Here is a 72,089-nt window from a genome sequence, read left to right as displayed (position 1 = left end):
TGAGACCCACTGATTGTGTTCCCGTTCCACCACAGGCCTTGCAATACATCGAAATGGCGCCATCTATGCCAGTTCCCCATGGTGATTACATCTCCGCTCCAATAACTGCCATCGTTCTCAGCCACAACGTTACTGTCCCGCATACAATACTAAGAGTCAAAGACAACCGCACCTATCTCCCTGTGGTGAATTTCGGGCTCACAAAGAAAATTCTGACTAAAGATATTATTACCCTGGCTACGATCATTGCTTTAGAAGTTCACTGCGTTTAAACTTTTGCCGTCGACACGTCCTGTGAACCTTTCCGGTCTACCAATTGTACTGACCACGACATTAAGAAAATGATCGCCCCGAGTCTCACGCCTGTGGAGGCTGAACAGCTCTGCAGTTTATTGCTTTCGTTCAAGGATATATTCGACATAAACAACCGTCCCTTAGGCCAGACGTCTCTTGTCAAACACCGTATACATACAGGCGATAATCCTCCCATACATCGGCGACCCTACCGAGTTTCAGCTTCGGAGCGCCAAGTCATCAAAACGGAAGTGGAGAAGATGCTCGCGAAAGATATCATTGAGCCATCGTCAAGTCCCTGGGCGTCACCTGTTGTGCCAGTAAAGAAGAAGGACGGCACATGGAGATTCTGCGTCGACTACCGGCACCTCAAGCGCATCACGACGAAAGACGTCTAACCAGTACCTCGTATAGATGACGCCCTTGATTGCCTATACGGGGCACAGTATTTTTCATCCATCGACCTACGCTCCGGATATTGGCAAATCTCTGTGGATGATCTCGATCGTGAAAAGACCGCCTTTATAACGCCTGATGGTCTTTACCACTTCAAAGTTATGCCTTTTAGGCTCTGCAACGCTCCGGCTACCTTTGAGCGTATGATGGACTCATTACTCCAAGGATTCAAGTGGTCGACTTGCCTCTGCTACCTAGATGATGTTATTGTGTTCTCGCCCACTTTCAGCACACACCTTGAGCGCCTTTCAGCTGTACTTGCTGTTTTTCGCAAGGCCGGTCTGCAGCTCAACTCAGCCATGTAACTTCAGCCACCGTGAAATTACAGTCCTTGGCCATGTCGTCAATGCGTCTGGCATCCGACCGGACCCGGAGAAAATTCGCGCCGTGAAAGATTTTCCTGTACAGTCCGAAAAAGATGTCCGCAGTTTCGTGGGCCTTTGCTCCTGCTTCCGTCGCTTTGTTAAAGATTTTGCCACCATAGCACGCCCTCTGACAGATCTTCTGAAGAAAAATGCGCTGTTTTCATGAGGAGACTCTCAGGCCGCCGCCTTTTATCGCCTTACCACCATACTCACCACCCCGCCGATTCTAGGACACTTCGATACGTCAGCCCCTACAAAGGTGCGCACCGATGCCAGTGGCCACGGTGTCGGTGCCGTCTTGGCACAAGTTCAGCACGGCCGTGAACGTGTTATCGCGTACGCGAGCCGTCTTTTGTCACCTGCGGAGCGGAATTACTCCATTACCGAGCGCGAATGTTTGGCACTTGTGTGGGCAGTAGCAAAATTCTGCCCCTATTTATACGGCAGGTCCTTTTCTATTGTAACGGACCACCACGCCCTCTGTTGGCTTTCCTCCTTAAAAGATCCCACAGGGAGGCTTGGACGATGGGCTTTGCGGCTACAGTATTCCTATTCTGTGGTGTATAAGTGTGGTCGCCTACACAATGACGCTGACTGCTTGTCCCATTACCCTGTACCCACGCCCACCACCACCGACACGGATGCTTCCGCAAGTGTTCTTTCTATTTCCCAGCTTTTGGACATGGCCCACGAGCAACGCCATGACGCTAACTTGAGGACCCTCATTAACCGAGTGCAATCTACTCCCACTGATCCATCGTTACGGTGGTTCGTTCTCAACGACGGGATATTGTACCGCCGCAATTTTCACCCTGACGGTCCTCCCCTTGTATTTGTCGTTCCCCAACACCTCCGCTTAACCGTGCTTCAGGAGCTTCATGATGCACCTACTGCCGGACACCTTGGGGTTGCTCGAACTTACGACCGCGTGCGCCGCCGCTTCTACTGGCCCGGCCTCCCGCGCTCCGTACGGCGATACGTAGCTGCTTGCAAGTGCTGCCAACATCAGAAAAAGCCAACAGTGCTTCCTGCCGGGTACTTACAGCCGATCGAGATTCCAACTGAACCATTCTTCCACGTGGGTTTGGATCTCCTTGGCCCTTTTCCCGAGTCCAGCTCCGGCAACAGGTGGATCACTGTGGCTACTCATTACGCGACTCGCTACGCCATCACTCGAGCGCTTCCCACGAGCTGCGCAACTGACGTCGCCGATTTCCTACTCCGGGATATCCTTTTAGTCCATGGCGCCCCGCGACAGCCCCTTACCGACCGTGGCCGCACTTTCTTCTCCCAAGTCATCGCCGATATCCTACGCTCCTGTTCTACCAAGCACAAACTCGCTACCTCCTATCATCCCCAGACCAACGGCCTTACTGACCGACTTAATCGGACCATCACTGACATGCTATCGAAATACGTCTCACCCGACCACAAGGACTGGGATATTGCGTTACCCTATGTCGGTTTCGCCTATAATTCGTCACGCCACGATACTGCTGGGTATTCCCCTTTTTACTTGCTCTTCGGTCGTGACCCTGTATGCCCATTGGACGCTTCGCTCCCCTTGGTACGGAATTCACGGACCGAGTATGCCCGCGACGCCATCTCCCACGGTGACCATGCGCGCCAGCTTGCCCGTACTCGTTTGTTGGCATCGCAAGAAACTCAAAAGCACACTTACAATTGCCGCCATCGTGAGACATACTTTGCACCAGGCTCTCTCGTACTCCTTTGGTCCCCTTGCCGACGTGTGGGGCTCTCGGAGAAACTCCTTCCGTGCTACAAAGGTCCTTACCGTGTTCTACGTCAAGTAACCAATGCCACCTATGAGATCATCCCAGTGACATCCGTGGTGCCAACCGGTTCCACATCACCCGACGTCGTACACGTCTCTCGGCTTAAGCGCTATTATGCCCTTCCCGATGGCCCCGTCTGAATCACCGGGACTACAGTGTACTAGAATGGGGAAGTGTGTCGGGCGGCGCCGGAAAGAGGGTCCTTCTTGCGATGGCCGCTCCGCGCGCCACCAGAGGGCGTTACTGGCCACAGGAGCGCTACACTCGCCGCGGTGATACCTCTGCGAGTGGTTTGCGTGGCTGATTTTTGTATCATTCCGAGTTGTCGCGCATGTGCGGCTGTTTATGCGATTAATAACCACTGCAACGCCACCTAATCATGAAATCTAACCCTTCCACTCAGGCAGCAGCAGTTTTCTCGCTATAACGAGCGTATACAAAAAGCATCCGATCACAATTTAGTGCTGTCGTTCTCGCCAGTCGAGCCTGTTCTTTTTTTTAAATTCAGCAATATTATCAAGCTGTGACATACCTTCAAGTGGTATTGGATGAATTTTAATTCACATTAACTCATAGAGCTTAAACATCTCTAATGCATATGAGTGTCTGTGTTGGGTCATGCATGTTTTATATCTTTTATATTGCTTCACATGCTAAACAGTCGGGAAGCTTCAAGCGAATGCATCTGCGTGTTGCTTCTACTTTTGCGACTGGTCGCGCACAAGGAAAGACACCGACACACAAACATAATTCTGAACTTTATTTCTAACTCAAAAATTTTTCAGCCCAGCTGCTCCTTTCGATTAAACCAAAATATCTTCACAACGAGACACACACTTATCTAAAGAATAATATCGTGGTTTCCCACGTAGAAACCCAGAAATTATCAATTACTACTAACCCCGCCTGTCAAGAAAGCTGCTCAATTACATCGCCTCAGCTTCAGGTGTTTCCCCTGTTGTCTCTTAGAGCTGCGCTCCTTGTTCAATGACTTAGCATAGAATCGAAAACGAAGAAGTACATAAAATTTTACTATACTCAGTGTCAGCTCTTTGTGATGTGTGTCACACCCTGGCTTTGGTAGGTCAACACATTGGAGGAACATAGCAAAGTCTTGCATACTTTCTGCGTTCATTTTATTTGAACTGAAGGAAACGGTAAATGACTCTTCTAAAGCGCTTACAAGACCGGAAAGCCCAGAAGATGGGTATAGCAGACTGCCATAATCACAATGTCTAATGATGTCATTATTGGTATTTGAATGGCCCTGCTCCTTGCTCATGGTCAAGAGCCCATTACATGTACTACAAGCAGTTTTTCTGGCAACTTTCCTAGCCACATAGCCTGAAACATAATGTATTAGGCGGCTTGAGCTGTGGTGAGTGACACACCTGCTATGATCTTCAGGTGGAAGAAAATCCAAAACAGCTTCAACGTCATCGAGCTTCCCATCATCAACAAGGCAGTCAAGTGCATTTATGGGGTTTGGCTTATCCTGGCTTGACCTGATATTGCAATGGCCAACTAGTAAATTGATCACTTCAGGGCTGCAGTTTCCTGTCTTTGGTGGCTGTGCTACACCATAAAAGGCCAGTGCATTCACAGTGACCAAGAATTGGGTAGGTGTCGGGTGATCGTTGCAGCCGTTGCATTGTCGCACAATCCCAAACAAGTTTTCCAACTTGTCCTGACTCAGCCTACAGGTTAGAAGATAACGAAAACTGCACATGTGAGCTAAGGTACTCGGCAATGTCCAGAGTTGAGCGAATGGTAACCCGTAGGCCCTCGGCAGTGCTGTTGCTCAAAAATCCGTATTTTGAGCTATGAGAGTGCGACTCCCACTCGTTAAGAAATGCTAGAAACTCCCTTAAAAAGTCGGCTTCAGGAGATTCTGGTCTGAACGCTGTTGCTGGCACACGCGACGTCATTATTTTGATTAACTTTGAAAACCTCAAAATGAAAGCTTCTGTCACATTTCCCGGGCCATAGAGTCTTTCAATTTGTTTTCGGTAGAAAAACAGTCCTTTAAGTACCTCATCACTAAAAAGGAGAAGTGCTGGCCCTACTCTCCGTTTCTCAAAATCGTTGGGAAAAAGATGCAGCCTGCTAACATGTGGCATAACTTTCAAGGTTACACTTTCATTATCTAATTTCCATGCTTCCTTGATGTAATCAGCATGGACTCGTCCCGCTGGGGTGTTAAACCCAGTGTCCAGAAAAGCATTTCTAACATTCTTAAGCTGGTGCGGGAAGTCCGAAAAAAATGCAGGGCACGGGTGTCATCCACAGGATGAGTGCACTTGGACTTGGTGCTTGAGGCAGATCCTGTATTTCAAAACAAAATTGGAAAGAGTGTGATTCACGGAGCCTAAAAGCAGGGAATGTTTTAACTGTACCAGTTAAAATATTACTTCAAACTGTATCAAAACCAGAAGTAGATAAGAAATATTTAGTACTTTTCATGACAAGCAAGCACCCTGCTCGAAAGTAAGCGAATCTTACCTTGTACGCCAAAAATCCTCCACATACTACGGTTCCAACTTGCACCATCACAAGTCACTGCGTCAACATGCAGCCCCGCATTTTCACAGAGTAACGTGGACTCGAGGACGATCTTTGCAAGAATGTTGGCTTTTACGTTGCTCTTGGCCGCAAATATGCCAAGAATTTGCATCCATTTAGCTGAAAAACAGAAGCATGATTGTTATACTATTATACATTTCGCAACATAATCCACAAGAAGCAATAACACTATGGCTCGATACGGCAAATTTTAAGAGAGCCCTCATGCTCGAGCTTTTACCGAAGTCCATACCTGTGAAAGGCTGAAATACTACGACTAGCCCATGATCTGCAAGCTCTTTTCCGGAGCCTTCAGTCTCGAATTGACCCAGATCAACAAATCTTTCTATGGAGCCTGAAATAGGTAAAGATGCAAGTCGACATGAATGAACACGCAGAAACTAACAGTACATACGGTGAAACACACGGACCATTCAATTAAAAATAATAAAACAGTTTAACTGTTAACACTTACCAGAAGGCTTCACATCAATGTGTTCAGACAGCTTCATTTCGTCGAATACTATCATGCCACGCCAACTGTGCTCGTCCATGTCCGTTTTTTCTTGAAGACCTTTGAAAACACTTGGGTTAAAACCAAAGCCGCTCTGGAAGTGCTGTATGGCCTTTTTTCGACAAGTGCGGCCCGGTAAAGCCAGAATGTCGTGCTTTCTCATGTGTTCGTAAAGCTTAGGGCTTCGCATGCACATCAGCACGCACTCAAGAAGCCATTCATTTTCATACGTCATTCCTTTTCTTGACTTTCTCTGTGCTGCTTCAAAACACACCTTGACATTTGCTCGCTGCTTCTCAGGAAGGCCTCTAATTCTTTCAGCAACAGCTTCTTCAAATAACTGCTCATTTTTTGCTTTCATATGACTCAAGCTAATTCTTGCGTTGCTAAGCTTGGCTTTCGTTCTCCGTAGATTACGCCGTATATAACGAGGACTTTGTTTCGCAGATACCTTCTGACGGCGTCTTCTAGAAAGCTGGTTGAGTATCAGCTTTCTCTGATATTTACAGTGAACACAAGCACCGAGGTCATCTGCTCCGACAAGCGTGCAGTTCTTCGAAAAGAACACCCTATTAAACGACGGGCATTTGCGAGCTAAAGGCTCCATTCCCATGCCAGGGCACAAAGTCAACTTGCTTACATTGTTGATCAGTAACTCTGCCTTCTCTCGTGCTACGAGTTCCTCTTGGCGCCTTTTTCCCTCTGATGAGAACTTTGGCAGTTGCAGCACTTTCACCAGCTTGCTTCTTAATCTGAATGAGTCTCTTCAATGCTACCTTGCTATGCTCGACAGCGTCGGCTTCTAACTCAACATAAAGAAATGAGTCCCCAACACACGGCAGGAAAATTTCCGACTACGCACTTGGAATGGTGAGCTTTGAAAATGACAGTCCTTGGCATTCATGTTCAGGAGCTTTATCAATTGCACTGTCTCGGCCAACATCGTTCGACAATCTTTGACATTCCTGTTCAGAAATATTATCAACTGAACTTTCTCGGTCAACGTCGTTAGACGCAACGTCTGACAACGTGTTGCTCTCTCGTCTTCGCTTCGGTTTGGGGAGAACCTGATCGCTAAGGTTGCGATCCTTCCGTTTTTTCGGCAGCGACTTTGAAAAGTACTTGGGAGCATCCGGGAAAATATTTGGAATGGCATCCTTTGATAACAGCGGTCGATCTCGGGGGATCTCAATGATCTTACCGTTGATTGTCGTCTGAAAAGTTCACTGTATGAACCTTGTCGCGAAGTGCCGCTCAAAAACGCTACTCTCGTCGAGGACTCGATCACCTCTCTTGATGTTCCGTGACCATTCTTCCCGGCGATCAGCTTCAATCGGCACCCGAAACAAGGAGCACGCCTCCTTACACGAGCGATAGCCACTGTTACAATTTGGCACAAAACAGAAGCCGTCTCGCTTGTCCCGCCGTCTCCTTGTCATTTTTTTTCATTCCCGTAGACAAGCGCAGAGACCACCGCCACTTCTTCACTCAACTACAGCACAATGTGGCGAGAAGTACCGGCGACGAGGCACAGGTCACGCGTAAACAGCACAAACTGGCAATGCAACACGTGCTAACACACACGCTCCTCTGGCTCGCAGCGCCCCTAGCGCCCCCAAGCTGTACCAAAGCTGCTTCATCGCTGCGGGTACAGTATTCTAGCCACTGTACTGCGGGGGTAGCGGGGGCCCCCTCGCGTCCATTGTAACGCGCCGCGCACGGCACACTTCCCCTTCTAGTACACTGTACCGGGACGGTGCTTTTTCCGCCGGGGGTTGTGTTAGGGTGAGGAAAACAGACAATGTCGATGAAGGAGAAGAGGAAGTGGCAACAGCCTCTATGTGTTCTCAGCTGCTGTCTATCTCCTGTAAATACTTTCTGTAAATAGTTTATACCCGTGACCATATTATTTACACAAACCTAAGAAAACACCTTCTGGCCAACAACTTTTTTCGTCAGGCCGGTATGGTTTTCAAACAGGTCGCTTTTGTTAAACGCAATTAATAGAATCTACCCTAGACATTGCCACTGCACTTAATTGTGGTAGTCAAATTGAGTATATTCTTCGATCATAGAAAGGCTTTTGACACTGTATCCTGTGTTCTCCATTTACTAAAGGTATCTAATCTTCAAATTCCTGCCTACATACTTGCACAGCTCAAAGGCTATCTTACTAACCGACAGCAATGCATTGTTCAAGATGGTGGGTTTTCGTCACAAGTTCTATCTGTAGTCCCAGAAGGCCCACTTCGTTTTTGGTTTATATAAACAACCTTATTGACCATATTTCCAGCCATGTCCGGCTATACGCTGATGAATGCTGCATTTATCAGGAAATCAGCTCTACGACTGATCCAGAACACTGTACTTTTATAGTCTGCAACATGGAACATGAAACCTAACTTCTTTAAATGCAACATCATTACGTGTACTAATAAAAGGACACCATTGGTTACCGACTTGCATGGATGGCTCGATTCTCTCTGTTGTAACCGAATACAAACATTAAGGAGTGGTTCTCACGAACACTTTATCTTGGAATGCCCACTTGACAGCAAACATGAGTCGAGTACTGAACTTTCTGCAAGAAAACTTCTGGAATGCACTGAAAGAAACTATTTGTCAAACGTCTGCCCAGTCCTAGAATACACTTGTACAGTTTGAGACCTCCGTACTAAACAAAAGTAAGCGAACAGAACAGGCCATCATGCAGAACTTTAAAGGGCTCGTTATGGTGGTTGAGAAAATGGAGACGTCGCCAAAGGCGGATGACAACAGAACAGGGCGCGTCTCCGCGAGTAGGAACGCGGCTGAAAGGGTCAACCTGGATGAGGTATGTGCGCACACACAGGGCCAGTCAAACAGTCAATGAGGGGGAATGCGCCACGAGAGCGAGGACAAAGGAAGATTGGCGATTCTCCTCGTGTTTACGGCCTCCCTCTCCGAGACGAGAAAGCTGGGGCCACACGAATTGACAGGTTACAGGAGGAGGCAGTGTATGGCTGGCGCCCTTTGTTGCCCGTGGCGAGGCCCATTGACTTTCAGATTGCGACCTAGCCGAGTGCGCATTAAGAGGTAGTAATTGTTGAATTGGGCGCCTTGATAAGGTTCTCGTTTGTAAATTTGTAAATAGATCACGTTGCATTTTTTTGGTTAGTTATCAAGACAATATTTCTTTTAATTTCAGAGGTTCCACGTTAATCTCGGTGTTTCGTTGTAATGATTGTTATGCGAACCAGTTACGCGAATAAAACCGCGAAGCAGGTTTGCGACGGTGGTGGCTCGTGAACGCACCGATTCTGTAGTAGGCATTGACCATTGGAGGTTTGTAGAAGCAAACCATTTTGGGTAATTCAATGCTTACGAAGTAGGTGCATTTATCGGCTACCATTGTAGAATTTTGATTTGCTGAAGCGTGTTCAGAGAAGCAATTTTCTTTCATGGGGTTGCACGCACATAGAGTATGGCTGTTTTGTTTTCTGGCTTTATATGCCACTTTTGAATCAGCTTAATTAGGAGTTGACACGGTCATCAGAGCACATTACATTTGGCATTAGAAGCACTGGTACTGGCAGGTACCATTGACCCAATGAGCAGCATTTATCCGTTTGATCATTTTCAATGCGATCTCAGTCTCTCAACAAAACACAGAGGAATTGGAATGCATGCATGAACGCACAGCCCATTTTGTGCACAATAATTATGACTTCAAGATCCAGTGCTCTTGTCAGAGAGCTCAGATGGACTTTACTATCCAAAAGACCTAGGTACCTTAAGCTGTGCCTCTTCAACATTTTTCATGAAGTAACAGGAATCAACAAAAACGTTTCTCCAAGCTATATTTCACCTCGTAATGACATCTTCAAAGCTAAAGAATATAACTGCCGTACCAGTGCCTTTAAATAGTCTTTTTTTTTTCCAAGCACCACACACGTGTGGAACTGCTTGCCATCGCACTACATCGGTTCTCCAGGCTTCTGCAGAAGTTCACTTTCTAATATCTATGAAACTGTACTCATTACGAAGCCTGTTTACGGCTGTATTTTGTTTCATGCTAATCTAACTTTTGTACAATAGTCGGGTACAACTTTATAAGGCAGTGGCATTCGCCCCCTCAAAGGCGGATGCATACGAGCCTTCACCAATGGGCGCGCACTAAAGACTTCCGTCATGAGCTGGACGGCTGGTGTCCCCGCCGACAGAGAACATGGCAGCCCGTGCTTTAAGCTGGGGCGAGTCGCATCAGCGGGACTATTTCTTTAGTCGCAGAGGAAATAGTCTGCTGTGCTTCCGTCATCTGGGCGGAGCCTCTCCTGTATTCTTAAGTTGTACCCGACTATAGTGCTTTTTTCTTTTTTTTTCAAATTTTTTTTCATGCCGCTGTAATGAACTATGGCCTATACACATGATTTAAACTGGCCTATTTTCAGTGCTTATAATTATAGTGACAAATGCGATGCCTTTGCATACCTTTGTACGAACTGTGTGAAATTATGCCTTGTACTTTGTAAAACTATTTTGTCCTACAATAATGCACTGTACAGGCGATGTAGGATACCTGTACATACATATATAAAGGTATGTACAGGTATCACAGTGCTCATTGAATGATACTCCGGACGCATGGTGGCTGGCACCTTTTCTGCCGTCGGTGAGCACTGGGTATTCATTGAAAGAAGTCTCTGGAGGGGTTTATTGGCTAAAAGCTGTTTTGGACATCTTGAAGAAGTAGTTTAATAATTGGAAAATGTAGAGAGGTCAGCTGGAAAATGGAGCATCTGGCTTGCTAATGTACCTAAGGGAAGAGGGTCACAATGGGGGATGATAATGCGAGGATCGAGGTGAAAGGACACATTGCATAAATGTTATCACAAGCATGAGTCCAGGCCCGTGTCGCCTAAGAAACGTGAAAAAGCACGCATTGCCTCTATCATCTGCCAACTCTGTGGCCCTGCCCCTAGCAAGAGGTCCTCCAACAGTGGTCTATTATATAAATGCCTCAAGGTGTTGTCAAGGGGCCGAATGCAGTCACAATACATCATAAACACTCTCACTTTTGTGCGACATAAAACTGAATCTGCTCTGTGTTCCCAGCACCCACCTGTGGTGCAAAAAGTGCCAGCAATCACGTGCTCAGAGTAACGCATTTCGATCGCTGAACACTGTATGTAATTGTATTATCGTGCAACTACAACACAAAAGCACGTGGCAAAGAAGTCGTGAATCATGCTCATACTGAGCATGATAGTACATAATGTAAAATTGTACATAATCATTATCGAACAATCTCATGTAAACATTTCACCTGCACAATTTGCAGTGTACATATCGATTCAGAAAATCACCACAGTTCGCGAGTGCCCTTCCACTACCAATCAACAATGCTTCGCATATTGTAGCGCTCAAATGGAGTTGTGGCTGCCAAATCCCTCGAAGGATACGAAGGATCTGCACTATTCGTCCTCCGCTGAAGGTAGTGGGATATCAGTGTGGGATACTTAGGTGGTAGGAGGGTGATGCAGGAGTTTGACTTCTCTGCTGTTGCCCTGACAGTGATGGGACTATCTCCTTCCATGCTCAAACCCCCCCCCCCCCAAGGGGATACCCGCACGGGAATTGGGTTCCAACTTGGCAGGGGCAGCCATGTGATGACGTTCTTCTTCCGAACAGGTTTCACTTAGTCCCAGCAGGCTATGTGGTCAATTCCCAACACTGTTGCCATCAGTACCCATGTAGCTCTTACAAGCACATAAAACAAAGTACTTGCTGCCTTATTGTTGTCCTATTTATTGGCGATGAAAGCAGCAGAGACTTACCTGTGCACGCAAAAGCATTTGCTTGAAACATCCTAGACATGCATGCTCTCCAGAATTAATTTGCCGATCCAAAGTTACACCTGAGCTGCAGAAACATTGAGGAATAGTGCATGCAAGTGCCTCACAGGCACATAAAGGATCTTGGTCCACTCGGAAAATTTACACGTGTCACAGAATATACTTAAAAATCACAATGTTGCACTTGACGTACAGGCACCGCAGTTTCGATGTTAAATTTGAGAGAAAAGTTTGGCTTCTTCCTTCTGTAATAATTAACCTTTTCTCTACCAAATGTAACAAAGATAAGATTTCCAAGATTATTTTACTAGTCCAAAGTGATTTAGGTTTTGATGGACAGCTGTCAACCTAGTAATTATGCTGTGGAACTTCAGTTCTCCGAGAGCACAACAAATTATGCAACCAGTTCAAAATGCACGCAAAGTGCAGCAGACTTCCAACATAAAAAAATTTAGCCATTATGGACGCTTTTCTTACTGTTTTAGTTTTTATTATTACAGTTAGCATGAGTGAAGTCGTAGGCTCGGTTTGAGCGGTGAGTAAAATTTTATGCTTAAGTGTCAAATGACCCACTGATTGAAATGCAGCTCCACTAACGTGAAACCTGGGGAGGTGCGAAGCATGCAGTGATGCACCGCTAATGGGCTCATACTGCTTTTAGCAATGGCTCATAACCCCACAAACGCGGCCTCCCCATTATGACGACAGAAGAGAAGTGAAATTCTATGCTGGAATGATGAGCGGCAACGCAGCCAGCTGTGGAAGACAACCAACGCGGGACCAGTGACACGAGCACATGCCGAGTGCAAGCACGAGCCGCTTGCTTACCGCGACTACGACGACGACAATTACGACAGGAGATGCCGACAGCCCAGACGCACGAGGTGCTTCGCATCTAAAAGAAGACTCGCGTCATCGAAACCTGTTGTGCCGGTGTGGCAATCTCGTGGTATCGTTGCCACCGACATGTACACACAAAATATGACTGTGCTGCCAAAACCCACCTCCACTCAACACACGACATGACAAGAGGGAAGAGTGCATCCCCCTGCATTTCTAAGAAAAGCAAACATTTTAAAGGACCAACTTGGAAGCTTTCAGCGACAAAATCATTGCATGGCCCTCAACCACCAGGCTGGCTGGCAGGCTCTTAAGTTCATAATATTTACGATAACACAGAACTGCCACCTCCACCTTCGGTGATCTGAAGAGTCTGCTTCATGTCCAGAGCCATGCTGCACATGTTGAGTGGCTTGTACAAAAGAAGCTACATGTAAGCCCTATTCATAGTTTGCAAGTGCGCTTCTCTGCAATACACATTTGCTCAACTAAAGGTGGCACTGGTCATTGTTAGAATGAAGACAGAGTGCAAGCTGCACATGCTGGTGCTTGCTTCATGTGCATGGTTTTATCACTAGAGCCACATCTACAAGTTTCATGTCATATTACAAGCAAACTGAGATTGTCAGACCGTTTGCAAAAACAATGATGCTTCCGTAAGCATGGCAAAGTGCCTCGCTGGAAAGCTAGCTTTACAATTGTGAAAAGAGTTTGATGTGCTGCTCTCAATGAATTGAGGCTTCATACCATAATTACGGAGTGAACTACCCACATAAAAAAATGCAGGATAATATTTTCGTGTCAATGCCCCTTTAAGTGTGAAAACAAACCAAATTCGTCCACAATTCCATCATTTTTAATGCGAGCAGCGTGGTTTATTTTTCCAAGGATAATTGCAAGAGCATTCCAATGGTTTTTCTGGTAGACGGAGCATAAATAGCTAAGGTTGTATGTTGCGACTAGGTACTGATGGTGCATTGTTCAATGGCTCTTGAGCGTTTTTATTAAAAAGTTATGAATCTTATGGCATATTCGGGGGGTCATATTAGAGCACTCTGGTAGCGCTACAAAGGCCATTTAAAGAAGTTACTAAGCGTTACCGTTTGCATAAATGCGTTCCTCTGATGATAACGAAGCAGGATCGTTACTTCCATACCCTGTTATTGTCGTAATACAGCTTTAAAGTTGTTTTCATCACTTTTGTAGCACGGCCAGAGCGATCTGAAATGGCCACTCTGATATGCCATTAGTGGGCGCGAGTCTGGTCAATTCAAACCAAGTTATGCCAAAACCACGTATGACACAAATACCTTCATTATATACCTTATTCTCTGTAAGCATACATTCGTTGCATGCTAATATTGGTGAGAAACATTTTAGCTTCATTTCTTTACATAGAATAATCACCGAGGTGTGACCTGCATTTCAAAACTGCGACAAATTTTCTATCCAAGCATACACAGGGAGAAAATAGCATTTTGTTTACTCGACCAGTTTTTCGCCTACAAAGGTGGCTTGTGCTGCCAAAAGTGAAAACAATGCACAGCATAACTATCCTCTTCAGGCCTATTGTACACACTAAGGTCATGCATCAAAAAGCAAAAGCACTCGCGAAATTATTTAAAATGAGTTGCAAGCACCTTGAAACTCTTCCGACTGGATCTGTGTGTGTGAATATGTGTAAAGTGTTTTACTAAAACAAGTTGGAAGGTAGAAATCTCGGCATTTGCTTCTGGTGTCACCATGTCTCCGTAGCAAGGTAACTTCTTTCCCCTTCATTGTTCTCACGTTTTGCACGCAGGAACATTTGAAGTAGCTGGATGGACACTTTCCAAGTGTGCCATTTATGAAATAGATCTCACATCTGATGTTCTTGTACAGAAGGGGTTCCTAAACAGAGTTAAGCAAACGGCCAGAACGGAACTGACCCAATCCCTCCGTTGGGTGTATATTTACATTAGAATTTGAATTTAACAATTTTAAACCACCACTTCTGCAAGCCAGTAGTCTTCGCGAGAAAGATTCCTTCGTCGCAATGATCGCAGCGAGGCTGTGGTTAAGCATATCAGTTAGAAAGTGGGGGTCCCGCACCACTCTGGGAAGGTAAGCGAGATTCCCCCAAGACCAGAAAGTCGAGGAGCCAGATATGCCTCTCCAACTAACGCCTACCTCGCATCTCCTTAACAAAGAATCAAACCCACAAACTTGTGCCGAGTAATAGGACACCACCACAGACGCCAAGATAATGGCAATAAGCCAAGCAGATTTATTGAAATTGTTGCCATCGTCTTAAAAAGCACAAGTAAGAGTTGAAAATTTCTGTAATAAAACTTCGTAGCACCAGTCAAACGCTAATGTCCAACCTTTAAAATCTTTAAAACTTTCAATCAATGTTGCGCTTTGTCACATATAAAAACAAAGAATGTCAATGTGGTCCTGTATAAAAATGCAACAAAACAATGTATTGATGATGGGAAAAACAAATTTCCTTAGAAAAGTGCCTATCATGTGGCAAGTATTACAGCATGCTGGCCACCTCCGGAGATGACCAGCACCTTTTTGCCTGTGAGCTTCCCAGCAACGATCTTTGGTTCAAACAAATCGTCGTCACCACCATGGCCCAGTTGGCCGTTTGTGCCGAAACCCCAGGAGTGCAGGCATCCTGCAAGTTAGTACACCACCGAGAGAGAGAGTTGTGTTACAATTCAGAAATGAGAGTCAAGCCTCAGTATAACTATGTACAGAGGTTAACACGCATGTCTAGAACACACGTAAGGGCAGAAGCAGCTACCGTTTGAGCCGACCACCAGGTCGAGAGAAACCAATGGCAACTGTAAATTTAGTCAGGTAACCTGACATACAGCCGATTTTGTGCCACATGTCATCTTCAGATATCACCAGCGCAGTCCTGAGAACGTGATTTGCGGGTTCTAAAGAAGGTGTGTTGACCTCTGTACACTCCATTTCACATATATCGGGCGAACAATTTTTACAAATCACCTTTGCAGATAACAATTCTTGTCCTTGAGCTGGATTATTTGAAGAGGTGAACATTACTGGCACAAGAAATCGAAGAACATTCAACTAATTAACAAAAATACACCAACATTTTAATTATTTACGCTACATATTGCAATTTAAGAATTGTAGCTGGTGAGTTGCAAGACTTATCCACGTGAAATGAATTTGCAGGATGACACCTTTTTCCAAGATCCTAAAAGCGGGCCAAAATACATGGGGGTTCCAGTTAGTTTCCCGTTTCTATGCAAAGAAGTGTTTTGTTAAGACTGTGGAACAGTACATTTTTACGCCAAGTTTGATGGTGCATATTTCTAAATTGGTGTCATTCTTGGAAATTCATTCCTAGTGGATACACCTTGCAAACTCCCCAGTTACAATTTGTAAATTGCAATATGTGCTGTAAAGTAATTAAGAAGTTCATTGAAATTTTCAAAATTGTTGAATTCATGCAAGTGATGTCCTCCTTTAAATACGTAATCCAGCTCAAAGCCGAGTATTAAGCTATCTACTACCAGTCTACTTTTTTAAATTCCAGAAAACTTCACCCCATATACAGGGTGTCCCAGCTATAAGTAGCCAATGTTTTAAAAACAAAGTGTACTAGGAGGATCAAACCAACTCGGTGTTGAGGATCGCGTGTCCTAGTCTGCAGTATTTTTTTTTGCTCCGCAAAGTCAATTAGTTAAACTAATTGCCTAATTTTTTAAATATTGCCTTCAGCAAGACAGTGCCAATACGAAAGTCGTAGATCACATTTAAAAATTGCCGACTGAAGTGTTTGCAACTAAGTACCATTGATGGAGCTTCTTGTAATTGCCTTTAAGGGGGGACGCGGCCTTTGAAAACCGAAAAATCGTGAGAAAGTTGATTTTTGAAAAACAATATTTTTGTGTTGTATGTCGCAAACTACCTTTTCTGTAATTATCAGCACCCAATTCAACTGCAAAGTACGAAAATAGCTATTTTTGAGGCTGCCGTGGCTCGCGAAACCACGCGCAAATCCCGAAATCAAACCAAAATTTGTGCGTGCGCCATTCCCGGTCCATGCCGGGAATGGTGCCCAAGATGGTGCCCACACCATCTTGGCGTCGTTTTGACTGAATTCTGTCTATCGATAGCCGCCTTGCAAAATGGCGTCAGTAACCGTTGACGCGTTTTCCCACGATGCGATGCGGAGCGCTGATTGGCCAGAGCAGCGCATTCAAATCCCGCAGGCTAAAGCGTGCCTGCCATTGGCTGCTGTGCGGGCCACTGGCTGCTGTTCGATGCTGTGCTCGCCTCGTCAGGGTTGCCAGATTCGGCTATTTTTTATGTGGGTCGATGTTGAAAATTCCGAGTTGGCTACATGACTATATTTGGGCTATTTTTGTTTTATTAAGGACTTCCGCGTCGCGACGACCACGTCAGCACTGACAAAATTTGTGAACGCTGGTTTATGAAAACCCAAAGCTCATTGCTGCAAAGATATGTAGGCAATCTCGAAGGCTGTGTTTTTAGGCAATGTCGTCTTGTCTGCGCAACCAGATGGCAGAGCATCGCACCAGCTCCGAGGTCCATCCTAAAGCAGTGGAGCGCGCACCCACTTTGAAATCGCGAAAGGGCGTGAACGTTGTTACGCAGTCAATGTTACGAGCAAAATGTACGCGGATGAGCCAAACATGCTGTTCATTAGGTTCCTGAGCATGATCATTAACGTATTCGTATGAGTAAACAAATTATTTTAATTAGAATCTCCCAAACCAGTTACACTGCACGAAGGCTTGCCCACATTTCTTGAGTTGATGAAGGGAACAGATTTTTGATCATGTCCAGTTGCACAAAAATAAGCTGTGAGGATTGGGAAAAACACATCCTCCACGTTAGGGCATGCGGATTCGGAACGGCATTTCTCGAATCTCTCGAAAACTCTGCTGATTTTGATTGATTGATTTTGGGGTTTTACGTGCCAAAACCAGTTCTCATTATGAGGCACACCGTAGTGGAGGGCTCTGGATTAATTTTGACCACCTGTGGTTCTTTAACGTGCACTACAAAGCAAGCACATGGGCGTCTTTGCATTTCGCTTCCATCGAAATGCGGCCGCCGCGGCCGGGATTCGATCCCGCGATCTTGTGCTCAGCAGCACAATGCCTTAGCTGACTGGCCACCCTGGTGGGTAACTCTGCTCTGAGTGAGTCTGACAAGATAGCACTGTTGGAAAGATGCTGCAAGTCAGTTGCTGCATGCATCAAAAGCATGAGGAAGCGGCTCCCATCAAATCTGAAGCTTCATGAGCATAATATCATGCGGCATTCTTTTGATTCCCTCTGTCTCTTCTTCTCAGACTTTGTGGAAGATAGCACAGTTTCTTCATTAGAGTCCGCGTATCGTGTGCTGCAGACGACAGTATTCACAATTTAGAGCAGAAGGCACTGAAAACATCACCAAGTTGTGGTCTAATATCAGGAATGCAAAAAACAGTGCCGGAAATCCAATGATCCCCTTGCTCTCTGAGCTTGCTTTGTCCCTACTTTAGCTGCCTCGAAAGAGGCCGCGCAAGTATTTTGAGCCAGCGCAAGTAGGGACAAGTTTCTACATTGCCACAAGTTTCTACATTGCCACAAGTTTCGACAAGTTTCTACATTGCTAAAGTCGCGATTGTTTCATGGTACTTATTGAACATTGCATATTATTACAATAATGTAAGTTCTGCAAATATATATGAAAGGCTATGTTCGTCCACAGTGAAGATAAGGCAATTGCTCACCAAAGGTCGACCAGTGATTGCCTTGCCAACGTCAGGATAACTCGTCAATACTCCTGTGACAATTCTTTCCCTTTAAACTATAGCCGTATATACGAGTAATTACGGCTTGCTTTTTATATGCACCTACTTTATGATCAATGTAAATCCTCTTTGTTCTCCCCCCCTTACTAGTCATTACATTTTACTTTGCTCAGGCGTATTTTCCAGCGGTGACCCGCCATGGTTGCTCAGTGGCTATGGTGTTGGGCTGCTGAGCACAAGGTCGCGGGATCGAATCCGGGCCACGGCGGACGCATTTCGATGGGGGCGAAATGCGAAAGCACCTGTGTACTTAGATTTAGGTGCACGTTAAAGAACCTCAGGTGGTCGAAATTTCCGGAGTCCCCACTACGGCGTGCCTCATAATCAGATTGTGGTTTTGGCACGTAAAACTCCATAATATATATATATATTTTTTTCCAGTGGTGATGAGAAAAATACAAAATCTGCGATCGATATACATAATAGGTGCTTGTGGTACTGTTTACTTCCATATTTTATTATTGTTCCACATGTTGCAGTGGTGGTTGGGCAAAGAGTTCTTGCCAGTTTCTGAAGGTATATATAGTGTTCTACTGACTTCCTTTTCTGATGTATAGTGCTTCAATTTGTTATACAAAAATGTTTACTTTGTACTTAACTTCATGACAGCCATGTGCGACCCATAATATCGATGTTGTTCGTTCCTAATGGAAACATTTTTTTTTTCAAGTTGCGCTGAAAGTAAGGTACACAGCCCCCCCCCCCCCCCCCCCGCTTGAAAATGTGGCAACAGACGTATTCATTCCTGCATTCACAGAAATTTATACATGTTTTCATATTGCACCAAATCTTGCCATTGAATCCCTGTTTAGATATTGCGCAGCTTAACTCTTTTCGATACTAACTTGGATTATTGCCAGCATCTCAATCGAGGTCGCAATGAAAACTAAACTTTATTTAACCTCTTCTGTTATGGGCCAGCAGATCACTCCGTTTGTTGTGCTGGTTGCATGCGGCGGAAGTAACATTTTAACCACACATACGCGCTGAGATTTGGACACCATCTATATATAACACACCTGCAGAACATCATCAAACGTTTCGGCTATGTTTTTGGCTACTTTTCGCTTACAAAAAATTTTGGTCAGGCTATTTTTTACTACCTTTTGAGCCCATTTGGCAATTTTCTGTTGGGGCCATCTGGCACGCTGTTGCTCCTTGCTCCATCCGCCTTGACAGACGTCTGCTTGTGAGCTCCTCTGTCTTGCACTATCTCTTAAGATTATTTTCTCAGCTTTTTTTGTGTGTTTTTCACTAGTTCCGTGGTCTTCATCTTGATTGCTGCACGCAGTGCCGGCAACGAAGCTCAAGATAGTGCAGAGGTTCGGTGTGCAGAAGCGCGCTATACGGCTTGCAAGAGCATCGGACTTCCTATCTTCTGCTGCCACTGCCGACTGTGTAGATGCTTCCAGCGGCGGAACTGTGCTGTCGGCTGTCGCCAGTCGAGAATCCGGCTCATTGAGTGTGCCTGGAGCCGCAAGCACACCGAGTGTTTCCGTGATAGCCGGACCCAGCTCGTGTTCTGAACCGGTGCCATCGAGCGTGAGCGGACCGTTGACTATTCATCTGCGGGCGTTTTCTGACTAAGGCAGAGATCGATGCGAATGCGAAATGTCGTGATGCCGTTTGCACTGAACTCGGCTCTATGCCAGCACCCCGGAAGAAATTTCAGCTAATGAAACCTGCTGTTACACCTGCAGTTACACCTACAAGTGAGGGCGAACATTTTTCTCTCATTCAGATGGACGTTTTTAGCAGCCTGCTCGGCTGCACAGTGTGCAAACATTGCTTGAAAGGTAGTTTCAGTGTGCGAGAGAGTACCAAGCTTGGACTGGCAACAAAACTTGAAGTCGTGTGCCCCTCTTGCGACACGATTGAGAGTTCGTGGACATCACTCCGTAAAAAGGACTCTCAGGCTTTCGAAGTCAATGTCCGTGCCATAATGGCTATGAAGCAAGTATGAAAGAGGCAAACGGATCTCAACAATTTTTGGGCAGCAATGAACGTCTCTTAGAGAGGTCTGCACCACAAGAAGTTTCAAAAGCATTTTAAAAAAGACGTTCAGGGATCCAGAGGCCCACGCCTTGGATACGTTTTATGCTAATTCTGCCGCAGCAGTGATTACCGCGTATAAACAAATGGACCCCAGCTTTTGCAAAGACATCACCCTGGGGTACGATGGAACGTAGCACAAGCGCGGGCACACATCTCACATTGGAGTAGGATCCATAATTGACTTACATACAGGTCTCATCTTGGATGCAATAGTTCTCTCCAACCACTGCCTTAGGTGCCAAACAGGGCCCAAACCTGGAGATGCAGCATATGACAGCTGGCACCAGCACCACATCTGCCAGAAGAACACAGATGCAAAATCTCGAAGCATGGCGGTGGAGGCAGGCCTGACTCTTTTCAAGCGGTCCATATCCAAGCATGGCCTGTGTTACACTACCCTTGTTTCTGATGGGGACAGCCATACCTTTTCTGCACTCACAGAAGAGAATGTTTACGGGCTTGTGCCAATTGTGAAAGAAGAGTGCCTCAATCATGTCCAAAAGAGGATGGGAAGTGGACTACAAAACATTGTGAAAAAGAGCAATAAGCCAGTAAGTGGGAAGGGGAAGTTGACAAAAGCCCTCATTGAGAAGCTTACCGACTATTTTGGTTGAGCCCTTAGGAACAACTCTAGTAACGTGGCACTAATGCAGCGTGCAGTGATGGCAACATCATGTCACATCGATCGACCAAAACCCTCACCGCGAACTTTGCCCAGAGGGAGCTGAATCGTGGTGCAGCCATAAACCTGAAGAGGCAAAGGGTGAGCCATAACCCCAAGCACAATCGCAACCTTCCAGACAACGTTGCTGCAGCTATGCTGCCCGTCTACCAGCGGCTTTCACAGGAGTCTCTTCTCCCGCGCTGCATGGGAGCGAACACTTGGAATGCGTCGGAATCTTTCCACTCCGTCTTCTGGTCCTTGATGCCAAAAGAGCAGCACACATCCTTGATTGCTGTAGAAACAGCACTGCATGACACGGTGCTGTGCTACAATGCCACTGCTGCAAAGCAACTGAAGTGATTTCAGTCTCTGTTGGACTCCAGCCAGGACACCTAGCCATCCAGCGAGCATTTGAAAAAGATGCTCTATGCATTAAAAAAAACACCAAACGACACAAAGAGAAGCTGAAGATGGAAGTAAGGCGGAACAAGAAAAGAGTGCACAAGGACACTTCAAGCTGCTCCGCAAGAGCTTTCTAATAAAACACATGTGTTCAACTTTAAAGGCCCGTTTTCTCAGAATGAATTTTTTCGCTAGTAGTGGTGCTGAGGAAGGCAATATCTCAAGAACCGCTTTTCAGGTTTGAGTGCCGTTTTTTTTTTAATTCTGTTCCTCAATGACTGCCAGGATTTACCACAAGCTTCTTTTTTTGAACTGATGATGATTGTGGTTTATTGGGGCAAGGGCCAGATGTGGCCAAAGAGCGCCAAGACGATGGTAATGGTTTGTTAGTGGTTTATGAATAGTCAATTATATGAACATTAGATGTGGCATGGCTGTAAAGGGGCCTAAAAACAGTCGCTGTAAAGTACGTAAAATCTATACATAAGATTATGGCAATGACTAATGATGTGTACTATAGACATGAACAATACATTGCAAAAGAATGATATGACTTACAAAAAAAATATTACAGATGCAAGAATTGGCCAGAAGCACAAGTGCCTAAACAGAGCCCTTGAGACACAAGAGCCTGGAGGCATGTGCTACAAAAAAACTATCACAGCAACATCCTCTGGAGAGAAGATGCGCTACGAACTTATTGGGCTAATAACATAAAGCACATCTTTCAAGAATGCGAGGACTGCTTTGGTGTTAAAGAGCGGTTCTTTACCCAAGAAACATGGCGGGATGTAGAGGGACACAATAGCGATATGCTAGAGGAAAGTGTTTCTCTTTCGGCTTCCCAACACTCCAGGAGGACGTGGAGGACGGTGAGCCTCTCGCCACATCTACCACAGGTTGGAGGGTCATCACCATTCAATAGAAAATTGTGAGTACCATATGTGTGTCCTATTCTGAGAAGACAGAATAGGACATCAGTTCGTCATGTTTTAGTTGTACAGGGCCAGAACCCTAACTGCGGTAATCAAGGGGAGCTTATTTGCTTCGGCGTCCCACGAGCGTTGCCAGTGGCTTCGCAGTTTCTTTTGCAAGAAAGGTTTCAAATCTGTTGCAGGAGCAGCAGCTGTAGGGTTAATAGCCGGTGATGTGACTGATGTGGCCATTTGGTCGGCAAGGACATTGCCCTCGATGCCTCTATGCCCAGGCACCCAGCATATAATGACATGCTGGTTAGTTGCGTATGCTCTACAAGGAACAGAATAGAGCTCAATGAGAACAGGGTTTTTCTGTTTACAGGGTGACTTCAAGGCTTTTGCGACGCTTTGGGAGTCTGTAAATATAATAGTTTTTTGAAGTTTTGATTTCTTTATATGCTTTACAGCTGACAATATTGCGTAGGCCTTAGCCGTAAAGATGCTTGTTTCGGGGTGGAGTATGCCGGATTCCGAGAAGAACGGACCGACGGCTGCTTAAGATACTCCGACATGCGATTTAGAAGCGTCAGTGTAAAATTCTGTGCACGAGTACTTGGATTGTAATTCTAGGAAATGTATTCGGATTTCAACCTCTGAAGCGTGCTTTGTAACCTCTACAAATGATATATCACATCACCTGCCACTCCCAAGGTGGTAACAGCTTGGCTGAAGGCATTAAGCGATGTTCGACGAGTAGGATATCCATTTCTTCGCTAAGCTCCGTGACACGCAGTGAGAAAGGCTGTCTTACAGAGGGACAATTACGAAAAAGTGTAGCACATGTCATATCGTTAACGGTATTAAAACACGGATGCTGATGATTAGAGTGGACTTTAAGGAAATATGTGAGGCTGGTGTATGTTCTCTGCAGATGGAGTGACCACTCATTTGATTCGACGTATAAACTTTCAATGGGGCTTCTTCTGAAAGCGCCGGTGGCCAGGTGGATACCTAAATGGTGAACGGGATCTAGCATCTTTAGCTCGCTTGGGGCAGCAGAGTGATATACTACAGCACTATAATCCAGTCGCGATCTAATGAGGCTCTTGTAAAGATTCATTAAACATTTCCTGTCGCTGCCCCATGTTGTGTGAGATAGAATCTTCATTAGGTTCATTGTTTTTAGGCATTTTCCTTTGAGATATCTTATGTGGGGAATGAAAGTTAGCCTAAAGTCAAGTATGATGCCTAAAAACTTGTGTTCTTTGTTGAAAGGTATTTGCTGTCCATGCAGTTCTACACAGGGATCTGGGATCAGGCCTCTCTTTCTTGTGAAAAGAACACAAGAACTTTTGTGGGGGTTAACTTTAAACCCATTTTCGTCTGCCCACTTTGACACCTTGTTCAAGCCCTGCTGTACCTGTCTCTCGCACACTGCGAGGTTACATGACTTGAAGCCTATTTGTATGTTGTCTACGTAGACGGAATAAAAAATAGCCGGTGGTAATGAGGCACAGAGTGTATTCATCTTAACGATGGAGTGTGGAGCTGAGCACACCTCCTTGGGGTACACCAGTTTCCTGTATAAATGGACGTGACAATCCATTGCCGATTCTGACACAGAAGGTACGATTAGAAAAATAGCTTTCTATTAGGCTTAGCATATTGCCATGGATGCCCATTTGCGACAAGTCTCTCAGGATTCCGCAACACAATGTTGTGTCGTACGCCTTCTCCCCATATCGAGGAATACCGATAAGAAAAACTGTTTATGCACAAATGCGTCCCGGATATTTCATTCAATGAGCACAAGGTGATCAGTTGTGGATCGCCCTTCTCTAAAGCCACACTGATAGGGATCAAGCATTTTGTTCAGTTCAAGGAAATGTATGAGTCGTAGATTAACCATTTTTTCAAAAAGCTTACATACGCAACTTGTGAGAGCTATGGGATGGTAACTTGCAGCCGAGGAAGGATCTTTACCTTGCTTTAATACAGGGACCACCATCGCTTCTTTCCATGTGGACAGAAGGTATCCGGCAGCCCAAATAGTGTTGAAAAGTGCGAGTAGTGTCAGTTGTGTATCAGGGTGTACGTTCTTAATCATGTCATACATGACTCTGTCGGGTCCCGGTGCAGAGCTCTTACATGCGATCAAGGCAGCTCTCAACTCGGCAATACTGAAAGAAAGGTTATGCGGTTCGTTCTGTCGACATTTGCATACGAATGGCTCACATTCTTCTCTGTTTATATTTAAAAAGGGTTGCGAATGTTGGATTGAGCTTGAAACATGCTCAAAGTGCTCCCCAAGACAGTCTGCCTGGTCCTGCAAGGTATTCCCTTGGTCATTCACCAGAGGCAACGGATGAATTCGGTGCCCCTTTAGCTTTCTTAAGTCGTTCCACACTTTTGCCTCCTGTGTGTATGAATTTATACACGATAGAAACCTCACCCAGCTTTCTCTCTTTGCCTGATGTCGTGTCCGCCTTCCCTGTGATTTAATGCGTTTATATTCAATTAGATTTTCTGCACTTGGCGATCTATGCAATGTGCCCCATGCCTTATTCTGTCTCTTTCGCACCTCTCTGCAGTCTTCATTCCACCAGGGGACACATCTTTTAAGTGAACCACCATTCGTTTGTGGGATACATTTTTCTGCAGCATTGATAATAAAAGCAGTAACATATGCAACAGCATCGTCAATACTAAAATTGTTTATAAAATCTCGTGGTAATTAGTTAAATATTTAAAATGCTCCCAGTCAGCCAATGTTAATTTCCATCGAGGAATATTGGGAGGGTTATCGTGCTGCGTTATTAAGTTTAAAGTTACAGGGAAGTGGTCACTTCCAAAAGAATTGTTAATGACATTCCATTCAAGGTCAGGCATAAGAGAAGCAGATCCAATTGCTAGATCTATTGATGAGCACGATTCGCGTTGGGCGTATAGTAGGTCGGCTTCTTATTAAAAAGGCAAGCACCAGAGGTCAGAAGAAAATTTTCGATGAGTCGACCTCTCGCGTCGCATTGCAAGTCTCCCCACAACGTGTTGTGAGCGTTAAAATCTCCCACGAGAATGTAAGGTTCGGGAAGCTGGTCAATGAAGTTATAAAAATCAGTTTTTCTGAGAATATAGTTTGGGGGTATGTATATAGAACATACAGTGACCAACTTATTAAAAAGAATTGCCCGAATTGACACTGCCTCAAGGGCCGTCTGAAGGGGTACATGTTGACAAGCTACAGACTTGTCTACAACTATGCTACACCACCGAACGACGCAAGAGCGTCGTCTCGATCTTTCCAGAAAATGGCGTATTACCGGAGAAAGTTGGATTGTGTAGATTTGAGGTGTGTCCCTTGAACACACAGCACCTTAGGATTAAACCTGTGTAGGATTTCTTTGACGTCATCGAGGTTGTGTAGGAGTCCTCTGATGTTCCATTGTATTATTTGTGTATTCATGTGGAAAGTGTTTTTGTGCTGTGTGTTAAAGAGACTAACTTAACTTAGAGCCCTTGTTGGGCCCTGTGATGCGGGCTTTTTCTTTTTTGGAGCGATCGCGAGACTCTCGCTGCTCCTTAGGTGCTGAAGGCGCTGTCTGGCCGGTTGTTGTGTCCATCGCCTCTTGTGAGCGGTTGCTTTCAAGGGAAGGCCTCGTCTTGAGGGACGAGAACCTGGTGGCCACCTGCCTGGAGGTCGATGGCCCCTTCTTGTGAGTTGGCGGAGCAGTGTTGGCTGCAGCCGCCGAGGGGACGGATGGCGTCACTGGTGGCTCACTGATTGTGCGCCGGACAACCGCCGGAAAACGTGTCGCTGCCCCCTGACGCGCCACATCGGCAAAGGTGTTCTTGGGCAGGGATAATACCCGCCTTCGTGCCTCCTTGAATGAGATGTTTTCTTTTACTCTGATTGCGACAATTTCTTTTTCTTTTTTCCATGATGGGCACGACCGCGAGTACGCGGCGTGGTCTCCGTCAGTTCACACAGTGGAGGGTGTTTTCACATGATCCAGTGAGGTGTTCCTTGGCACTACATTTCGCACATCTTTGTCGGCCTCGGCAGTTCTGTGAACTGTGGCCGAATCGCTGGCATTGGAATCGCTGGCATCGCAGAGTGTTCGGGACATATGGTCTTACCCGGAGCTTCATGTACGCTGTCTCAATACTTTCAGGAAGCACACTTGAACCAAATGTAAGTATTAAATGCTTTGTTCTCATCTCTTTTCCATCGCGCCTTAGCATAATTCTCTTCACATTGATTACGTTTTGTTCACTCCAGCCTTCTAATAGTTCACTTTCTTCCAGTTGCATCAGGTCGTCATCGGAGACAACACCACGGGTGGTGTTCATCGTGCGGTGCGGGGTAATTGTCACTGGGATGCCCCTAAATGAGGCTAGGTTATGGAGCTTGTCATGTTGGTTCTTATCGCGGAGTTCCAGTAGGAGATCACCGCTAGCCATCTCCGATGCTTTGTAGCCTGTGCAAAATGTTTCTGTTAGACATTTTGAAACTAGAAAAGGTGAGATCATTCTCACCGTCTTTTCAGGTTTTTCACAATGGATTATGTGGAATCGAGGAAAGTTTTCAGTTTGCCGGCCAAAAAATTTGAAGACGTCTTCGGTGCGCCCACGCTTAAGGGGGCGATCGGGTAACGCGGGGAAGGAAAAGCCATGAAAAATAACGATCTTTCAGCAGGAATGCCAGCCACCCACCATGGAGCCCAACGAGGGGACGCTGTAGGACCTGTTAAACACAAGCCCCACAAACGCCAGCTTTATGTTCCCGCTATAACCAAATATGTATAACCAAGGGCGGTTAGGACACACAAGGTTAACCCTTGCTGCCAGGAATGTTGGAAGTGAATGGAAGGGAGAAGACAGGAAAGATTGAAAGTGAGAGGGAAAGACGAAGATTGGAGAGGGAGACAGGAAAAGGCAACTACCGATTTCCCCCGGGTGGGTCAGTCCGGGGGTGCCGTCTACGTGAAGCAGAGGCCAAAGAAGTGTGTTGCCTCCACCGGGGGGCCATAAAGGTCCAAACTCCCGGCATCGGCTCAACCCCCAGGAACCCCTTTTCCCCGGACACGGCTAAGCCACGCACGGTTAAGCGTGGGAGGGTCCGACCCTCATGTGCTCGGGTGCGTGGTGTCGCAACACACCAAACGCCTGCTGATGCAGATGCCCCCCTGCGGGGTCTTTTTTTTTAAAGCTGGTGCAGTTAATTTATAAGCAATTATTTTTGATGAATGTGGTCATTACTCTCCACATCAAATTCAAAGTTGTGTTAAAATTTTTTGAATGAGAAATTAAAAAAGGGCTTTGTAGTCCCCTAGGATATATATCAAGTGATCATCATAGTGAATTTCAGCTTCCTACTATGTCCTGGGATTTCTCCAGGCTCTTCCTCAGGCATACACATGAACCACCTAGTTAGACCTCAATAACTCTGGAACTAATCAACACATCTTTATGAAACTTTGCAGTTCTTATGAGGTTGGTGGTGTGAACATAACCTGAAAGTTTCATCCAGATATTCTACAAAATAAAAACGTTCGGTCTCCAGGGTAGCCCCGCGAAATACAAAAACAACCACGTGATAGCACCACTATTTCAGCTCCCCCAAGTAACCAATCAGTAAAGGACATTGCTTGCATGCTTTTTTCGAGACTCACTCACATGCCGTGTCGCAATCGGGGGCACAGAGCGAGCGGCAGTGATGAAGGTGTTGCGCTTCGACATGTCGTGGCATAAACATATCATTCGCACCATTGTGGAATAAAGCTCGAACACACAAGGCAAGAAAAAAAGAAAAGAAGCTCGGCCCTGAGTAAATGTTGACTGCACAACTGTTTATTCGGGAAGGAAAATGCAATTGTCACATTGTTTTCATTCCCGATCATATCTTACTAGCGAGAGTTGCTGGCACGTACCTTGCAGCCACCTGAAACGCTAAGCCCATCCCGGAACCACTGTACAGATATGCGAATTTCGTTTCTTGATCAATCGTCTGGGGGCACTGACATAGTGGAGCTATCACGTGGTTCTTTTTGTATTTCGCAGGCTTTCTTTAAAGGCAATAACATGAAGCTCCATCAATGGTACTTAGCTGCAAACACTTCAGTTGGCCATTTTTAAATGTGATGTGCATCTTTTGTATTGGCGGTGTTTTGGTGAAGCCAATATTTATTAGGTTAGGCAATTAGTTTATACTAATTATTTGACTTTGCAAAACGAAAAAAATACTACACTAGGACACGCGATCCTCAACACCACTCAGCTGCTTTGAGCATCTTAGCACACTCCGTCGTTTTTATAACATTGGCTACTTTTAGCTGGGGCACCCTGTGTATACAGTAGAACCCCGCTTATATGTCGTTTTCGGCCACTCCCGGCATAGCTTCCATAGGACCCAATGCATTGGTAACCCCGCTGTTGCGTCGCAACTGTGGGACCGTTCCCACATCATGCAATGCGAACTGCTACCCCGCGCTGGCCTGAGCAGCAATGTTGACTTTTCAGGGTTCGTACAGGTTTCCAAGGCAAAAATTCAAGGATATTTCAGGACTTTCCAGGACCTGTCACAGGTTCTTCAAGGACTCAAAGTCACATCTGAAGTAGGGTTTCTTTACTCTAACATTTCCAAAAATGACTAGTTTTATTGCACGTACAGTAAATAAATGTATAACACAATTATAATAAAAAAAGTTTAGCCTTGATAACTTCTCAAGATCACAACACAAAATGAACGCTTACAACAGCGGCTGAAATTTTTCCAGTATAGACTGGGTAAAGTTCATCACAAATATTCAAAATAATCAGCATAGGGCTATTGCACTAAAATAAAAAGAAATAAATGTATATCCCAATGATGTTAATAATGTCAAGCCTTGATCTTCTTGCGATTTCTCAACAATACTAAAAAAAGTTCGCAAAACACAATGAATCCTCATAACAGCTACTATGACTTCTCCAGTATTAACTGGGCAAGTTTACCTAACATTTCCAAACCATTCTGTGTAGTCTTGCTACACATCCATTATAACAAATAGATGTATATTGCAATTGTGTAAAGCATGTCTTGTCTTGATCATTTCTCAAGTCCGCAATATTAAAAGTTAACACAACGAATACTCGCAACAGGTGCTCACGCTTCTGCAGTATTAGCTGGGTTGGTTCATCAAACATTTCCAAAACATTCAGCATAGCGTATTTTCCTGTGCATAAGACGCGTTTTTTTTTTCCTGAATTTTTCGTCGGTGCGTCTTATAGAACAGTGCGACCTATGTACGTTTTTTTTTTTCGGAAAAACTGCCTTCAAAATCGGATCCAATGGACTGTATTGGATCCAAGGCCACGCGAAGTGCGCTGGTTGACTTCATTGCTACGGGTTCTGTGCATGCTATCGAGCTGCTGCGTTCTCGTGATCAAGTTCCCGAGCGCCATGCGAGAAGGATGGAGTCGCAAGGCAAGCAGCGGTAGGCCAACCGCGAGTCGATCGAACCCCAAATCGTCGCACCTGCAGGCCGACAGCACGCACCACTGTGCAAACTATGCAGTTGCTACGAGGGTACAGGCAGCCCCCCCCCCCCTCCCGGGCTGCCTTTCTGCTTTCCTCCCTTGTGCGCGATTCAGCTCACCATCGCACGCTTTCACTCGCACATACAGCGTAAGGCGCGCAGGGACGATGTTATCGTCTTTGGACTTTATACGGAACATCGCGATAAGCACAATGGTAGAAATGCGCCTGGAGTAGAAATATATGGCACCCATGATGATACGCTTGCGCGTGATGCACGTTCACGGAGCGAAACATCAATGTAACTTTTTTAAAGTGCTTACAGAAAGAACAGGTGCGTCTTATACACCGGTGTGAGTTATATAACATTCTTTCTTTTTTTTTTGACAAACTGACGTTTTGAGGGGGGTGCGTCTTATACAAAGGTGCGATTTATAGACCAGAAAATACGGTTATCATAAATAATATTATAACAAAACCTCCATCCAAAGGCACTGAGCATCAGTGGTAAAGTTGCTCCACTCTCTTTAGCTTCACCTCGCGCGCAAAAGAATGAAAGTGGGACAAGGCAGACCAACGGGCGAGGAGTGAAACGAACGATAGGGTGATAAAGGCAGCGTAAACACTGCCAGCCCCAAGCCAGCACCGAAGCGCGGCACGGGTCTCTCGCTCTGTTCGCGGTTTGACGTACGTGGTGAGGCCTCCTATTTTTTCCGTGCAGTTCTGCAAAACGGAACCATGTGTGCTCGCGCTGGTGTATTGTTTCAGTTTGGCAGATCAACGCCGATTTACCACAGAATGGAGGTCGCAATGTCAATATCAGAGTGCAGTGCTCACGAAATTCAAGGAAGGAAAAAAATTCCAGCACTTTCAAGGGCCTTGAAAACGCACTTTTCAATTTCAAGGGTTTTCAAGGATTTCAAGGACCTGTATGCACCCTGCTTTTAATGTTGCTTAGGTAGCTTGATGATGGGCCCAAAGCGGCCAGGGCAACACCTATGATGCATTTTCGGTTTCCGCCAGCAGAAGCATGGCCTTTGAGATGCGTATTTGCTATCTACGGATGGAGTCTATGATGCGTTGGGGCCCTAAAATTGTTTCTGGCGCATAGTTGTTCTGTGTAAACATCACAAGTGAGAGCTGGACCAGTTGATGTGGTTCCATCTTAGAAAAAACTAGCGCGAAAAAGATGTGGACGAGCAAGAAATGATACGCACAGTGCCTGTGTTTGTAGCAGTTTCTTGCTTGTCCACATCTTTTCGCGCTAGTTTTTTGTTAAGAAGTTTCCGAGGGTTATAACGCCGTTGCAGTGCGCCGTATGCTGTATGTGCAAGAAGAGCCAACGACCGTAGCTAAATCTCAAGTGCGCAAGAAATAAAAGCGGGGAGGAAGCGCACCTTCCGTCGCACTAGAGGCACCAGAGGGGCGGGAAGTGAGGGAGGCATAGAGGGTGGCGTTGTACTCTGGCATGAACTGCGTACCACGCGGCAGCGTGCAGGCGTATCTTGAAAGAAATCTGCATTGGGGGCAGAGTCTAGGCAATGTAGGTGCGTCGGCAACTCGTAGCTTTGTGCGTGCCGTGTGTTCTTGGCACTCTGTTTACGTTGAAGCGATCGACGGCACGCTTCCTCGATAGCGAGTGCCCCCATCGAGTGTGACGTGTTCATGTTTGCCTGTGCGCGCTGACACCGTGCTTGTTAATATAGTTAATAAGCAAATGTTTACTAGTTTATGCGGCAATGAAAAAACTACTAGCCCAACTTTGTATAGCTGTCTACTAATTTGCTATCACAAGCGATGCTTTGGCTTTTGGGCGAATCTGCGACTTTTCTTGAAACATAAGAATTAAAATAAATTGTGTGCAGTTCACCACTACCCTAATTTCTCAATTTTTTCGATAGAATTTGTCGATAGCAGCCGCGGTTTTCTCTGCAGCGGTTGCGGCGAACAGTAGTTTCGTTTTTACTCGGTATGCACGTTGGCCGCATGCTTAAAAAGTGCGTAGTCGCCATTCATGATAGCATAGTCAGCGACCGCGGTTTTGTTCCCAGTTGTTGCAGCGAATGGTAGTTTCGTTCAGACTCGGTGCATGCGTCTGGCGCATGCCTTCAGCACGGCAAAGTTGCCGCTCATAATCGCGCCGATAGCGGCCACAGTTTTCTCCGCAGCGGTTGCAACAAACACTTGTTTCGTTTTGACTTGGTGCAAAGCTGTCGAAGTTCAAGAGCACTGGCTACATCACTATAGTACAAAGTATGTCGCAAATGAAGGCGTGCGCCGCAGCTGTGTTAGGAAAGTCGCGAGGCCTCGATCGCTGCTGCGAGCCAATGAATCACGAGGTGAGAATTTTAGCTTCCGCTCTGCTTTTGCGCAAAATAGCAACAGGATTAGCTCACCCATTCACTAAATAAAAGAGCGTTGTCGTCGTAAGCATTTGCTTTATTGTTTTCTGGATACCCTCGATAATTCGACATTCGGTTAATTCGGACATTTTTTTAACTCCCGCGAAATCCGAATTAATTAGGTTTTACTGTATACTCAATAAGCCTGTCAAGCCGTAACCACGGCCCCGCCCCAGAATGATGGAAGTATGATCGTCAGTGCCAATAAGCACGCTGTTGACGGTTGCCGATAGTTAGCTTTGCTGCAATACAGTTGTGTCATGTGGTGAAGCATATTGTCACGAGCGGCGATCCTGTGGTCGGTGCTTGGACGATGACGACGACGACGGGTGGTTTTTCTGGTGTGCACGCGCTCCCCTGAACGATTGCTGCAGCGTTGTGCGCCTTACCCTGTAAATATATCCATTCTATATATATTCTCCCCGTAACATCTTTGGTGGAGGTGCGGGGTACGCTCGCTACAACACCAGGAACTGGATCTTCGCAGCGGACGGCGCGTTGCTGCCACCACAATGACCGACCAAGCGACCCAGTGTGACCAAGACCCGTCACCGGTCATTCTCTTGCACCCTCGTGATCCCGGGACATTCAACGGCACCAGCGGCGTGGACGTCGATGCATGGCTGGCAATGTATGAGCGCGTCAGCCGCACTAACAAGTGGGACCCGACCATAATGCTGGCGAATCTCATCTTCTATTTGCGGGGCACTGCGCTACTCTGGTTCGAGACGCATGAGGCAGATCTGACGAGTTGGGACGTCTGTAAGCAGAAATTACGCGATCTATTTGGGAGACCTATCGCACGACAACTAGCGGCCAAGCAGGAGCTCGCAGTTCGTGCTCAGACGTCTACGGAGCCGTACATCTCGTATATTCAGGACGTGTTGTCTCTGTGCAACAAGGTCAACAAGGACATGCCTGAAGTGGACAAAGTGGGCCACGTACTGAAAGGCATAGCCGACGACGCATTCAATCTGCTACTGTGTAAGAACTGCTCAACGGTGGAGTCGGTCATCGCTGAATGTCGTCGTTTTGAGCTGGCCAAAAGTCAACGTATCACTCACCGCTTCGACCGACTTCCTAATACGGCTGCCACGTCCTCCTGCGAAGGTTTAGCCACGCTTCGGCAAGCGCAAGCTCGAGAAAACGTCACCAGGATCGTCCGTCGAGAACTCGAGGCCATGGCACCCGTTACACCTCATGACGGTATGCAAAGCAACAACCTGGCTCCGATTTCGCTAATTCAGGCCGTGGTTCGCCAAGAGGTCGCGAATATGGGCATTTTACCCACCTTTGATAACGGTCATACTGCTACCAACCCGGTCGCCCCTGTCGTCGCTGCTGCAAGACCGAACACGACCTTCAGGCCACGTTATCGAAATCCAGCCGATTGGCGCACACCTGATGACCGGCCCATCTGCTTCACGTGCTCTCGGATTGGACACATCGCCCGCCATTGCCGCAGCCGCTGGCCCACGTCCTATCGCCCAAACACTTACAATCGCCCGGACCATGCACCATATGCCCCGTCGTTCCGTCCTGAGGCCTCAAGTGCTGAACGTCCTCCTAGGGAAAACCGGATCAGCCGCTCACCATCGCCCCAGCGCCGTCAGTCCCGCTCGCCCCAACCTCGCCGCTCTCGGTCTCCCTTTGGCCGCCTCGGAAAACTAGCCAGTGCAGCCCCCGGAGGTGACGCTGCATTTACGACCCGGCCTGAAAATCCTCTGATTGTCCCTTATACCCGATGCAACCTTCTTGAAGTTCTGGTTGATGGTGTGGCAGTTACCGCTCTTGTTGATACCGGCGCACAAATTTCTGTAATGAGCTCGAGCCTCCGGCGCCGCCTCCAGAAAGTCCTGACGCCCGCGACTTCACCTACCGTCCGAGTAGCCGACGGGAGTACACCTGCCGTACTTGGAATGTGCACTGCACGCATCACTATTTCTGGTCGCCACACATCTGTTCTTTTTGCTGTTCTAGAACAGTGCCCCCATGACCTCATCTTGGGAATCGACTTTCTGTCCACTCACGCTGCCCTTATCGACTGCTCCGCGGGCCTTCTCCGGCTAGAACTTCCTTCGTGCCCCGACAACGTTGATGCCGGCCCACCCCGGCTACGCTCCGTCGAGTTTCTTCGACTGCCTCCGCAAGCCGCAATATACGTCCAGCTGTCAGCCTTTCCGCCCCTACCCGACGGCGACTACGTTGCCTGCCCTATTCCTGAGGTCGCCATGACACGCAACGTCGCGCTACCCTATACGGTGGTGACAGTTAGAAACAACGGCACCGCCTTTCCCATCCTCAATTTTGGCTACTCGACGCAAGTTCTTCCTCGCGGCATATCACTCGCTCATCTGACCCCATTGGCCGGCCACACGGTTTCTGCCTTGACCACAGAACCTCCACCGGATTTTTCACCGCCGTCATCGCAGTCAGGTTCGTCCTGCGACCACTTCGCCCGCATGATATCAGGAGACCTCGCTCCGGCACAGTCCGCTGCCCTTCGCTGTGTGCTGGTTTCCTACCAGGATATCTTTGACTTTGGCGACCGTCCTTTGGGCCAGACTTCCGTCGTCACCCACCGCATTCATACCGGCGATGCGAGTCCTATTCACCGACGGCCTTACCGTGTGTCAGCTCCGGAGCGTGCTGTCATCCAACAGGAAGTGGAGAAAATGCTTGGCAAAGGCATAATTGAACCCTCATGCAGTCCTTGGGCCTCTCCCGTCGTACTCGTGAAAAAGAAGGACAATAGCTGGAGATTCTGTGTAGACTACCGCCACCTTAACCAGATTACCAAGAAGGATGTGTATCCTCTCCCGCGTATTGATGACGCGCTGGACTGCTTGCATGGCGCCAGATATTTCTCTTCCATCGACCTGCGCTCAGGATACTGGCAAATCGCTGTGGACGACCAAGACCGCGAGAAGACCGCCTTCGTGACTCCTGATGGCCTCTATCAATTTAAAGTGATGCCTTTTGGCCTATGTAACGCCCCTGCTACTTTCGAGCGCATGATGGACGCTCTTCTTCGAGGCATCAAGTGGTCCATATGCCTTTGCTACCTGGACGATGTTATCGTTTTTTCGACTACGTTTGAGAGCCATCTCACTCGCCTGTCCACCGTCCTTGATGTTTTTCGCCGCGCTCGTCTTCAGCTTAACTCGTCGAAATGTCGCTTTGGGCACCGTCAAATCTGCGTTCTCGGCCACCTTGTTGACGCTGCAGGTGTGCAGCCAGACCCTGACAAAGTCCGCGCGGTTAGTCAGTTCCCTACTCCACGGTCGGCCAAGGATGTCCGCAGTTTTCTTGGCCTGTGTTCATACTTCCGTCGTTTTGTCCAGAACTTCGCGGAAGTGGCCCGCCCTCTAACTGGCCTACTCAAGAAGGACGTCGTTTTCACTTGGGGTCGTGACCAAGCGGACGCCTTTTCATCGCTCGTTGCCATCCTAACGAACTCACCTGTTCTAGCACATTTCGACCCGTCAGCCAGCACGGACGTTCGTACCGACGCCAGTGGCCACGGTATAGGCGCCGTCCTTGCACAACAGCAGCACGGCCTCCACCGCGTGGTCGCCTATGCAAGCCGCCTTCTGTCGCCATCGGAGCAAAATTACTCTATCACAGAACGCGAGTGCTTAGCACTCGTCTGGGCCATCGCAAAATTCCGTCCGTACCTGTATGGCAGGCACTTTTCAGTTATTACAGACCACCATGCGCTTTGCTGGCTCTCCTCGCTCAAGGATCCCACTGGTCGCCTTGGCCGTTGGGCACTCCGCTTGCAAGAGTACTCATTTTCTGTTTTCTACAAATCTGGACGGCTTCACCAAGACGCTGACTGCTTGTCACGATACCCGGTCGATCCCCCTGATACACTGGAAGATGAATCTGACACCTTTGTTCTGGCCATTACAGACTTCGCCCACATAGCTGACGAACAGCGCCGCGACTCATCTTTGCGGCCTATTATAGACGGTCTCAACTCGCCACACCCTGACCCTTCCCTACGGATGTTTGCGCTCCACAATGACACCTTACACCGCTACAACGCCCGGCCTGACGGCGCTGAGCTCTTGCTTGTTGTCCCCGCGCATCTTCGCTCTACTGTTTTGCGCCAGCTTCACGATGCACCGACGGCCGGACACCTAGGCGTGTCACGCACGTATGATCGCATCCGTAGGCGCTTCTTTTGGCCTGGTCTCTACCGTTCTGTGCGACAGTACGTTGCGGCTTGTGACCACTGCCAGCGACGCAAGACTCCTGCCCTACTGCCTGCTGGCAGCCTTCAGCCCCTCGACATCCCTGATGAACCATTTTTCCGGGTGGGACTCGATCTTCTAGGGCCTTTTCCCATGTCAACCACTGGCAATAGATGGGTTGCAGTCGCTACTGACTACGCAACGCGGTACGCTGTTACACGAGCACTTCCCACCAGCTGTGCTACTGATGTAGCCGATTTCCTTCTTCACGACGTCATCCTGCGCCACGGTGCTCCTCGTCAGTTAATCACGGACCGCGGCCGCTGCTTCCTGTCTAAAGTGGTCGACGACATTCTTCGTTCTTGCAAGACCAATCACAAGTTCACCACTGCGTACCATCCACAGACAAACGGCCTTACTGAACGCCTCAACCGTACTCTCACAGATATGCTTGCTATGTACGTGTCTGAGGACCACCGAGACTGGGACATTAACTTGCCTTTTGTGACCTTCGCCTACAACTCTTCTCGTCACGACACAGCTGGCTATTCACCTTTTTATCTACTGTTTGGCTACGACCCACCATTACCTATGGACACCATACTTCATGCTCACGCAGACACATCCTCTGCCTATGCTCGTGATGCTCTTGCCCGTGCTGACATCGCCCGTCAGGTTGCCCGCGATCGCTTGTCGGCTTCACAGGTCAAACAAAAATGTCTCTATGACCGCCGACACCGGGAGGTGAACTTCCCTCCAGGATCGCTCGTCTTGCTGTGGTTCCCGTCACGTCGCGTTGGCCTATGCGAAAAACTTCTCTCCCGTTATGCTGGCCCTTACCGCGTCGTACGCAAAGTCACTAATGTGACCTATGAAATCGCTCCGCTAAATCCTACGTCGGCCTCTGCAACAATCGCGAGTGACATAGTCCATGTCTCGCGTCTAAAACCGTACCACTCTCAGCCCGGGCCCTAATTGCACCGGGACGGTGCTTCTGCCGCCGGCGGGTAATGTCACGAGCGGCGATCCTGTGGTCGGTGCTTGGACGATGACGACGACGACGGGTGGTTTTTCTGGTGTGCACGCGCTCCCCTGAACGATTGCTGCAGCGTTGTGCGCCTTACCCTGTAAATATATCCATTCTATATATATTCTCCCCGTAACAATATTAAAATAGAAAGGGGTCACTGTCGCAGAACGTAGTACAAGAACGTAAAAAGTAGTAAAAAATAGCATAGTACGTGTCACTTAATTACACATCAGCGAACACGCCACCTCTGGTCACAGTAAGAACACTGATGTCTAATAATTGTAGTGCCAGTGACTCGGAACTGTTTCTGACGTTGCTATGGCAATTTGGGCCCTTCCCGTTCCATTTTCCCGGCGGTTAAGCTTTTTTCCTTACGGTCAGTCGAAAAATATAACGAGGTTCTACTGAAATTGTGCCAACTTGTACCTTATTGCACGCTTGACCTGGCGACGAAAGTTTAGGTTTTGAAAGAAGCAGACAAGGGAAGCACGACCAAGCTAGCAAAATTTGCTTTTAGCAGCTCCATTTTGCAAGCAGAGGAAGGCCAAGACGACCACCCATTTTCCGTAAGGAAGTATCGATTAATTAAGATGCTGTTTCTGTGCTGCTTGCTTAACTGGAAGTTTATTCCAAAGGTTTTGGAGGTCCCCGTGAACATTGTATTAAGAGGAGTCGACTGCACTACTTCAGCAGTATTACTACTGAAACACCTTCATGAAAAAATAAAATATATTTCCACAACATGGACCAACCTTCGCCATCAATGGCAAATGAGACCGCCTCTCCACACGAGACCTCTACGCAGCCAGAGAGGCCAGGCACTTGGGCAGGGGTCTCCTGGTCTTCATTACCAGCAGGCATGGATGCCCCGAGTCCAAGCCGGCCGTAGTCTTTGCGGCCGAGGGTGAAGACCGAGCCTTCCTCACTCAGGAGCAGCGTGTGGTGCTGGCCTCCGCTGACAAGTTCCCACCTGAGTGAACAGAAACGTGTCACATCAGGTATGTTCGATTCACCTGCACCATTATAAACTGGTTCACGGTGATGCACAAGAGAGAAGTGATGAAATTCTGCAGCTTAACTTCAGCCGTGCCACCACAAAGCGACACTCGAAAAAAACAGTGGGGTGCAGGTGCGGTTGCTGGCATTATGTTTTGTCCACCTAAAGTGCACCACGCATCAGGTTAAAAGGTCCCGAAACCACAGGTATAGTCAGCCTTGAGGTGTGAACATACCCCGCGTTGCATAGACACAGACGAAGCACGTAAGCATGGTTTCAATGGCAATTTAAGCCCTCGTGCTGCATCGTTTGCTGCACTGTTGCTTAGCACCTGCACGTCTGCTAGATCAGTAGGGAGAATGCAGAAAAATCGTGAACCAGCCCAGCACCAAAACCACCATTTGTTCTTGTTTCTGTAGCCAGATTGGCACACTGTCATGCAGGTGGAGTCCTAATATAGAGAGGTGTGCTGCAAGGAGCGAGAGATTTCCCAAGTTTGTGCCAGGACCACACCCTCCATGACCGTGGCGTGTCAAAAGAGCACGTTGGTGGTGGTTGAAAGTGTGCAGATATAGGGTGTCTAGTGTGGCAGCTAGTGAACCATCGCCGTCCGCTGTCAATGCCTTTTGCAGCTGCAGCTTAGAAAGGTAATTATACACCAAAGTTGCAATGTATTATGTAGGTGGGAACGATGACATATCAAAGAGGAATTTACTAATACACAGGCGTCTTGAGCCTTTTCGCCAGGACTGGGCTTTAGCGACATTATACGCAGGAAAACATATAAACTGGGAACACATCAGCGGGGTTCTACTTTATATTCGTGTTCATTATATGTATTATGTTCAACTGTATTGTGTAAAGATGACACCTAGTTGTACAGTAAAACCGTTAGTTTGGATTTGACGAGACCAAAAATTGAATGTCGAATTATTGAGGGCATCAAGAAAACAAACAAATGAAGCCTATGTCAGCATGCCTTTATCTACTGAATAAATCAGCAAATCTCTTATTTTGGCTATAAGTAGTGCAGAAGCTGCAATTCCCGTCATCGCGCAACTGATCAGTGCTCGAAGCAGTGAAGGCCTCACGACTTCCTTCGCAGCGAAGCCCCAGCATGCGTCCTCATCCGAGACGTGCCTTTTACTACCGCGCGCACATCCCAATCATGGCCAGTGAGCTGCTCGCCAACATATCATCGCGGCCAACCCTATTGCTATAAGCAACTTCACCTATCGGTTTCACAGCATGTGGGACATGGTGCAGTGGGAAGCACACGACACGCGCTACTTCCCACTTTTAGTGGAATGTAGCACACAAAGTAAGTGGCACAAAGTAAGCATCATATTTTGCTCTGGTGGCATCTTGGGCATCGTATTCCAGGATTTCCCATCAGCTCGATTTCGCGTCTGTTTCACGTTGCCGTCTGAAAACAATACGCAATAGAAAAATGACGATGTACGTCTCGAGTTACTCGAGCCCCGACAACTCTCGTGCCACAAAGATTCACACAGAGTGGGTGCATCAAAACTTCGAACCAAGATGGGTCTCTCAAAGAAGCTTCTGACCCAAGCTGAATTCGAGAAGCACAAATGTAAGCTTGGCGGAGCCAAAAGATCGACAACATGGGGCGCTGCTTGGAGCCCACAAGCTCAGCGTGCATCAAGGTCTCGTGCTGCAACGGTTTGCCCAACGCTTCGCATTATACGTAGATGTCAACCACAGTTGAGTCTGCTAAATTGCTTAGCAACCGGATCATACATTTTCCCAGTGAGCATGTTTCCTCACGAGTTTTTCAACAAAACATATAAACAATGTTCTACTGTATAACAAAACCTATCTACCTTTGTGACAAAAATTTAATTGCAATAGGATGAGTAGAACCAGAGATACGAGGGTGGTCCGATAAGTACTTAGCCTCACTGCGAGAGCGGGATGCTATCGCACGAGACATATACTCACGTTAAGTATACGCTCATTTAGAGGGACACATGCAAAGGTCCAGTCGAATCGGGCTCGCGGTTTTGTTTTTGGCTGCTTGAGGAAGAGGAAGCAGGTGATTTTTCGTGTGTCCGTTAAAAAATGGAAAAAGAGCAATATCGGTCGGTGATTGGATTCTTGTTTTTGGAAGGGAAATCGCGCAGCGTAATCAAAGAGCGACTGGATGCCATCTACGGTGAGTCTTCTCCTTCGATGGCAACTGTCAAAAATTGGTTCAACGAGTTTAAACGTGGTCGCACGTCGGTTTTTGATGAGCCTCGCCCAGGGGCCCCGCAAAAGGCTACCACGGCCGATAACGTGGCAAAAATCCATGACCTCGTATTGGCAGACCACCGACTGAAGGTGCGCGAGATAGCTGAGACAGTAGGCATCTCAAAAGACCGCGTGGGTTATATCCTGCATAAATTTTGGGCATGAGAAAGCTGTTGGCACAATGGGTGCCGCGTTTACTCACTCCGGTCAACAACAAGCGCATTCGTGAGACCACTTTAGAGCAGTGTTTGAAGCTGTTTAAGCGTAATCCGAAAGAGTTCCTGCATCGTTTTGTTACCGTCGATGAAATATGGATCTACTGGTACACACCAGAGATCAAAGAACAGTCGAAACAGTGGACTGCACCCGGAGAACCTGCTCCGAAGAAGGCGAAGACTGTCGCATCAGCCGGAAAGGTGATGGCCACCATTTTCTGGGATTCTCAAGGTGTGATCTTCGTCGACTACCTTAAGAAGGGCAAAACAGTGACAGGACCCTACTACGCCGAATTGAAAAAAAAAAAAAACGGCCACATTTGGTGAAGAAAAAGGTGCTCTTCCACCATGACAACGCGCCAGCTCACAGCTGCGCTGTCGCCACGGCCAAGTTGGTCGAACTGGGCTACGAAGTGGTGCCCCATCCAGCGTATTCTCAAGATTTGGCCCCGAGTGATTTCTTCTTGTTTCCCAACTTGAAAAAGTCACTCGCCGGAGAAAAATTTCAGTCGAATGAAGAAGTTATCGCCGCCACAGAAGCCTACTTTGCAGCTCAGGAGAAAACATATTTTTCTGACGGGATCAAGAAGTTGGAGGATCGCTGGGTCAAGTGTATGGAGTTGAAAGGGGACTATGTTGAGAAATAAATCGACACCATTAGAAAACTTTCGTTTTTTTTTTTGAAAGCTAAGTACTTATCGGGGACCGCCCTCGTATATTTCCAATATAGTGACACCACCAGAAATGGTGTTTTGAGAAAATTAGGCAAAACATTCCAGAACATGTTTGCAAGCGACTGTGGCAAAGGTTAAACCAAGGATGACACCGGGATCCAATCAAGGAAGAATAAAAGCAATGGGACAGAAAGAGATATTTGGGCCTATTTTTGGAGCCAGAGAGCAGGCAGGGTTTCCCCTTAAATAAATTAAAATGTATGGGCGCCATTGAAAAAGTAAACAAGCATGCTAAAAAGCAATTTGGTAGCTGCCTGCAATGTGGTTAATTTTCTCAACTTGAAATGTGTCATTGAAGAACTAAATTTTTCAGAAGGTTTATAAAGATGAGGGGGGGGGGTGATGGTAGGCTTGGTACTATAAAAGGAGCCACATACTGGTAACGTTTGAGAACCACTGGCTTAGACATCCCATGGCCATGTTTTCTAGCAATGCCTTTTATGCTACATATTCCTTTTTATTTATTTACAGTACCTACAGCGCCCTTGTGGGGCATTAGTGTAGGGGGGAAGTATTAACATTCAAATACAAAAAAATACAAATACATAGCAAAATACAGATTGGTGACATCTCATTCAGAATTATCCACAGAACAGTTATGAAATTTCGTTTACAATAACAAAGGCAAAACATTAATTGCTAGGACAAATCGCACAGATCGACCTGCAAGCACAAATCAAGCACAAATAGAAGCATAAATAGAAGCACAAATAGAAGCAGGCACAAATGTAAGCACAAATCGCAAGCACAAATCGCTAGAAAGAGAAGAAACTGTAAACAATAACTTTCATGTGAGCCCAGGCTGAGATGAAATGGAACTTTGAAGGACAAGTGGAAATGTTGAAAGGGGAGCGGGGACAATTTCTTGCGGGAGTTTGTTCCATTGTTTAATTGTGCATGGGAAAAATGAATATTTCAAAAGATTTATTCTGGTAGCAAATTTATGCTTCATCAGTGGTCAGAGCAACGCTCTGCACGTGCCATCACCAGGATCAATCAGCCATGAACAGTGGATAAGAGTGGCATGGAATCGAGCAGAAGGAATTGATACAAAATTGCGGCCTGTATCTCGACTATTGTCGTGCTGTCACTACAGAGATGCAAGTACAGTATCTTTATTGGCGACTACTAGATCGACCAGGTTTCGCTAGTTTCAGTTTCGAGAAAGTGCCGGTGACAAGGCGCCGACCGTGCCGGCAACATATGAAAGAAAAAAGTGCTATTTCTTCTAGACTCGGTGCCCAAATTAGCATGCGGTCGTGCAGTTGGCGTCTGAATTGTTGCACAGCGCACTGGCAAGATGTCCAAAATTTTGGTCATCCTTACCCTTTGGGGTTAGTGATGGTGCCAGAGAGCAGTGCAAATTATAAAGCATGACCAACTTATCGGTGTCTGAATTATTAGTTGGTGACTGTATCAAACTATTCTTTGCTTGGATTGAATCGAGGGGCTTTACATGCAGAAACCACGATTTGATTGATTATGAGGCAGACCGGGGGACTCCCGATTAATTTTGACCATCAGGGGCTCTTTAACGTGCCCCCAATGCACAGGACACGGGCATTTTTCCGTTTCGCCCCCATCGAAATGCGACCACCGTGAGGTCGCGGGATCTAAATCCCACGACCTGACACTTAGCAGCACAACTACATAGAAGCTAAGCCACCGCTGCAGGTTATTCTTTGCCAATAAGCTTGTTTGTTGTAACCAGGCTTGACAGTACAGAAACAAATAACCTACCTATGTCCTTGACAGGAGGTCAGTGGTCGAGGCACAGAAATAATATGTCCACTGTCAGTTGACGTGTGTGCCTGCACTCCCATCTGGTGGTAGTTGTTCAGACCGCACCCGTACAGCTTGCCCGTTTCACGTAGCCTCGCATATGTGTTATATGGCCCAGCCCATATCCTGTCGAAGGCTCGTGTCTTGCAACCTGGACATGATGCCAGAATAGATACCAGCAGTAAACACAAACAATCCAAGGGGAGGAAAACAAGCAAGGGTTAGGAGCTCGGCTGGTGGCTAATTTATTTATTTATCTGCTTTTTCTTCAATACTGACTGGGTCTCTTGCAAGACCTGGGCAGGCAGACAGTCACATGTGCATGATGAAATGATCAGTGCCAACAGAAAGGAAAAAAAATATTAATTTAATGCCACTGGAGATCAAAAATAGTGGACTTTGCATACATCATTAAAACATTTTATTTCCCAAAGATTGAGCGTCTAACATTGCACAAAATGACAATACGCATATACTTGAATTGTTTGTTTCTGTTGTGCGTTTACAGTTTTTACGCACTGCACTTTTTTTGCGTTTTCATATTTGCGTCAGATGGCTTTGTGTGATAATAGTATTGCCTTTGCTTCATGTCATTTTACAATTATTTTCACTTACATACGTGATCACTGTGTTACAGTTTACAATACTTTCAAAGTTTTGTTCGTTTATGCTGGTGCAAATTATTCACAAATACAGGCCTGAACTAGCTTCGGCTACTGGCCCAACATTTTTCTGGGCACAGTGTATGTGCACATTGAAGGAAATGAATTAAATGAAATATTAGGGCAACTAAATACAATTCAGTTCTGAATTGAATTTAAATCTGAGGTTTTAAGTGCCAAAACCACAATTTGATTATGAGGCACGCTTTAATGGAGGACTCTAGATTAATTTTGATCCCTAGGGGATCTTTAACGTGCCCCCAATGCATGGGACACGGGCGTTTTTGCATTTACCTCCACCGAAATGCAGCTGCCGCGGCAGGGATTTGATCTCGCGACCTCCTACTTAAAAGCACAACACTCAGTACAGTTCCACAGTAGTTAATGAAAACACTAGAAATTTAAGTCAAGCAGTAAACTGCAATGATTCTTAATACAGTCAAACCCGTTTATAACGAACTCAACAGTTCCACGAAAAGTGGTCGTATCAGTAGTTCGTTATATATGAACTCGGCCTTGAAAATGCTAAAAAGTGACCGCACTGAAGATAGCATCGGCAGTTACAATTCGGCAGCACTTTGGTCCAAAAGACATTTAAGTGTCAAAGCAGCCTAAGTCCAGCACACATACCATTTAGTTGAGCCTTTGCATGTAGCACACGAGCACTGTTAAGTTTTACCAGGAAAGAAGTTTATGGCGTTTTCCATATAAATATTAGGTTACGCTTACAACCAAACCTATTGAAACAGCTTTGAACCATATGTGGATTGGAGTTGAAATAGAACTAAGTTGCTTTTTCTGAAAAATGAAAAAAAAAATTGTTGGCAAAGTAATGGATATAACAAAGTAAATTCAGCTCCCATGTCTACTTACCACTGGGTTTCGGTATGTAGACATTAATGGGCTTAAGCATGTCTAGTGAAGGGCAGCATGCTCGGCGCAAGGTGGTTCTTATGGGCACTCGTCCCAGCTGTCCTTGCTCTCCGCATCCCATGGTCAGCATGTTGCCCTTAACTGTCAGCATCACCACGTGATCACTGCCGGAGGCAATCTGCGGCACGCAAACAACGAATGCTTGAGACCAAGCGCACAAATAAATAGCATGCTGCCTCATTTCAGTTATGCCAGTGTCACGCAGGCCTTTTCGAAAGCCTTTGAGCCAAGAACTTAGCGACTCACAGACCATACTCTACCAACATTTCAAAGGCCTTCAAACAGTGGGCACCCTTGTCATTACCTTGTTTACACAAGAAAGTAGACTCAATTTCTCTTAAAGGGGCCCTGAAAGCTTTTGTTAACTAATCACAGAATTATGTTACCTCACCTCAAGAATCTCCGCCGCAAAAATTTCCGAATCCTTCAAGAACAAGTGAAGTCGGGCATAGTTATTGGACCGGTCAGCGGCTTACAGTCTCCTTTATTATTTCCACTAGTGACTAGTGTAACGTCCTGGTCAAAAGAAGAGAAAGTGAAGAGAGAGAAGATAATCGAACGAAAACAGTAAACAGTTGATCAGTCTCGGATCCTTTATTTTCCATCTGGCGCAGCCTGACAGGATGTGGATAGGAGTACGAGTTAATACTAGTTCAGTGGGACAACCGTACGTCACGTCATGCCAAGCCGAAGATGAAGAACAAATCGAGGTCCAGGAGACAGCGACGTCACCGAGCCTGCTCCAGTTCATCGCAAGTAAGGCTAAAGTCACCAAGGCGGATCTCGTCAGCCAAGGTGTGTTGAAGATCAATATCAAAATATCCGACTACGAAGAGCACTTCAGACAGTTAAGCAGCAAGCCCTTTCAAAATGACAATAGCCAGGACATTGCGATGCTTATGCAGCAGATGTTGAAAGTGCAGGCGCCTCAAATTGAGCAACATGGACAATTGCTTGCTATGCTAATAGAGACTCTGCGCGCTAAGAATGGTCCCAAAGCTGAATTAGTGAAGGCCAGACGCGTTCGATGGGACGACCGCGTTGGCAACCACTTGGCTGAAGTTCATTGAATACGCTTGTGAAAAGAACTGCTGGATGATGTTGCAGGATAAAGTGCAAAATATGAGGCTGTTTCTTGTACACAATACCAAGAAATGGTATGGAGCTCCGCATAACAGACCATCAGGACGACACCTGGGATCATTGGAGAGCAAGTTTTATCTCCACTTTTGATCAGAACCCGGTCGACCGATGGGAAAAAGCTATATTTTCAAATAACACTCAAGTTCACTAATTGACTATTTCTTCGAGTAGAGACTGCTGTTACTGTTGGCAGATCCTACTTTGCCTGAGTGATCTATTGTGCCGTTAGTCATCCACGGTATGACAAAGGAATGCCAAAGGCAAGTGCAAATAAGGTCGCCCAAGACAGTTGAAGACCTACTGGGGTGCCTTAAGGACGTTTGCCATGAAGCTCCTGCGCCCGTTGCACAGCATAATCGGATCCATCCAGCGACAGCAATGACAACGACCAGAAGCGCAGCTTCTGGCTATTTCCCTTGCAACCAAGACGTCAAGGAGACAAAAAACAAACGTGGGTGCACAGCCCCACCCGCATAACCAAAACAAGGCTGTCTACTTGATTCGATCAAGCGTTTTGCAAACGGCACTACTTATTCATGGAAAAGAAATGTGCCCTAGTCGAAACAGGAGCTTCATTGAGTCTGATTAATCAAACCATGGTGAGGGCAAATAACATGCGACAAGGTTAAAGTGGTAATGGTTAAGAGCTACGATGGATTATCACGAACACTGCACAAGAGTCAATATACATTTGGCTGGGGAGGACTTCACAGCAGAAGTGCTGGTTATGTGTGACGTCGAATTCTTGTTCATACTGTCAAGACGCGACATGAAGAAGCTACGAATGAACATTTCTTGGAAAGATGCGACGCTAGACTCCCTGGTTTCAAGCGTCCAGACACCGCCACAGATGAGAACTGCCAAATGCGCTAATGATATATAGACAATTTTTCCCGAACTTATATGCCTCGATACATATCCATCTGCAGCGTCTGTACCCGAAGTACCTTTTGAACTTCGCGACACGACTGTTGTACGGAAGACAGCCTACAGAATTTCTCATGAAAAGAAAGTTGGGAAAAAAAGGCCCTCAAAATTCACTTTTTGCATCTCCTATAACTATTGTTCCTAAAGAAGATGGTTCACTGTGACTTTGTACAGATTATTGCCAAATCAACACCCAAACAGAACTGTATCCATTCCCTATGCCTTTGATTGATGACATCATTAATGATACTGGAGGATGCCGATGGTTCTCACCAATCGGTACAAAGGTATCCCTCCAGGAAAAATCAAATAAGTACATATAACACCATTTGATATATATGAATACAACCGTCTGCCATTCGGTTGGAAGAACTCGGGCACTTGGTTTCAGCGCATGATGAACGGTGTACTTAAAGATTTCTGCAATGTTTATGTGGGTGACATCATCATTTACTCCCGTACCGAGGAAGAGCACTGTTCCCACATCTCTCAAATACTAGAAGCGTTGAGCAAGTCACACCTGAAGATAAACAAGAAGTGAATTCCTTCAGAGAAAGGTGGTGTTCCTTGGAAGAGTCCTGGATGGCTTCACGAAGACAACCAAGGAACAGTCCGTCCAACAAATAAAGGAAATGCATAAACCCTACGGTGTTCACTCACTGCGTGTATTCTTAGGAGTGGCAGGACATTTTAGGGCGTTCATTAAAAACTTTGCAGTGATATCCAGGTGTCTTACAAGGCTCACTCAAAAGGAAGTTCCCTTTGTGTGGAGCGACGAGTGCGGCCATGCATATGAAGAACTGGTATGCACAATATCTTCAGATCCAATCCTGATATTACCCGATTTCACAAAACCCTTCGAGCTCTGCACTGACGCATCTAATTATGGCACAGGAGCAGTATTACACCAACGAGATTCCAGGCAAGACAGAAGCAAACAGTTAAAGCTGAGTGGCTATTACTCCTACACCTTTTCAAGAGCGGAACTAAATTACACGACCACAGAAAAGCAGGCTTTAGCAGTAGTGCTGGCGTTACGATACTTCAGGAGTTATTTGGAGGGCCGTCGGTTCAAGCTTTTCGCGGACAATCAGGCTTTGACATACCTTCCGAGCCTTACAACCGTAGGGAAGAGTGGCAAGATGGATTAGCAAGATTCAGTTCATTTTGATGTTATCCACAGACCTAGTGAAAAGCTACCCGGCGTGGACATGTCAAGATTGCACATACCTTCTTTCAGGGGTTTTATGTGCCAGAACCAGTTCCGATTATGAGGCACGCCGTAGTGGAGGGCTCCAGTATAACTTTGACCACCTGGGGTTTTTTATCGTGCACTACAACGCAAGCACATGGTCGTTTTTGCATTTTGCCTCCATCGAAATGTGGCCGCCGTGGTCGGGATTCGATCCCTCGACTTCCTACTCAGCAGCGCAATGCCTTAGCTGACTGAGCCACCGCGGCGGGTAAGATTGCACATACCGCCAATAAATCAACGATCAAGGGGCACACGTAGCAAGTGTATGGGAAGACACTGAAGAACTAAAATTAATCGACGGAAGGTTTGTTGTCCCTCAAAGCTGCATATCCAAAATATTGCGGCTCTATCATGACAGTCCACACTCAGGGGGGCATGATGGCTTTTGGCGGACCTACTGGAAGATTCAGAAATGTTTTACGTAAATGAACATGAAAGCAGATATAGAGAATTACGTCAAGACGTGTCATCAATGTCAGGCTATCAAAGCCAAGTTCCGCCCAAAAGGAAACCAGATGGTCATTCCTTTGTATTCAGATGTCCCCTTCGAAGTCGTTCATCTCGATTTCGCTAAAATCAAAAAGGGGAGGGTGTGTGCAGGACTCGATCTTTTATAGTGGCTGTTGACCAGTGCACACATATGGCGGCGGCGAAACCCGGAGGAGATAAGTGTGATTGCACTGATGGATAGAGGCATTTAGCCACACCAAGGTGATTGTTTGATAATGGACCTGCATTCCGTAGCAAGAGGCTCCGTCAGTGGGCAGCAGAAAAGGGTATCACTGAGATTTTCAACACCATACCACCCTGAAGGAAACGCCCTAGCGGAACGTCTTATACACGACTTGAAGACCTTCATTTCTATATACGCCGAATTTCGTGGAGGATGGAAGTGTGCTCTTGAGGCTGCGGTTAGGCATTACAATCAATCTCACACAGCTGTACTTGGCTGTAGCCCTCAGTTTGCTGCCTTTCAGAAGACGACGTGGTTACCAGCAGATTACGAACTTGGCATAGAAGGGAAGATCCATACTGCAGAATGCAAGACGTCAGAGGAATACCATATGTATAAACGTACCATAAAGAAATACGACTCGCGCCATGCAACTCACATGCCCAACGTACAACCTGGAGACATGGTGCTAGTGCAAAAAGGTCTTGATCGTTGTAAGAATGCTTTCACAGGCCCTTATGTTGTCCTCAAAATGGTGAAGCAGCAAGGTATACTCAAGTCAGTATACTTTGAAGGACCAACAGGCAAGACAGAAGTAGAACTGTAGGTAACCCAGTGCCTTGCCATCCGCGGAAGGATGGCAATAACAGACCCTGGAGGATGCAACGTCCCGGTCAAAAGAAGAGGAAGTGAAGAGAGAGAAGAAGATCGAATGAAAACAGTTAACAGTTGATCAGTCGCAGATCCTTTATTTTACAACTAGCACACTGAAAGCTAGGCAAGGGGGTGCAAGGGTCCAATGCCCCTGGACTGCTCCAAAAGTTGAATGAGAGACTGTTCGTGGTGTTCTTTGTGGGGTTTTACGTGCCAAAACCAGCTCAGATGCTTCACTTTTTATCTCCGAGACCGCCCAGCATTTGCAGCAACACGCAACTGTCTCTAAGCCGGCAGGCTGAAGATGAAATGGTTATTCTGTCCAAGATCGCAGACATACATTTTTAATTTATTTAACTTGAATGAGCAATAAGCGTACAACTGAGAATGTTCTCACAACCACAAAATCAGCCAATAGCTGTTATGGGTCCAGCTTCTTGCGGCGACACCGCATGACAACACTGCGGAAGCCAAGCAAGCAAGATTATAAATTCCCTCCTGCATCATCGTCAGCATATATTCATGTCCCCTGTAGGACCAAGGCCTCGCCCTGTGATCTCCAATTACCCCTGTCTTGCGCTAGCCGATTTCAACTTCCGCCTGCAAATTTCCTAACTTGGTTGCCCCACCTAGTTTTGTGCCGTCCTCTACTGCGCTTCCCTTCTTTCGGCACCCATTCTGTAACTCTAATGGTCCAACGCTTATCCATCCAACGCATTACATGGCCTGCCCAGCTCCATTTCTTCTGCTTAATGTCAACTAGAATATCGGCTATTCCCGTTTGTTCTCCGATCCACACTGCTCTCTTCGTGTCTCTCAAAGGGCCCCAAACCACCCAAAGGTTGAAATTTAGTTGTGGTGTTGCAGTTCTGTAGGAGTCTACAACGAACACGTAGCCGCAAGAATGTTTCGAAATGGCGCCGTAATAGCGGAGTTACATGCATTTGATGATCGAAACACAGCCCTCGCTCTTTCCTTCGCTATTCTCTTCGTCGGCTGGTTTCTTTTCCTCGCCGAGTGCTCCAAATGTCACGCGACATTCCTCGTCGCCAACGCACTTTTCAAAACAGTCCACTTTCGGTTAAAACAAGTCCGTGCTAGCGGCAAATATACCGACGGCGAACTGACCTCCAGTGCCTTAGAACATCTGCCGCGTGAGAGGTGTCCAAAGTATATGGCAGTTCGGCCGGCGCATCACCCGCTGCATGATCAATGGGCCAATCGACGACACACGAAGCTGCGCGCCTCAGCCGCTGGCGACGACAACATTGGCTGCAGCTTCTGTTCCAAGCAAAATTATTTCCACTAGATAAAGCTACGCATAAATTGTACAGTTTATGCAAAACAATATCCGCTGTCAAACGTTTAACATGAACAAGAGTTCCGATACTTGTCGAGCTCAGCTGCAGCGCATGGCTACAGACGGGAGACGACCTGCTCGGCTGTGCTCGCATAGGAGCGGACGGCGCTCCCAATATCAGCGAGTTTTCTTGTATGTGTATTATTATTGTGAAGAGCGACAACGATAACAAAATATTGCGGCTTGTGAGCAACGGTAATTCATTTTGAAGCGCCGTCTGCTTTTGCTTTGAAGGGAACTGGAATAAGCCTAGCGACGATATCGGCACAGTCGAGCGATCAGCGACTGTGAGGCTGCTGTACAAATGAGTCCCGGTCTCATCTTTTCTACGTACGGCAAGGAAATCTCGCCATTCGCGAGCAAAACCACTGTCGAACGGCGGCCTGCAAATGGCAAATGGCAAACGGGGTGCGGTGAGTTACCGTGCCGGTAACGTGGACAGGCCTTAGCCGCGACTCAGCGCTTCTCGGCTACCCGCTGTTGCTTGCGTGCCGGCCTGTGCTCATGCGAAGCGTGCCGCTATGGACCCTGTGTTGCGCGCAAGTCTAGAAAGGCCAACACTGTTGCACTCTGTTCGCGCAGCTAATCAGAACACTAAGCACGACTGTGTTCGAACAGGAGTGATTTGGCACTTGCATTGTTGGCTGTAATTAGCTATTCACAAGCGCGCAGAAGCGAGCAACATGGCGAGGAAGAGCAGGGAGTGCGCGTACCTGCTAACAGACTAACCGGAAGTCGTAGGTAGGTTCTTGCTCAACCAATCGACATCGTCGACCCAGTTGACATGACCAAATGTACCCTGGTGACAAAATGACGACTGCTGGGGATACCGGAAAGGCCAGGAGAGGAGGACGGCACTGTTTTTTTTATTTTTGTGGCGCGCCCACGGCGCGTAGCGCTGCAGCGTTTGGCATCGTTGATCGTCATGGTATTCTGAAGGTATTTAGAAGAATGTACAGGGCTGGGCATTTTCGTCAATGCAGAATTGTTGCTCACAATGGCAGCACCTTGAAGAGCTTGCTGCCAGATCATTGAATCATTTTATTGGCCATATGGGTTTGCCATGAAGATTCTTCAATGACTTTGGAACAATTTTGAACAAAACGGTACCCACCTTACATCGACTAACTACTTTTGCCAGTTCATCTGGCGATGCTTGAACATCAAAAAAACAGTTGAGCATGTAACACAGTAAACATCCGTTAAAGCGGTCTTGATGGGACCAACAACATTGCCCGAATTATCAAGCGGGCTGAATAAATAATTACGCAGATGCAAGAAACATGTTGAAATACAGTCAAACCTTTATATAACGAACCTCGATTCAACGAAATTCCCAATGTAATAAAGTATGTTTATTTCCCCATCTTAGTTCTATTGAATTAACTAAACCTCAATACAAGGAAGATTTTTACTGCAAGTACAACTTCGTTATATCGAGGTTTGACTATATGTGAAGCCCTAAGCGGTTCATGAAATTATATTATTTCGCCCATTTCATTCCTGTGCCTTTGGTGTAAAGGAAAGGGGCATGCACATGTCCTACCACATACTGACTGCAATGTGACAAGCTCGTATTTCTCAATTTGTTATCTACTTTAATTGTACCGGCCACTTAGCCAGACCCCCAATGCAGGTATGTGCAATAGTACTGAAACCATAATTATCAAACACGCAGCAATCTCAAAGAGCAAATAGCATTGGCACAATATGTGCCTCCCGCTTCTTGATTGTAGGCATGTGCCATTGTACCGACCACTGCTCGAATCGAATTAACTGACAAATCTAATCAGACAGAGTCAAATTACCAAAAGTGTACAGTAACTTTTAAAAAGTGAGCCTGCATAATGAAATCGGCACACCATTGTCAACAACTTGCAGAAGTACTTCTGCTGCCAACCTGTATTGCCACTGGCACTTGCTCAGACAGTTGCCAAACATAGATTTGATATTAAACTGAATTAGCCAGAGCTGCATTAATCCACAGTACAACCTTTAAAGTGAGCTTTTGTTGTGAATGGCAAGAACAATGGTTTTGATGCCAACGCCAAGAATGCGATTTTGGTATTGCGTTTAATAGCACGACTTCACATTTAAAGCACATGCACAGCGGCCCTGTCGGTGCCACGACAGTAGTGCATGCTACTTTCCTTCTATAAAGCGATTCCAAGAAAAATGCCATTGCACATATTTCCACAATATTGCAGGGGGAAGTTAGGCAGTGCGTGCGCTAAACTCCACTTCTCAAAAATGTTACTACTCTCGCATCTCTGCTTTTTGATCTTAAGAGGCAAAGCAGGCTTATCATAGTTTGGTACAAAGACATGCTTCATACCACAGTTGCCCGCGAATTCGCTAAGGAATACAACTATAGAAAATGCTTTTATTGCATTGGTGGCACAGTGAAACTAGTTAAATCGGTCTATTCTGAAGTGGAAGCAATTTCGAACCTTCTTTTTTGTGTAAAATGGGCTGCACTTCAGAATTGGATAAATACGGCTCACGAAAAATAAACCCTGCCTGTACAATGTCAGAGACGACCAGCTTTGGCGCCTGTTCGGCCTTGCCCTCAGTGACAAGGCCCATCTGTCCTCGGGAATCTCTGAAGTTGCCCCACAGGTAGACTTTTCCGGAAACGGTGAGTGCGGCTGAGTGGGAGTCGCCTGCCGTCAGTTGGGCAACTGGCTCTGGGAGCTCCACGATTCCTGGTGTTGTCTCGGTGCCCTCCAGGCTTGATGTCTGGCGTCCCAAGGCACCCTCATCATTGCAACCAAAAGACCACACCTGTGTCAAATGGGGGAGAAACCAGTGGTCGTATTATTTAGGGAATCTTTTCTTGTGCAATATTTCTTGCATTCCTACACTAACTCGGACGCTGCTTGGATGGCGCACTGAAGTGCAAGCATTGACGTGCGAGCCAGTCATCATCATCATCAGCCTATATATGTCCACTGCAGGACAAAGGCCTCTCCCTGTGATCGTTAATTACTCTTGTGTTGCGCTAGCAGATTCCAACTTGCGCCTGCAAATTTCCTGACTTCACCGCCCACCCTAGTTTTCTGCCGTGCTTGACTGCGCTTCCCTTCTCTTGGTATCCATTCTGTAACTCTAATGGGTTACCATATAGAGAGGTTGATTGTACTCCGCAGATTTCTCTATTACCAGATTGATGACATGGATACAATCCATCGTAGAATATCCCTTCCTGAAGCCAGCCTGTTCTCTTGGTAGGCTAAAGTCAAGTGTTGCCCTGATTCTATTGGAAATTATCTTTGTGAATAATTTATACAACACTGAAAGCAAGGTAATGGGTCTATAATTCAATTCTTTATCGTCTCACTTCTTATGGATTTGTATAATGCTAGCGTTCTTCCAGCTTTCTCGTACACTTGAAGTCCTGAGGTATTGCGTATAAAGGGCCGTAAGCTTTTCAAGCATGGTATCTCCTCCATCTTTGATTAAATCGACTTTTACTCTATCTTCTACAGCAGCTTTTCCCCTGGTCATGTCTTTCAAGGCCCTTCTAACTTCATCGCTTGTTATAGAAGGAGCCTCTGTATCCTGTTGATCACTACTTCAAATGAAAGTAGCTTGGCTGCTCTGGGCACTGTACAGGTCAGTGTAGAATCTTTCCGCTGCTTTTACTATGTCATCGAAAATGCTGATGATATTACCCTGCTTATATTTCAGTGCATACATTTTGCTTTGTCCTATGCCAAGTTTTCTTCTCACTGATTTCATGCTACATCCATATTTTACTGCTTCCTCAATCTTTACCATGTTATAATTTTAGGTATCACTTACTTTCTTTTTTTGATCAGTGAATTCTAGCTGATGTCTTGTGTTTGACACTTTCATGGTTTGCCATTTCTTTACTAGGTCCTTTGCTACTTGGGAGAGCTTACCTACTGGTTGCTTTGGTGCCTTACCTCCCACTTCAATTGCTGCTTCTGAGATCAGCCTAGTTACAATTTCATTCATTACCTCTATGTCGTCTTCATCTTCCTGTTCTAACACTGCATATTTGTTTCCGAGCACCAGCCTGAATTAGTCTGCCTTTACCCTTACTGCGTCTAGGTTGGCCTTTTTATTCTTGTCCGATTTTACTATTTCATTCCTTGTCTCTCTATTAGGGCTTTTCCAGGTCCACTTCCTGCTGCTGCACTACCTGATGAAGGTATTCATTATTCGGAGCCTATTCGTTGCCGCGAATTCCACCAACATCTCTCCTCTAGTGTCCCTATAATCAATGCTGTAATTGCCAATTGCTTGCTCACCAGCCTGCTTCTTCCCCACTTTTGCATTCAAGTCGCCCATGACTACAGTATACTGAGTTTGCACCTTTCTAATTGCTAATTCAACATCTTCATAAAACTGTTCTACTTCATCATCGTGACTGAAGGTTGGGGCATAGGCTTGTACTACCTTCAGTCTATACCTCCTATTCAGCTTTATTGCGACGACTGCTACCCTCCCATTAATGCTGTATAATTCATCGTTGTTGCCCACGATGTCCTTATGGACTAGAAATCCTACTCCGAATTCTCTCTTATCTGGAAGACCTCTGTTGCAGAGGACGTGGCCGTTAGTCAGCACTGTACAAGCTTCACCAGTTCTAACCTCACTAAGGCCAATATTATCCCAGGAAATACCTGATAATTCTTCAAATGGCCCTGCTAAGCTAGCCTCACTCGATAGGGTGCGCGTGTTGAACGTTGCCAGGTTCACTTTACAGTGCGAGCCAGTAAAGAAACGCAAAAAAAATCCTTACATAATATGGCCCCATGGTACTGCACACTGCCACTGTTAAATAACAGTGGCAGTGTGCAGTACTATCATGCATCGTCATTTATTGGACCTTACGGCTCAATGCAGGAAATTTACTAAGGGGAGGTGATATGGGTTTATACAAGAAACAGGAGCAAATAAGTATCAACTAAATACGAAAATCGGGAAAGAAAGGAAACGAGGAATGAAAACTATGACAAACTAATAAAATGGGCTTGAGCAATGTCGGAAGACAGTGAAAAGAAGGTTTCAATGGCAAGGGTGCCTTTATTACTGTTTTTACTTCAGCGTCATTCGCAGACATTTGGACATGAAAGACTAGTACTTCTGCTGTCTTTTTGTAAATTTTTCATCTGCTTTCACAAAGGACCTGTACAAATGCTTTGCATACACACAGAAAAGGCAATGTATGTGTTTATTTGCACCTTTTCTCTTGCGCATATATATTCCTTTCTGTCACAGTGTAAACATTTGTGGACGCGACTTATTTTTGCCATTTCTGCGCAGCTGTGGCAAGGAATAGACCAGAAAAATTAAGCTTAGGGTGAAGTGAACGTTCAGCTTACCTCAAGTACTTTCATTTTATTTCTGAGAAAAATTGATCACTACCGAAGATCACTTCGGAGAAGGCACTACAGTGTTTGACGGGAGGTGTGACGTGGGACGTTTCTGCAGGAATTGCGAAATAATTTTTCATTTCTAGGAGGTAATGTTCGCTACGAATAATTAACTTGTGCTGCATGTTATTTGTACTAGTGATTCAATTCTTTTTTATGTAGAAACATCGTTACTGAGTGCACCATAATTAGATACCTAATCACTTGGTAATTATGATGACTTATCATAAAATGCCGAAAGAGTGCCTTGACTTGCTCTTAATGGAGTCTGCAGCCCCTTGGCATAATGTTATGTAAATTTCATACATTTTAACAGGCTATCATAATCCGTGACTGAAGGGGATATATTTTTGTTTTTGAACGCCATCGATTCAACATGCCGAGCGCCCGAGTTTCTAACAGACAACAGTCAACGCACGCTGCCCTGCCGGGTACGCGATGTTGCCGACCTCTACCTGTAGCGCATCCACACAAGGAAACAAGCTGTTGAATGATTCTCGCCTGCCTCAGAAGACTGCACTATGCAAGGGGAAAATTCGGCCAGGTACCGAAGGGGAGAGGAGGGGGAGAGAGCGGAGAGATGAGCTCTAAATGCCCCACGTCTGTGTTTCAGAAGTTTTCTCAAGCGAATGCATTGCACAGTGGTGGAGTTGGCACTCCTGTCTATCTTAGTCTGTGGTCACCACACACTGAAGGCAAATACAGTGTAGACCGCTTATAACATAAGTCGCCGGAGTCGCGAATATCCGCACTACAACCAAAGCAACAATTTTCAAGGCTCGCACATATGCAAAACATGTGCACCGAGCCACCACGCGTATGCGACAGTCGAGGAATGCGGCTAGAACGTTTGCATTCAAGTTACAGTCGAATCTCGTTAATTCGAACCAAATCACACGGCGGCGCCTCAGGCCGGCATTGCTTCGGCACCGCCATAGAGTAAAAGCTTAGGGGAGACCCCTCAATGTCGTGCGTGAACAAACCAAAAATAAAGAGAAAAAAAAACGAGGCGGACATTTCACCCCTTCTCAAATGGCAAGGTCGCCAATTCTGCATTGCGCCGGAACATGGCGTGTACGTGCCGACGTCTCAGCCGTAGCCACGCATAGAAAATGGCAGTGAACCCTTTCTCCTTTATGCTTCCTCTACTTTCTAGTCACGTGTTGATCTTGCACGCTGAGGCTACGGCACAGAGGGAAGCAGCGGCGCTATCCCAGGCCAGCCAACAAAACTAGCCCCACGCTGGCAAACGCCCGCTTCCCGATAACGGCAGAAAACAAAACTTCGGGGAGCTGGCGCCGGGCCGGCTGTAGTGGCGGCGCCTGCACAGTGACAGTCGAAAGTGAGGGAGCTACGAGGGAGGGCGAGGGGAGCCACTGAAGCGGCGGAGTTGCCGAGGCGAAATCCGCTTTCCCGCCGCCCTCCTCCCTCACATTCCACGGTCTCCGCGTGCACCCTTCGCCGTGCCGTGCCCGGCGCGCTCGCTCGCTGAAGTTTCATTTACTCCCGTTATTGTGAAACGAGCGTTGGCCGTTTTGTGGCCCTCGCTTGCTATGCGCGTCGTGGTACTTCACGACTCGCACTCAAGATTCTGGTTTCAGCCTCACTGGCTGTTCGTTCGCACCACGTGCCCTTCTCCTCCACTTCGTCTCTTTCTTCCTCGAGCACTCCTTGGGGCGCCCGTTTGAGGGGAGCGTTCGCCGTCTCCGCTGACTTCCGTACTCCCAGGCAGCTGCACTGTAACCGGTATTTTATTTCCCGCAACTGCACTATTAGCGATATGTGTATACATGGAGTGCTATGGGAAAATTAACGGGAGTCTGAAAACACCGCACTATATCCGGTCCTGCACTATAAGCGGTTACGTTATAAATGGTCTATACTGTACTATCTATATTGTTAGGTTACAATGTTTGAGCAAATTCGCAACATGTTCATTATGCCAAAAGACGAATTAGTTGCAGAGAAAATTACAACTAATGGTACACATGAAGAAACGCTATCAGAGATGATCGCATTGTCTTGCACAACAGCATGTTCCGATTTCACCGCACTCTGCAGCCCACTCCCTCATGAATAGAAACAGCACTAATGAGACAGACCACTACAGCACTGGCCAATCATGGACATATGTGATGCAATTGAAGTTCGGATAGTGCAGGCCCTGGTGTCAAGAAGCCCCCCTGCATTATGAAATGTGCCATACTTCAACAGTGTGCCAATTCGGCCGCGCTTTGGGGTCTATTCGTAGGGAAACATGTCTATTGATAGTGAAAAAGTACATATATGCTGTCATCACTAAGTGCACAAGAGCATGACATGTTTACACATTGCAGTCAAGCTAGAGTTAAACCCCGATATAATGAAGTCGGTAAAAATGACACTACCTCGTTACACCAAAATTTCATTACACGGTCTAAACCCATGACCATGAAACCGTGAACCAACGAATTCTTGCCGCAGCAAAATATTTCTGAATCCCCGGCGTCAATGCATTTCAAATCTCGCAACGAAATTTTTTTCGACAACAATCCCGCATTAACGAAATCTTCTGAAATGGCAGTCGAAATATTACCGATTTACGCAACACTAACAGTGTCCCAAAACTGCGCAAGTGCATTGGTTGTGCCCTTAAATTGTGTAAACTACTGCCACAGCGTGCTTGCGTAGCCGCAGTCGTTTTTGTTTACAAAAAACAGCAGTGGAGCAGTTGCACCTGGCAACAGCAATGATGGTGGTTTATCCTTTGCAACGGGAGAGTACTGAGCAGTGTCCTGACCGGAAATGTAAACGGGCCCATTTATATCCTGTGTGTCATCAGGGCATGGACTAATGCAGATTCATAATCGGAGATTAACTAAATCCACACTTAAAGATGCTGATGACGCTTTCTCAGGCTCTGCACCGCACACATGGTCGTGTGTGCAGCTTAGTCGGTTGGTTAGGCTGCATCAACTGTGTGTGCATGTATGGAGGTTGGACAGTCTGCTTCGCCAGACTGCCAAGATACCACCTCCATCTTGTAGCATCAAAAATGTCCATTCTTTGGTGCTACAAGATAAGGCTGCAATTATTGCCAAGGTTGGAATTGCATGCAGCTGGCTGTCTATAATTTTGAAAAACAACGGACTCCATTCTCAGCGCATTTAAAAGTACACCACAGTATAGCGACAAAGGTCATTTCCATGGAAGGAGCAGCCGTCGACCCAGTGACATCGTGGCTGCTGACCAAGAAAGAAGTACTGGACCAGTACAAGCCCTCCGACATCTGCAATGCTGATTTGACCGGCTTATTCTACGAGATGCTTCCATCGAATTTGTTTGCGCGAATGAAGACGGGCATGAGGAGATGACTGAAGAAGCCATCGCAAGTAACGCGTGCGAAGCTGACGACACCGAAGACCACCAAGGGCCAAGACATCAAGCCGACGAACCCGCTGGATGTGCAGCGATGCCTTCGCCACAATTTGTTCATTCTTCAGCAAGTCCAACGACATGGCAATGGATAACTATTTGCAGTGTCAAGGCACAGCTGTCAAGTTTCTGCAAGGCAAGGCAAGGTAAGTTTAACGACATTGGGCAATGAACTTGTTTTGCAAGCCATTTTCTTGTCTTTTCCATCTCATTTGCACACCAACAAAATTCCACCGAAATAAATTTGTCGCATTCCCTGGCAATTTCGTTCTGCGAGTTTCGACTGTATAGAAATTCAAATTTTTGCAAAGAGGTATTGTTGCCATCTGATTTTACACAGAAGGGGCAGTAAAATATTTCAAATTATCAGGCAATAAAAAATTCAATGAGGGCAAGATTTTATTTTGTTGAAGTTGAGAGTCGGCAACCAAAGATGGTTTCATGCTTTGTCGATATCTTCATATCGGTGGTTCAAGGTAAAGCCCATGAAGCGTTTGTGTCCACTCTATCGCCGTTGCTGACAGTGTCGCCCACAGTGGGATGACACTACCATATTTAATCGCATAATGAATGCACCCCCCACTTTTCCAATCGAAAAGCTTTTTTCATTACCTCGGATAATGAACGCACCCTGAACTTGCTGCCATGAAGTAGGAGAGACACTGTACGATTCGCGTACCTGCCAAGTTCGGTGAAACTAAATTCGGGGGATCTTCCGACCGAGGAGGGGGGTCATTCAATAACACCCCTCCCCTCAATGTCGACATTTTCAAGTACTCCCAGATGAACTTCATTACAATTTTATTTCCAGATAAACAAATGACCACATGAACATCAAAGTCTCAATTTTTGAAGGCATAATTTTGCCTTCAAAAATTCTTTCAAATTTAAATTCTCGGGTCTTACGTCTCACAACCACCATCTGATTATGAGGCACGTCGTAGTGGGGGACTCCAGATTAATTTGGACCACTTGGGGTTCTTTAATGTGCACCCAATGTACAGCACACAGGCGCTTTTGCATTTCACCGCCAACGAAATGTGGCCGCCGCAGCCCAGATTTGATCTCGCAAGCTCGTGCTTAGCAGCGCAATGCCAAAGCCACTAAACAATCACGGTGGGTGTTCAAAAATTATTCAGATGTTTGATTGTAAGAAATTTCCTTTCTTTCACATTTTGCGAGGTTGACGTTTACGAGCGGCACTGTGTCCTCGTATATTTCACGACGTTAAATTGCCGTTCGCACTCTGCATTGCTCTCTGGTATCAAGAAAATCCCCAGCGTCACTTCGGCTAAGCACTACATTAAAAATAATTAGATACTTTTTGCACTAGCACTCCTTGCTTTTAAAGTCATGACTGACCGTAGGCCTATGCATGCCAGTTCGGCTCACGCCAACGTGAACAATGGAGAGTCTAGTGTTGCTAGTTGCGGAAGGCAGCATTCGCTGGCTAGCTTAATGAGACTAGGACCACTAAGGCTCCCAACAACCCCGTCAGCGTAAGGAGCGGCTCTGCGGTTAACGAAATAGCGCATGTATAGGGTTTCCCTAGTACTTAATTTTGCACGATGAACCTCTAACAGGATTAGATTGGCTTGGATTTTTTTTTTGCCAATGTGGCCTGACAAACTGCTAGACGCGGGAAGAGGACACAACAGCAATTTCCGGGAGATTTTCCTGTCAACCGTACAACCAGAAGAAATGGTCCAAATCTGGGAGTCTTCCAGGTAATCCGGGAGACTTGGTAGGTATGGATTCGGCGTCTGACATGGGGTGGAGCGGGCACGATTGTATCGGACACCGAATCATACCGGTTGTCTCCTACTTTTACTGCAGGTGCATTTTTGCCTTCAGCGCCGATGATCCCGCCTCAATCTCCCGTATTTGAAAGAGGAAACGCACCGTATTCCGTCGCGCACATGGTGCCAGGGAGAGGGGAGGGAGGGGACCCGTGCAGCAACTGCACATAGTTCGGCAGCGCAAGCTCTATCTTAAAGGCGATCTGCATCGGGGCTGAGTCTAGGTGGGACAGCGGCTTACACCTTTGTGCGAGCTTCGTTCTCGCCGCTCAGTTTGTGTTGAAGCAAAACACAGTGCGAAGGTCACTTGGCTTGCTGTTGCTGTCGCGCTTCCTCTTGCTGTCGCGGACACACAGTGAGTGTCTGCGGTCATCGAGTGTGATGTGTTTATGTTTGCCTGTGTGTGCCGACACCATGCTTACATAGTTAGCGAATGTTTGCAAGTTTATACCGCCAATAAAACTTTTCCTTACTTCGTGTAGCTGTCTACGCATTTGGTATCGCTATTGATGGTTTGCCTTTTGGATGAAGCTGCAACATTTTTAGAGGTGGTGGCAGAAAAAATCGCTAAAAATTTTACCCAGCATAAGGAACGGCACCCCCCCTACTTTACGCATAATTTTCGGGGAAAAAAGTGCGTTCATTATGCGAGTAAATACAATATTATGAAAGAGCAGGCAGAGGGGAGCAAATGCTTCCTCTGCCTCTCACTTTAATGCATCTCCTAAAACTAGAATTTATGCGACCTCTAGCACTAAACTTGCAGGAAGACAGCGAACATGAAGCCTTTGCCATCTTAGCTTTGCACCTGCCACAGATTACCTCCAAGAAAGAGCTTGCACTTCGCCGGGCTGACATCCATGCACAGCTATGGCCGCACTAGGAGAGCTGATGCGTGTGCTAACAAGAATGAATTATGAGTCAGTGAAGAGTCTATATCTTGGCTAAAAAAAGTTTAAGTATCCTGAATGTGATGCTCAAAAATTCTGTACTTCCACTCCTGCAGCATCATCTGAACAAGCCTCACCTTGCCATCAGCTGTGAGGCACAGGGTGTGCATGCCGCCGGCCACGACGTCCACCACATCCTTCAACTCGGCGACCAGAGCGGGACGTGCCAACTCCATGACATCTGGCCCCAATCCCAGCTGACCAACATCTCCTTGGCCAACAGTGTAGACAAAACCGGGGCTACAACGCCGTTTGACGGAGACTTCTGCAAAGAGCATTTACGCAATTATATTGCAAGGTTCTTGTGGTCCAGCTGCATTTACGCTCTTAATCTTGCTCCACATAAGCTCCACCAAGGTAATTAGACATTTATGCCAACATGTTTCGCATTTAGCAAAACTTGTGCAGATTGATGTTATTTTTTTTAAGATTCACGTTTATAGAAAAGGTGCCAGTGAGCGCAAATGCATTGGCCCACCGGAAGCAGACCCCAAAAATGAAATGGCAGAAACACAAGCTTATTATAACACAAGCAAAGAATTGATGTTCAGTGCTGCAAGAGCCACAGGTGATACAAATCTTATTTTTTACATTATACTATGCATCTATAAACTTGCCTGGCAAGGCATCTTTGCTTCTACCGGACACGTGGATGTCAGAAAGACTTGATGCACATGCAGGAACCACAGTGTATAGGAAAATGTGTAGCTGTATTACTCTTGACAGAAAGTTTGTGCTCTCGCGCCCTGTCATTAAGACCTTCGGGCACCAATTCTGTCTATTGAAAATTTAGTATCACTACATTTCTTCCAATTACATAAGCACAAAAAGACCACAGCATCTGAACAGATTAGGAACTTGCACTTCAGACAGTTTGTCAAGCTTAAAGTGTGTGAATTCCATGCGATAACTCGCTACAGGCACATGAGACATAAGATCAACTCTTTCATATCTAGTATATTTGGGAAGTGCTTATCCAGCCCCTTGAAAAAGATGCCCGATGTAAAACACTGAAAGACGAAAGAAGTGAAACTACAACACCACACAGACTCAGAGCAAGCATTCAGCCGTCTACATTTCAATTTATTTCACTAAAACGCTGTACACATTCAAATTTGTAGTGCAGGTTCAACCAGAAGTGTTTCAAGATGTATGCGAGATGTTTTAAATATCAATATTGTCATCAGTGCTTTTGATGCAGTATCTTGGCATACACAACTGTGTGCAGAAGCACCTTTAGGGGTTAATGCGGTGGCCTGTCTGGACGATTTACACCCAACAGCAAGCAAGTGGAATTTCGTACACCACGCCAACACCGCAGGCAACGTATGGCCTAGCAGACTTTTTGCCACACAGGGGAGCTTCTGTGCTGCAATGCATAGGCACAAGCCAGCCAACTTCTGCGGTGCCAAGAAAACAGGTATAGCCACTTCAGGTTGTCAGTCTCTCCTGGTTTTACTCAATTTTATTCTGCATCCCATTACACCATGTTAAGTATGAACCAACTAATCCAGCAACATGTAGTGATGAGAGTAAGCCCCATAAGAAAGCACACAAACAAGATTTGAACTTGTCACCTTTCGCCACCTTCAGTCTTTTGAGAGAAGGAGATGAGCTAGCCTCCGCTTCCTGGCTGTTTCTTTCAGACTTGACAGGTGCCATCTTCTTTGGGGCCTGAGATAAACATAAGAAAGCAAGCAATACTCCAGTCAAATCAAGGCAAGGAAGTACTCATATATAATGCCGACTAGTCATTGCCTGAACACCTGTCGAAGTTTTAATTTGTTGCCATCATTTGCTTAAGTGAATCCAGGAATCGTCAATCACTTTTGGGGATGTCATGTTCAGCAGATGCTGACTGGCTGCTGCCCGTGCCACAATTGAGGGCTACATTTAAAGTCACAGCTAAAGCTATTTTAAAATATAGTAAGTGCCATGATTATAATTGCTGCAGCGAATACTGTTTGTCCATCGTAATGTCTAAAAATTTAGAGGGCAACATTTTAAGAAATGTCACTAATAAAATTGAGGTGTTTTTATTAGTTCAGATTACGTATTAGGTAGAGAAGCCTTGATCACATTTATCGTGTGCCGATATTAACCTGGAAGCCCTACCTTGGATCCACCCAATTCCGGGGAGTCAGTGAGTTGGCAAGCTGGTTAAGTCACATCTACACTACCGATAAACAGCTTTTATGACTGCGGTCCAATAACACGCGAGCCAGAACAGCCAGGTTCAAAGGCAACTGACCATTTACAAAATTGTTCTGTGCATGAGCAAGAAATATTTTCCAACCAAACGTGCTTAAGATGGTTCACTTTGCCTTCCGAATGCATAGTTGACATGTGCCTGTGTTACTAGTTCTAGGATGAAACCTGAACGTCTTCAGAACTTTTCTTACTTTCTGAGTAGTGCTGACGTGATTTGTAATGCTTTCGTCAGGAACAACCAGCTTTTATAGCGAGGATAGGTCACGTTTTCCAACCTGATTTTGTAATGCAGTCGCAGCATCAAAGAGGGCGCGGGCTATGTCACAAGTTGTAGCAGGGAGTTTGATTTTGCGTACACCACGCCATTGTCGCCCTGCGCGCCTTTCCATTCTCCAACGCTGCGCGGCCAGTACAGGGGTTCATCCAGAATTTCGAGATTGGGCGGGGGGGGGGGGGGTGTAACTAGTATGCAGAGGGGTGTAGATATGAAGTTCTCGGTTATATCTTTGTTGTGAGCAAAGGCAAAGGGGGGGAAGAGGTCCAAGGGGCTAGCGCTCTTTTTACTACATTTTAATTAAGTCTGAATGTCTTTCTTTCAACCAATGGTGACAGAAAAGCTTATTAGCAGAAGTACAGTAACATTTTAAGCAAGCATATTAACACGTTACAAGGGAGTCCGTCCTTGTTGGTACATGTCGAGCTAATGTTGCGCAAGAAATACTACAAACGAAGGTGGGGACAGGCAGGCGGGCACGAACACACTGTATAGAAGGCCAAAATGAGTGCCGAGTTTAGCGGAATTATAAATTCCATCATCATCATCATCAGCCTATTTATGTCCACCACAGGACGAAGGCCTCCCTCCCTGTGATCTTCAATTTCCCCTGTCTTAGAAATTCCATACTATATTTAAGTTCCCATGGCATTCATGATTCTGTCACCACATTTGAAAATTGCAAGAACATTAGGGACAGCGTTTAGAGTTTTCATTTCATTGCACAGTTTTTTTTCCATTTTTTCTATAAAGAACAAGGTGAAGCAAGTTCTCAATCTACAAGTCTTCATAGAACAAAGTGCAGATGTTTTCAAAACTAAGTACAATAGTTTGCACAAGAGATCTAGTTGTGTTGGTAGCGGCGAATAGAGGCAGCTCAAGAACGACGGAATGTATACAGCCGAACTTAGGTATACCTGTAAAATCCTTAGCCCGGTACTTCCAGGCAATGAACGACGTGCACGTCATCAGCGTGTCATAGCATTTTCGACAGGAAAGTAGCGAGTGCCGAGTTCTCAAGAAAGGAAATGCAAGCAAGGCAGTTGACGATTATCGTAGGGCAATGTAAGCTGCCAAAGGGTGCAAACATTTTCAAGAGTACGCAAAATGCCACGTCCAGCTTGCGCCCTTTTGTGCTCCTTTAGGGTTCTTTCGTAAGCCCAACGGGCTGCATCCCCTAATACCCCTGTCACCCGGCACGTGTAATGTCATTCGCAGCGAATGAGATTACGGGTTAATGTCATTTTTGTTGCTTCCACACGGGCATAGTGAATGAGATTCACAGGTAATGGCATTCGCCCATTGAATGAGTTTCCCGGAACTCATTCACACACGACTTGTGCACTCTCGACGACAGGGGCTTGGCAAAAAATTATAAAATTGATAAATTAAAACGAAATGTAATATATTTTCAAATAACCATCCAATGTTTAGCATTCTATTGCAAACAATATAGTGAAAATATGGAAACAAGAAGCACGATTTGTAAAGTTTCGTTATCATACCAGCCTGCCGACAAACACTGCCATCAATTGCGAATGTCATTTTTTTTACCTGTGTAGACAGGGAATCCGATACCGCAATGGCGTTCGGTATGAATATCATTTACTGCAGATGACATTACATGCGCCGTGTGACAGGGGTATTAATTTGCTTACGCAAGATATAAAGGCGGTGGACGTGCTAGGTTAATGAACAGCAAGCGCGTCTGATGGTCTGAACATCAAACCAATGCCTCAAAAAAAAAAAAAACTATGCCTGGGACGTGAGTCAGAGAAGCGCTACCCTACCCTTTCCGTTTTCCTCCTCTCCACTTGGTAGAACCACTAGAGCATCTCGCGGCGAACGCTTGCAACACACCTGCGGCGGCGCCGGTAACTCGAGCAGACGACACACGCCCGCCCTTGCCTGCCGTGACCTGTGCTTCACCAGACGACATTCATGCTACATATTGTCGCGTTGGAGTGACGATCTTTCTCAGTAGGCAAAGGGAGGAGATGACTTGGGAAAATAGTAGCCTTTATTTGGACGAACTTGTGCACATGAGCGAGCTTCTGGCGAAACTATTCGGCAGCGGCGAACACAGCATGCCCGGTTGATAACCCCCGTCGGCAGAAAGAATGCCAGCGTTCTTCAAATGCATCTCCAACGCGCTAGCGACGCGACGCTGTACACGAGACGAGTTAAATTTTGAGCGTAGCTCTCTTCGCCATGCATTTTTTTACCACGAACTAATCCTGACAAAATTCTAACTCTTCTTCGAAAATCCGTCAAGTGACTGTAATGCTCAAAACTTCGAAACTCGTTACACGGCATTGTCAAATAAATAAAAAATTATGGGGTTTTACGTGCCAGAACCACGATCTGATTATGAGGCACGCCGTAGTGGGGGATTCCAGAAATTTGGACCACCTGGGGTTCTTTAACGTGCACCTAAATCTAAGTACACGGGTGTTTTTCGCATTTCGCCCCCATCGAAATGCGGCCACCGTGGCCGGGATTTGATTCCGCGACCTCGTACTCAGCAGCCCAACACCATAGCCACTGAGCAACCACGGCGGGTTACACGGCATTGTCGAAGGACGGCCGAACGCTTATGAAAAAGCTAGGACTTGGACTCGTCCGGACGGCCCAGAACTGGTCTTCCTTCAAAGAAAAATGTCAAGCAGCAGGCGCGCGCTCTACGCCATACCTCCAATGCACGCCACGAGCGCGCAAGCAACCGCCTGTACAACGCGTAGTCTGCTGCGATGACACAGCATTGCCGACAGCATCACTCCGGCAGTACCGCCGCTAGCGCCAACACGCGGCGCCCGCTCGCAACGCGCGGCAGCATACCTCCAATGGCAAAGCAAGCGAAGTCCCAGGCATAGTTTTTTTTTTTTTTAGGAGGCATTGATCAAACGCAGGCGAATGAAAACTTCAGCGTTTTTATCAAAACGTGAGCGGAAAGTGACAGCGCCATCTCGCATAAAACCGGTAATTAATTTCTGCTCACGGAAACCACGAAAATACTTCGAGGTTTTACACGCTCCGCACCCTGGTGGCCCTCACGCGAAGAGGCCGACGACCTCGCGAAACGGCCATCGTTAAAAAATTATGGGATTTTACATGCCAAAACCACGATCTGAGTATGAGGCACGCCGTAGTGGGGGACTCCAGAAATTTCGTATGAGGCACGCCGTAGTGGGGGACTCCAGAAATTTCGACCACCTGGGTTCTTTAACGTGCACTGTTAGCTGAGGGATTAACGGCACCTGTCGGCAAGCGAGCGAAATACCTCGTGCGACTGGCGAGCGAGGCGGGAAGGAAGAGATCATGTGACGACGAGCGTTCGAGGCGGAAAGACGCGCCCGCCGAGATGCTGATCGTGTAATCCGAATGCATCGTAAATAAATCAATGTTGTTTTTGGTCATTGAGCACCCAATGCACGGTACACGGTAGTGCTAGTAGCGACTGGCCAGCAAAGTTCACAGTAAAAACACCCGGCTGCGCAAAGGTGTGCGATATCGCCGCATTCAGGGCAAGACTTGCAGATTCCGTTTTCGAACCACGCGTTCAAATTTTTGGACGATTCCCAAAGCACGAACACACGACAGCACTAACTCGTCTGTCCGTGAAGTACATTTCCACTACGAATCAGCCGCTTGTTTTTGCCTCTGTACTCACAGCATCAAAAACGCTTATGCGGCGCGAGCATCGATGCCGGCGTTACCACGAGAAAGCACACCACGCGTCACTTCTTTTAGACCGCGTGGTAACAAAAAATCACTTACCGCGGGCTTTCGGCGTGGCATTTCAAAATGAAGACACTAGCCCTTAAGCTTCGCACCGCTACTCCAAATGTGACACAAAGCACAGTCTGCAGTGAAGCCCCGCCCACGCCCTCATAACCGCCAGCCACTGTTCCTCCGCGAGGCTGCAAATAGTTCGTACTTCAAACTTTCCCTGTTACTTAAATAAGGCGGAAGCCATGAAAATAAAGTTATAAGCGCGTAATTTTATACGTTTTCACTCGTACATTTTAGTGGAACGGTGAAAATCTAATTCTTTATTGAACTGAAATAAAACGCTTGCAACGTAAAAACCCGGCGTGCGGCACAGATCTTCACAAAAAGCAAAAGCCACAATTTGCGACAGTTTTGTACAAAATTGCAAATACTGTAACGTTTTACAATAAACGTTTATATCCAATAATTATTATTATCGGTTACTGCATTATAAAAAAATGTCTGCACAAAACGAATCGGGGCTTAGACCAACGCCTCCTATAATGTCTTTATAGGAGGCGTTGCTTAGACACACTCCAGTCAAGGCCATAGGCCGTTTCACATAGTGCGATTTTCTTCGCATGCGACGAAAATAGCAGTCGCAGGGCCGATTCTGCGATTTTCGGCTGCTGCGACCAACCGGTTGGTCGCAGCGTCGCAACGTCGCAGCAATCGCTGCGATTTTCCGTCGAAATTGCGCCGAGAGCTATTTCGCGGTCTGTTTTGGAAAATGGCGGCGGTCGCTCGACGCAACGTTTATAGATACTTTTTGTTTATAAATATTGGCTCAACAAGCCTCGAACAGTGCAACTAATTGAGTGGAGATTGTGCAATCGGTACGTAACATCAGCACCGACACGCGAACAGGGCAGATAAACACTCGTAGGTCAGATTCGGTTCTGTGATTTCTATGCGTTTGTTGACACGTTACGTTGCTAATCACGCGACGCTTTTTTTAGGTTGGCGTCGGGTGGTGATAGTACGTACTTTTACGTGATTTTCCGTTATTCACACGCGCTGCGAGTTGGTAAATACTACGAGGTGTCCCTCACGGAAAGGCATGGCCTTCGAATATCGTCCGAATTTTCTGGTTGTAGAGAACTCGTGATATACGAAAACGCCACAGTTTTAGCGCGGTATGCTTTTACGCACGGAACAATTTAAAGAATATGCAACTACGGACAAATGCTACGGTAAATAGGTCACGCTATACGCGCGACCATTTAGTTGCCGTCGGTTGGTTTGGGCTTTCATGCGCATTTTCCTCAATGAATTATCTCATTCCAAGGTTCTGTTACTTCCACTGCGAGACGCAACTGCTTATCAAGCTCGCAAAGCGAACGTGCGAACTATATATACTAATGAATGCTCTACAATAGCATATTTAACGCTTTGACTGGGAATAAACTGTATTGTCAATTTGTTTTCGAAGCAATATTTGAAGTATTTTTCTCATTTTTCTGATGTATCATTTTTCTCCGGCACAAAAACCAATAAACCTTCAGTATGTCGCAGACTTTGTATCCTTACTGCATCTGTATTAACCCTCACATTAAAAGGTAATTTCATATTTCGCTTACTTCAGCGCATTGAATTAATTTTGTTTATGCTGGTTGTAGCATATTGCAGTACACTAAGAAACTACTTCGCCATAAACATCTTTGCCTTTTCTTGCTACTCTGTCTCTACTTCCTGTAAAACACATGCAATAATGCGAAAAGCAGGTAAACACCTTGTTTTTACAAGCAGTAGATAACTGATTAAACAAAATCAGATCAAAATTGTGCAGTGAAGTCGGCCGGTTGCACTCCTTCGTGTGAATGATAGCATCTTTTCAAGTGTGGGTGGGTCTTGCATGACCACAGCTCATAAAGTGTGCAGACTCATCACGAGCATAGGTATTGCTCATCAAGATGGAGGCAATCTTGCTAATGAGTCTGCACTTACATGTATACTGCATAAACTCGTATAAACAAACCCCATCATTGCTCCGTCGAGCTTGCTCAGAGTAATATTCACCAAAAATCTCCTTAGCCGAGCTTGCTGACTCATATTCACCGAAATTCAACTCAACTGAGCTTGCTCCGACTTATATTGATCAAAATCCTACTCTGGCGAGCTTGCACTGAGTCATATTCACCAAAAATCTACTTGGCGAGCTTGCTTTGACTCATAATCACCAAAATTATACTGAGATGAGCTTGCTCAGAGTAATATTCACCAAAAATCTACTTAGCCGAGCTTGCTCCGACTCATATTCACCTAAATTCTATTCAACTGAGCTTTCTCCGACTTATATTCATCAAAATTGTACTCAGGCGAGCTTAGACTGAGTCATATTTACCAAAAACCTCCTTGCCCAAGCTTGCGTTGACTCATATTCACCAAAATTATACTCAGGCGAGCTTGCACTGAGTCATATTCACCAAAAATCTACTTGGCGAGCTTGCTTTGACTCATATTCACCAAAATTGCACTCAGATGAGCTTGCACTGACTAATATTCATCAAAATTCTAGTCAGGCGAGCTTGGACTGAGTCATATTTACCAAAAATCTACTTGCCGAGCTTGCTTTGACTCATATTCACCAAAATTATACTCAAATGAGCTTGCTCTGACTTATATTCATCAAAATTCTACTCAGGCGAGCTTGCACTGAGTCATATTCACCAAAAATCTACTTGACGAGCTTGCTTTGACTCATATTCACCAAAATTGTACTCAGATGAGCTTGCACTGACTTATATTCATCAAAATTCTACTCAGACGAGCTTGGACTGAGTCATATTCACCAAAAATCTACTTGCCGAGCTTGCTTTGACTCATATTCACTAAAATTATATTCAGATGAGCTTGCCCTGACTACCACATGACAATATTCACTAAAAGTTTACTCAACCGAGCTTGCTCTTACTCGTAGTCACCACAATTCTACTCAGTCAGGCTCACACGAACTCTGACTCGTGGTTAGTTCAAAGTCTTA

The 72,089-nt window shown here is 46.2% G+C and overlaps 1 protein-coding gene across 1 annotated transcript; it reads right to left on the bottom strand.

Annotated features, from left to right (window-relative positions):
• Nucleotides 1-14,926: 14,926 nt before the first annotated feature.
• On the bottom strand, nt 14,927-69,522 carry LOC119444152 (regulator of chromosome condensation-like). The gene is made up of 8 exons (XM_037708612.2): nt 69,113-69,522; nt 64,428-64,524; nt 62,928-63,115; nt 53,803-54,066; nt 45,211-45,388; nt 43,634-43,826; nt 38,447-38,664; nt 14,927-15,323 (listed from the first exon to the last, which is right to left on the bottom strand). The coding sequence occupies exons 1-8, from the start codon at nt 69,131-69,133 to the stop codon at nt 15,166-15,168; spliced, it is 1,317 nt and encodes a 438-aa protein (XP_037564540.2). The 5' UTR covers nt 69,134-69,522; the 3' UTR covers nt 14,927-15,165.
• Between the last annotated feature and the right edge of the window lie 2,567 nt (nt 69,523-72,089).

This window comes from Dermacentor silvarum, chromosome 1 (genome assembly GCF_013339745.2).
Source record: "Dermacentor silvarum isolate Dsil-2018 chromosome 1, BIME_Dsil_1.4, whole genome shotgun sequence".
Taxonomy (NCBI): domain Eukaryota; kingdom Metazoa; phylum Arthropoda; class Arachnida; order Ixodida; family Ixodidae; genus Dermacentor; species Dermacentor silvarum.
The sequence above is the reverse complement of the archived record's forward strand: the minus strand, read 5'-3'. Positions and strand labels throughout refer to the sequence as shown.

Excerpts from the sequence above, each read along its gene's own strand:
- LOC119444152 (XM_037708612.2), bottom strand. The coding sequence starts at position 69,133 with ATGCCACGCCGAAAGCCCGCG. Across the intron at positions 43,827-45,210 it reads CTACATACCGAAACCCAGTG|GTTGCAAGACACGAGCCTTC; the intron begins GTAAGTAGACAT and ends CATCATGTCCAG. Across the intron at positions 15,324-38,446 it reads ATTTGCCATTGATGGCGAAG|GATGCCTGCACTCCTGGGGT; the intron begins GTTGGTCCATGT and ends ACTAACTTGCAG.